We start from the raw sequence: 72,089 nt of genomic DNA, 5'->3' as shown, positions 1-72,089 counted from the left end.
ATCTTAGACCTTTCAGCCAAGAAGGAGTGATGAGGCAATCACAGAAAGTGCCGTTAAAAGAGCTTTGCATAGTGAGGCCTCTGCTGCATATTCCCAACCACACGTGGGGACACCTACCTGTTCCTGTCCCATCCATCCCTGTGCTGAAGCCACTCTGACCTCTTTGCTGTTCCTCAAACATGACAGGGATGTGTCTTCTGCGGGGCCTTTGCAGTTGTTCTTTCCTCTGCCCAAATCAGTCTTTCTCATTTTGTCCATTTTTCTTTATTTTATTTAAACATTTTTTATAGAGATGTAGTCTTGCTGTTGCTTAGGCTGGTCTTGAACTCCTGGTTTCAAGCACTCCACCTGCCTTGGCCTTCCAAAGTGCTGGGATGACAGGCGTGAGCCACGATGCCTGGTCATCTTTTCTATTTCTCCTTAAATACCACTCCCTCGGAGCGACCATTTTGTCATCCAGTCTAAAGTAAGACCCTCAGTGAGTTCAGCCCCTTATTTTCATCACAGCACTACAACTCGCCGACACTCTATCCATTTCATGGTTCAGCGTCTCATTCGTGGGCAGGCATTGCTACCTAACTGCACACTACCCATTCCACTTTCTTCCTCTCTATTGGAGCACTGATTTTGTTTTGGGCATACTTTTAAAAACCGTTTTCCATTTTAGACCCTTTGCAGTGTGGGTGGTCCTCTGACACAGCTGTTGACAGTGAGATGTCATCTGAGATGGTCTGGGAAAACCTCTGCTTTCAGAGCCACCCCTACCTTCTTCCATTTCTCTCCTTTTTATATTCCAGGAAGAGTCGCTCACCATGCCTGGATGTGGAGAGCCGTACTCCCCTGCCCCCACTTCGTGCTGTGCGGCGTCACACTGGAGCCCGAAGCACAGGGGAAATGTGTACCTCGATGAACATGTTTTCATAATTTTTTAAACAATTAGTGTTTCCAGGGCATTAAAGTTGTCGCAGAGATATTGAAATACCCTCTCTCTCTCTTTCTGTTCCTCTCTCTCTCTCTCCGTCTCTCTCTCTCTCATATATATATATATATATATATATATATATACATACATTATATATATATGATGTATATATATACATGTATGAATGTGTGTGTGTGTATATATATATATATATGTATATATTGAGACAGGGTCTTGCTCTGTCACTCAGGCTGCAGTGTAGTGGCACAATATGGCTCACTGCAGCCTCAACCTCATGGGTTTGAGCAATCCTCCTACTTCAGCTTCCCAAGTAGCTGAGACTACAGGTGTACACCACCATGCGTGGCTACTTTTTGTATATTTTGTAGGGATGGTTTTGCCACATTGCCCAGGCTGGTCTTGAATTCCTGGACTCAAGGGGTCCGCCTGTCTGGGCCTCTCATAGTGCTGAGATTATAGGCGTGAGACACTGGGCCCATCTGAAACATTATTTTAAATTGGAATTTTTATTTATGCTCCAAATAGAATTTATTAACATCTTACTTTCTGGCTCTAATAGAAGCAAACTCATCATACTTTGAAAATATACTACTTTGTTGATCTCGTTTTCAGTGAGAAGAATTGCCATGTGTGACAATTTCTCTTGACAAAATGATGATCTGAGGTGATTTTTTTCAACCTCAGCTTACCGAAAGTCCTTTTGCAGGATGCCACTGTGAATGGTATTGTTTAATAAAAATTTTAGGGCTAAATTTGGATAAGACTGTGCAAAGGGAGATTAGTGACTCAGTTTTACAAGATCCAAACCTGATGTTGATGTGTTACAAAGTATTGATACTAGGTTCTGCTTCAAACTAATTATTGTAGGTGAAAATCTACAAGACCTATCAACCAAATATTTACAAGTTACATCAGTGGCTTCTTTTGTAGATCAGATGTATTCATAGGACGTAATATTTCTCCATGTAAAGATTCCAAACACTGTTTACCTTGTCATATCTCCATTATTACTATGAAATTAGGACATCTGTGAACATCTTACTTTCTGTTTGAATTGTAGTTTTCCCAAAATAATCTGAAGTAAGATCTATATTCTTAGCTGGTGATTTGGACATTTCTAACTTCTCTACTTTTCTGTTCCCAATGTTTTCAAATCAAGGAAATGCATTCTTTTATCTTGTGAAACTTTCACCTCCATGAAACATACTTTCAAAGATTCTTTCTTCCACTTGCTATAAACAAATGTAGCTTTGCTTTCTTGTGTGTGTGGTTATTGGGGTTTTTTTTTGAGACAGGGTCTTGATCTGTTGCCCAGCTTGGAGTGCCATGGCACAATCACAGCTCACTGTAACCTTGACCTCTTGGGCTCAAGTGATCCTCCCATCTCCTGCACACTATTAGCTGGGACTACATGTGTGCACCAGCACACGTAGCTAATGTTTATATATTTTCTTAGATACAACATCGTATCATGTCGTCCAGGCTGGTCTTGAACTCCTGGGTTCAAGCGATCCACCCACCTCAGCCTCCTAAAGTGCTTGGATTACAGGCTTGAGTCACTGCACCTGGCCTCCTTATGTTTTAAAAAAATTATAGAGCTTTATTAACTGCTTCTACTTGGCAGAAAACATTATTAAACAAAAAAAGTTCCACGAAATTTTGTAATCTACATGTGACAAGCCCCTTGGTGCTTGGCATAATGGTTTATGTCATTTCATGTTTTGTGTTTTAATAGTTGATAACCATCGTTAGTTAGTTTCTAGTGTCTCGATTGCTGTTATCTTGATGCCCAGTATATCTTCACATAAATATATATTTTCCAGAAATACTTTAATGTATTATTAGGAACAGACACAAGAATTTCCCTATACACATTGAAATCATGCAAAAAATGAGCCCAGTGAGTCTCATATTTGGCATAATTACTTCTGCATAAATTCCGGCAGGTATGTACTCTTGATACACCTGCCGTAAGTGCTCTCTTATCATATCCCTAGCTCTGAGTACTTTTATGCCATTAGAATCTTCTAATTTGTTAATCATTTTATAAACTAGACTCTACCCAGCTCTTTTCATTTCAATGAAGTTAAAAAAATTCTTCTATTGTTACAACATGGTTGTTAATGTAAATATGCTTAATCGTCTGAAACATTCATTCAGAATTGGTTACATCTGGTGTACAATCAAGAAGTGAGAATACACGGTTTGCTTGTTTGGTTCTCACGAGATTTAGCACGATTTCCCAGAAACATTAAATATTCGTTTTGAATTTTTACGACCAGTAAGACCCATGATGGCCTATGGTTAGCTGTAACAACATTATACACACCAGTAAGTTCGCCTAATTTAGAAATTTAAAGCATGTGGACTTTCGATAATTTCTTGCGATCTTTCATGAGGTAAATTCTTTTATATACAAAGGTATGATAACCTAAACACAGGGAGGCAGGATAGGGAGTCAAGGAAGCGACCACGTCCTTGGGACATAGCAGTCGTGGTGAGCATATACAATCAACACCAATAAGGCTCAGCATCCCCACTGTAGTGAAGCACATTCAGGCAAGGCTATCTTCATTCGGGAATTTCCTCTGTGTTTCGATTTCACCTGTCCTCACACTGACCCTTTGCTCATTATAATAGTCAAAAACACATCCCGGGTGGAGAGTTAAGATGCTAATGAGACCTGTGATGTATGAACGAGCACCGACAGCTACTGCAAACGTGCACCCAGAGGACCACCCTGAACATGCCTGCTAGCTACACCTTTTCCCACCTCCTTATGAATATTCATACAAGACTCCCGTAAAGGGAATTTCCCCAGTATTATCCAGTACTGTCTCATGCTTTCAAGCAGTCCACCCTGAATTCTCTCTCTCTCAGGGTATATTTTCTTTTCTACACTTAAATTTGAAAATATTATTTTTCCATTGCAATAAATTGTTCTGTGCTGCATCTCCTCTGCCGTGTGTCGCTTGGTTAAATTCTTGCACTAAGAAAACAAGAACCGAGTTCTCACAGCGGCTGTCAGCATTTCTGGTGCCGCGACACAGGTAGAGTTTTGCCTGCTGTACAGACTTTCGTTTCCTTTCACCAGTCCCAGACTACCTGCTTGCGTATCACTGCTTTTTCCAGTGTTGTTTCATTGAAGTTGTGGAGAAAAGTTGTTAAATCACTTTGATTCTTTATGTGAATATAAGTAGCGCTCTCCTTTTGGCTGTTACTTCTGTACTATTCGTAATTATACGAACCATGTGGGTTGCCCTCAATATTCAGGCCACTCTGCTGCTTAGCGTCACATATTTCTGGCCGCATTTCAGACTCAGGACGTTTGTTGTTGCTCTGCAAATACCTGACTGCCACTTAGTGGCTACGGTGATTTATTTTCTAATCTGGTTTTCTGTTTATAAAACGTTCTGTTTCTAGGGCCACGTTAAGAGTCCCTATCCCTCCAGGCTTTATGCATTTTCATACTCCTTCAGATTGTCCTTCAAAAAACTTTCTATGTTGAAAAAGAGAGGTGCAGTCATGTAGATGCCTGGTTGCAGGGACTGCATCCAGGTATTCTATGTATTATAATCGGGCATCACAAATGGTAAACCAGTAAGGTAGGGAAATTCTTGTCCGTGAGATATCTGGGCTCCCAGCTGGCAGTGGGGGCCACCTCAGTTGAGCCTGGAGATGTCCAGTTCTGGGGAGACCTAGCATGATGTATGGCAAACACCTGTGACCTCCTAGGGCCTCAGTCACATGGGAATTCAAGCAAGTGCCCTGTACCACTTTGTGGTCTAGATTGGCTCATGGGGACACCCACAACCTCCTGGACTTTGGTATATGTGTCTGTCATTGAACGATTCTCTTGGTTCCCTGGGACCCATCTCCCCTACTTACACTAAAAATATCCCTGGGCTGTATGTTTTAAAAACCTGAATGCCATTTGGTTAGGTGAGCTAAGAAACAAAAAACAAACAAACAAAAAACTTACCTTGTTTTCTAACACTGTTTGGCCTGGATACAATTCAGCTAACAATGAAAAAGGGCCAGAGAATTGAAATGTGAACTTCAACACTATCCTACAGCTTGATCTTTTCTGTGCAAATCAGGAAAGTGGTCTGATGTTCCCTACGTGCAAGTCTTCATGGCCTCAGAACAGAACCCAGCTCTATGCAGCACCCGTGGACTTAAACCCAGTAAGACAGAAAACCACGCAGATGCACTAGGAGATCATCTTTTATTAAGGGAAAGGGACCCCAGGGGCCACGGTCCAACACCAGCTCCTCATAGGGGCCCTCAGGGGCCCACACCTCCTTCTGAGTCCCCAGCACACCCATCCTATCCGAGTCTTGTGTAGAATGTAATACCATTTCAACCCCCGTCTTATGCTCCTCTTTATTCTCCTTTGCCTTGTACGGTAAGAACTAGCCCAGTTGGAATAACCTGCAGTGGGACTTCATACCATCCAGGGCCAGAGAAACTGCTCCCTTTACAGGAAGTCTAAATGAAGAAGGGACCATTAGAGTGCATGTTCCATTCTCAGTGAATGTTCTAATCCAGTGCAAGCAAAACCTCAGCCGGTTCTCGGAGGAACCCAGTGCATTGACCGTCACATTCAAGGCTCTCATTTTGGCCTCTGACTTAACGTGGAAGGGTATACAAGTTGTCCTTTCCCTTGCCACACTCCACAGAAACAGCAGAGAGTCTGATTAGCCAGTCGGAGATACATGAATAGCAGGGCAGGTGACCAGCCGGCTACCCATGAAGGGGCAGCTATTGCTGATCTCTCCCAGGACCCAGACTGGAATTACAACAGGTCTGGAGGAATAAAGAATAGGGACGGACTCCACGGTCCAGTGCCTCCTGGCAGGGTCAGACGATGTCTTACAAAACCTGTTAACAATGAGAAAATCGAAGCACAGGGAAAAGGTGAAAACCCTGCCCTCTTTCAGGGGTGCGTAGAGGAGGCCTCCCGAAAGTATGCTAACCTAGACCCTGACTCTGCTCAAGGCCAAGTGTTACCAAGACCCAACTTGATTAGCCAGTCTACCCCAGATCTCAGGAGAAAACCACAGAAATTATAATTAGGGCCACAAACGCCTATGTCTCAATTGATAGAAGTGGATTTTTGAGTATTTCATAATAGGAATCTGGCTGAGGAGGAATATAGAGTCCAGTGCAAGAACAGGTGAGATGAGGCCCAGGCTAAAATGATAGATCTTTCTGTCAGTAGTGACCTGCAACCTCCAAGTCATCCCCAGGAACCTCAAAGCTTGGAAACCGATCACCAACAGGGTAACAGCCATCAAGGAGCCTGCCTTCAATCCAAGCAATCAGAGCACCAGGACAGAAAGTGCACACAGCTGCCCCTGGGCCATGCCCAGTCTGTAAACAAGACAGCCACTGGGGAACGGATTTCCCTTTGTCCCGAAGGGGAAAGTGGGCATCCTCCCTCGAGATGGCACTAAGTCAAGACTGAGGGGGCCCAGGGATCCAGACAGCCCCCACTGAAGGGAGCATTCCAGTCCCCAATCTGGAACCCTGGCTGACCCTTGATGTGGCAGGTAAGAACACAGATTTTTTAAACGATAATCCGGCCTCCTACTGTGTATTAACTTCTCATGCTGGGCCACTTACCTCCAAAGGTTGTACTATAACTGGGGTCAATAATCTACCCCGTTCTTACTATTTTAATGCCTTACTCACATGTCAGTATAGACGTCAGTTTATGGCACACTCTTTCTTACTTATGCCTGAGTGTCCTGCCCTGCTCTTAGGCAGAGAATTATTAAATAACATAGAGGCCATCATACCACTCAAAGGCACCAGTCCCTCCCAAACGGTCCTCACTGTAGGGCCAACAGATCACCTCTCTATGTCTGTCAATCTCAGAGCGAGTAAACCCTGCATCTGGAACGAGAGGGTGCTCACAAGAGCCCTTTGGGCTCAACCTGTGGTCATTAAACTATAGGACCCCAATAGGTACCCCAACAAAAAGAAATATTCCCTAATGTTAGAAGCAAAGAAAGGATTGGAGCCCTAAATTTCTAGATTCTTACAGCATGGCTACAAGCGTCCTGACAATCTCCTTGTAATACTCCCATTCTACCAGTCACAAAACCAAATGGGGAATATTAACCGGCACAAAACTTGAGAATCATAAACGAGGCAGGAACCCTCTTCATCCCTTAGCAGAGAACTCTTATACCTTGTGAACCAAATTCCGGGACATTGCCAATGGTTTAGTGTACTAGACATTAAAGATGTCGTATTCTTTTTATCCCAGTGCACCTGTCCTTTCAGTTTCTATTTGCCTTTGAGTGGACAGATCCAAATACACGGAACACGCACAGTACACCCGGGCGTTATAGCTCCTGGGCTTTCAAGATAGCCCTCATCTGTTTGCACTAGCCCGAGGCAAAGATCTTTGAAAGTTACCGCTTAGGGAAGGCACTGTCCTACACTATGCAGATACCATCTTAATGTGTAGCCCTGCTGAGGAAACATCTGACAAGAATACCATCACAGTCTTACATTTTCTTGGAACAAGCAGATATAAAGTTTCAAATAACAGGGCACAATTAACCAAACAAAGAATAACTTACCGAGGGTATATTATAATCCCTGGGATAAGGCGGCTCTCAGGAAAAAGCAAACAGGCCACACTAGAGTTGCCCAGCTCTCAAACCAAGAGACAACGCAGAACTTTGCTTACAATGTATGGTCCTGTAGAATCCTGATTCCTGGATTTGGACTAACGATTCATCCTCGCTCTGAGATCACTAAAGGGCCCGACACCGATCTTACAACGGGAAGAAGAACGAACGAGGGCATTTCAAGACATGACCAAAGGCCCCTATTGAGGTTCCTGCCCTGGAAATTCCCGACTTGGAACATCCAGGCACCTTATATGGGGCAGAGAAACAGGACCTCCTCACCAAAAACTGGGAGAACCACCTGATCCAGTTGGCTACGTTTCAAAGCACATGGACTTCATGGCCTGTGGATAGCCTGGTTTCCCTAGGACAATCGCAGCCACTGCCATTCTAGTGGAGGAAGCCCTAAAGCTGACTTTTAGACACACCTTAGAGGTCCTCATCCCCCATCAAGTGCAGCTAGTTTTAGAAACTCCTCGGTCACACTGGGCAATGGAAGGGCTGGCAGGGAAGTTAGGAGGTCAGCCACGGAAGCTGTAGCCCAGCTGGCCTTCTTCCTCTCTGCCCATTCCCTTTATTTCTTATTTTTTTATTTTTATTTTTTTTTTGAGATGGAGTCTTGCTCTGTGGCTTAGGCTGGAGTACAGTGGCGCACTCTTAGCTCACTGCAATCTGTACCTCTCTCACTCAAGCAATTCTCCTGCCTCAGCCTCCAGAGTAGCTGGTATTACAGGCTCGTGCCACCACACCTGTCTAATTTTTGTATTTTCAGTAAAGACGGGGTTTCGCCACATCGGCCAGGCTGGTCTTGGGCTCCTGACCACAAGTGAGCGGCCGACCTTAGCCTCCCAAAGTGGTGAAATGTACAAATGCGAGTTACCAGGCTTGGCTCCATTCTTCTGATATAAATAGATCCTATACTATAGAAAACAAGCATGGGCTCAAGAAAATCAGAAGACCCTGAATCCTGAGGGTTGGAGGCTCATAGATTTGCAGCTCTTGCTAATGCCACCCATGAAAAATTGTTAGAAATGTACATAATTCCCTCCATGTGGGGCGGGACGCTATGACCACCTGGATGGACCATGTGCTTACAGGTAAAGGCCTGGCAACCACAATAAGAAGGTGACTCCGGCCTGTGAACTTTGCTCTCAAAATTGCCATGTGGGCAGACAAAACAGGTCCCCTCCTCTATTAACCTCAAAACAGGTCCCCTCCTCTATTAACCTCAGTCCAGTGGTGAGGAACCTATCCTGGTGAGGACTGGCAAATTCACTGCACCCAAAGGCCCTCCTTCCAGGTTTTAAAATACCTTTTAGTTTCTGTAGACGCCTTTACTGAATGGGTAGAAGCTTTCCCCACCAGAACAGAGAAAGCTACAGGAGTGGCCAAGGCACTGCCGAGAGTTCATAACAGGATTTGGCCTCCCCTGCTCCTTCCAGAGCGACGGAGGGCCCTGTTTTCTTGTAACTGTGACCCAAGAGACAGCACAAGCTTTGGAAATTAAACTTCATCTCCACTCCTCATGGAGGCCACACTCCTCACGCAAGGTTAATAGGACTAATCAAACTTTAAGGCAGACCCTGGCGAAACCGTGCCAGGGAACTTCTGGACCTCGGTACACTCTGTTGCCTATAGCCCTCATGAGAATACGAGTGGCACCCAAGGAAAAGAGAAAACTTGGTCCGTTTGAAAAGACTTCTGGGAGACCCTTCCTGACCTTAGACCTGTTAATCAAACCAGAAACCCAGTCTAATACACAATATATTCAAAATCTAAGCCAGGGCTCAGGCGCGGTGATTCACAGCTGCACTCTCGTCACTTTGGGAGACCGAGGTGGGCAGATCACTGGAGGTCAGTGGTTCCGGACCAGCCTGGCCAACATGGCGAAACCCCCAAAATACAAAAATGACCCAGGCATGGAGGCGTGGGCCTTTAATCCCAGCTACTTGGGTGGCTGAGCCAGGAGAGTTGCTTGAACCCGAGAGGCGAAGGTTGCAGTGAGCCGAGACTGGACCACTGCACTCCCGCCTGGGCGACAGAATGACACTCTGCTGCCTAAAAACAAACAAACAAACAAACAAACAAAACTGCTGTCTTAGGAAAAAAATCTAAGCCCTATACAGCAGGCTATCCAGGAATATAGCGATGCGGTGCTGCCCTCATGTGGACAAGTGGAAGGCATCCCCACGATCATACCTGGAGACGGGGTTCTATTGAAAACTTGGAAGGAAGGCTCCCAGGCAGATCAACTTTTCTTACTTTGTTTGTTTGATTTTTACTTCTTTTAAAATGACAGGGGCCCTAGTAAGTACTACTAACCACCCCGATGGCGGTCAAGCTGCAAGGAATAGCCAATAGGGTTCACATGGCCAGAATTAAAGGTTGCAGTACACATTTACGGGAACCAGAGGAAGCTACTAATGACACCTGCCAGCCCATAGAGGCTCTAAAGCTTCTGTTCAAGAACACAATTCCAGATAAAGCCAATCTGGAAGACAAGCAATATCTCATCTTTGTTTTCTTAGCACTGCCTGCCATACTCTAATGGCTTTTAGAGATAGTGGCCTGTCTGCTGGGGAAGTAATTAACCACAGTGTTCGTCAATTAAACAACTCACCCCTGGGCGCAGCGGCTCGGCCCATAATCCCAGCACTTGGGGAGACTGAGGCAGGTGGATCACCGGAGGTCAGGAGTTTTGAAACCAGCCTGACCAACATGGTGAAACGCCGTCTCGATTAAAAACACAAAATCAGCCAGGCGTGGTGGTGCATGCCTGTAATCCCAGCCACGTCAGAGGCTGAGGTACGAGAATCACTTGAACCCAGGAGGCAGAGGTTGCAGTGAGGCGAGATTATACCACTGCACTCCAGCCTTGGCAACAAGAGCAGAATTGCATGTCAAAAATAAAATTTTGAAAAAATATACTTAACCTGGTTGACTTTGGTTCACTACCAAAAGTTGGGGATATGCCAGACCTGGGCCCTTAGAAGACTGGCCTGGCATCCCAGCACATCTCCAGGGACAAACTCACTGGGCCAAAGAATGGGGATGTCAGGCCCGACGGTCAATGCAAAGGGATTTTATTCGGTCAGGTCCTGAGTTCCTTATCAACAGCAGTTCAAATGTCCCAAACAGAAAAAAATAAAAAAAATGCTTTCTTACATAACTTTTATTCACAGCAATTCCCTTTCTGCCTTTACAATAATTATGCCAGTGCTGTCACTTTCATGGAATTCCAAGAGAGACAGTGTAGCTGATACTTTGTCGCTGGGTCACCTATCTGCGTCAACACCTCTGCAGGAACTAAACTAATAAGTGGACACCTCACCCACGAAACCAGTTCTTTGCTCTATTTCCTATCAATAAAGCTACAACCTCTAGATTTCGCTGAGGCCATCCTCTCACAGAAACCCCTTATTCACCTGATCTCAATATATGTCCCAGGGACTGTCAACATATCCTATCGAAAGATAACTATGCCTTGTGGTCAAACCCTAAAGGAGGAACTTTAATTAAAGAACTTATTAATGCCACTGCCCAACTCCAGCATTCATTTTTGGACCCAGTAACCACTACCAACTTGGCTGCACATAACCTTTCACTTACAGGCCACAAGACAGGAGACCCCTTTTATAGACCCTCCACTGCTTTCACCAGAGTAATGCAAAATATTTTGCAGCAGAAATTTCACCACCACAAGGAATGTTTGTGGTTTGTGGTACATCTGGGGTATATGAGATATTGTGATACAGACAACAATATGTAATAAACACATCAAGGTAAATGGGGCATCTATCACCTCAAGCATTTATCTTTTGTGTTACAGATAAACCAATTATACTCTTGCTATTTTTAATGTACAATTATATTATTACTGACTGTAGTCACCCTGTCATGCTATCAAATCGTTTTGTACGTATTAATCATCTGCACTTCCCCCCACCCCCACTAACCTTCCCAGCCTCTGGCAGTCATCCATTCCACTCTCTATCTCCAGTAGTTCAGTTGTTTAAAATTTCTGCTCCCACCAATAAGTGAGAACATGCGAAGTTTGTCTTTTTGTGCCTGGCTTATTCCACTTAACGTAATGACCTTCAGTTCCATCCATGTTGTTGCACAAGACTGAATCTCATTCCTTTCTATGGCCGAACAGCACTCCTTTCTGTATATGGACCGCGTTTTCCTTACCCATTCAGCTGTTGGTGGACACTTAGGTTGCTTCCAAAGCTTGGCTACTGTGGACGGGGCTGCAACCAACACGGGAGTGCAGATATCTCTGCGGTGTACTGACTTCCTTTCTCTTGGGACTATACCCAGCAGTGGGATTACTGGATCATATGATTGTTCCATTTTCAGGTTTTCGAGGAACCTCCAAACTGTTCTTCATAGTTGTCATAGTAAATTATATTCTCAACAAGAGTGTATGAAGCTTCCCTTTTCTTCACACCCTCGCCAGCATTTGTTATTGCCTGGCTAGACTACCCCTTACCATGCAGGTGCATTTCTGTCTCCATGCTGACTGTTACTTCATCCTTCTATCTCCCACAGTGCTTCCTACAGCATAGGTTCTTTGGCTCTCTTTTGGTTAATGACGCGTCTCTTTATTTTCAGGTATATGAGAGGAGACTTAATTGAGAACCTTGAGAAGAAACTGGAAGAAATGACTCTGGCTACTTGTCCAAGAAGGAAGATCAGACCCTAAATGCATAATCTCTTTAATGATTGAGGAGAAAAGAGGATCAAATTGCTGTTTTCTACAATAGAGTAGGATATGGCTGAAGCCTCCTAGCATGTGTTAGTGAATAAAATGGCCTTCCAGAGGCTAAGAAATTTCTGTCAGTAAAAGTTGGTCTTTTTCCCTAAGCATTTCATTTGAAAGGATAACTTGTTTGCTGGTTGGTTAATTTTCCCACCTGTGCTGGCAGACATGATTAACCCATCAGGTAAATACTATTACAGTCGTGGTTTCTGCAGCAGCCCACATTGTTGTAGCTGGTATTTATAACTGCCTTCTTTCACTCCCCATTTCTCATTCCCTTTGCCTTGAGATGCCATGTCAGCTGCTCATGGTGCTTGGTCTGGCAGGATGACTCAAACCTTCATTACGGAACAGTCTGAACCATTAGATGTCCTGCCTAGATGGCATTGCTGTAATTTTTCATTAACTCTGATCATAAAACACAGGAGTACTAAGAAGCTCTCTAGATATGTCAGGCATAGTGTTCCTTAGCCCCTGGTCTAGTAGGAACCCAATATCCGTTATTGTTTGTTTTGTTTTTGTTTTTTACTTTCCATCAGCCGAGCCAGTAGTGGATCCCCTCAAGCCAGTCTCTTAGTTCAGATGAATGAAGAGTTCAAAGTGGTCAGCTTGTAGACACAACTTCCATTTCAATGGAATCATTTTGGTTCCCCTGTTGAAAAAATTTCTCAATTCGTAACTAATAACTGTAGTCCAGCAGAGCCAAAAGTTTGCTTCTTGATATCAAAGTTTGGTTTTGGAGCAGAAGAAGCAAAATTTTGCTACTAGATACCCAGGAGTAACAGTGAGAGAGGCCTGCATATTGCATCCTTCATTCTTGAGGACATAGATGTAGCTATAGAAAAAATAGTTCCATATACTTGATGCTGCGATACAGCATTGCCACCTCCTAGACTGTCAGCCAAGCCCCCAAGGCACTGCCGGGAAGGCATTCCTACATCTCAGGTTTTAAAAGATCATTGCACTGTACTATTGAGCCAACCATTTCAGCATGGGGAAGAACATCAGGAGACTCATGTAATGCATTAGTATGATCTCATTGCCATATTCATTTCCTGTAAAGTGAGTTGCATGTTTAAAACTGGTGCAGTATGGGATACCACGATAGTTGATACAGCCTTTCGTTACAGCCTTTCCTAATACCACAGTGTTGGTTTTCTTGAAGCGCCGTGGGTAGGAATGAAAATCCTTATGCAGAAGAAGAGTCTATTTGAGGAAGATCAAAGTGATGCCCCTTTACCTGTGGAAGCAGACCAAAGTAATCAGCGTGCCACCTGGAAGCTGACTGACCAGTCTGGGACATGGTGCAATACTGGGGAATCAGCGCTGGTCTCTGCAGCTAGCAGGTGGAATAGTCAGCAGTTACTGTAGTGAGGTGGACCTGGTAAATGAAAGTTAGTGTTGCCAAGCCCATGAACAACCTCTGTCTCAGCCACCATAATCATGATGCACCATGACTGCTTAAAAGATAACGGGGTGCACCTAAGGAGGTATGGATGTGGGTCAAGTAGCTTACTGTGGCCTCGGCGAAGACCACAAGTATATGGGTACCTCAGTTCTACAACGTTAAGAAGTTAGACCTGCCAGTAACCCAAATGATCTTGAAAAGAGTTTCTCTCTGAGTCTTCAATTAGTCACCAGCCTGGTTGATACCTTAACTTTGATTTTGTGAGACCCTAAGCAGAGAATCATATCCAGACTGCCTGGATTTCTGATCTACAGAACTGCTTATATATTTGCATTGTTCTAAGCTGCTAAATGGGGGGTGATTTCTTTTGCCGCAGTAACAAACTAATACATGTGGTGCCTGCATATTCGGAAGTAACAAATGAAAATCAGTTATGATGTTTTTTATTATCTAGTCTACTGGTCACAGGGAACTACACATGAGACCACCGGTGTAGGATGAGAGAATTTTCTCTTTTTTCTGGGCCCAATCCATGCTAACAGGGTTTCAGTCACTTGTCAATGGGTCACGGTACTGAACAACATTGAGGAATGTGCTAAAACAAGCACCTATTACAAAAAAACAAACCCAAAACTTAACCTTGTTGACTTTGCGTAACTACCAAAACTGGGGATATGCCAGACCTGGATCCTTAGAAGACTGGCCTGGCATCCCAGCACATCTTCAGGGGCAAACTCACTGGACCAAAGAATGGGGATGTCAGGCCCAACAGTCAATACCAAGGGATTTTGTTGCATCAAGTCATGGGTTCCTTAAGTTCCTCCTCTTAATTATCGACAGTAGTTCAAATGTCCCAAAAGGAAAAAGTGCTTTCCTACATACCTTTTATCCAGAGCAGTTCCCCTTCTGCCTTTACAGTAATCATGCCAGTGCTGCCACTTTCGTAGAACTCCAGGACAGACAGTGTAGCTGAAACTTTGTCACCGGGTCACCTATCTGAGTCAATGCATCTGCAGGAACTAAACTAATAAGTGGACACCTCACCCAGGAAACCAATTTTTTTGCTCTATGATGTCCCTGGACCGGCACCACCTCTATTTCCTGTCAACAAAGCTACAACCTCTAGGTTTTGCTGAGGCCATCCTTGCATGAAAAGCCCTTGTTCGCCGCATCTCAACGTATCCCCCAGGGACTGTCAACATAGCCTGTCTAAAGATAACTTTGCCTGTGGTCCAACCCTAAAAGGGGAAGTCCATTGAAAGATCTTACTAATGCCGCCACCGAACTCTACCATTCATTAACGGGTCCAGTAACCACTGCCGACTTAGCGGCACAGAAACTTTCAATTATACGCCAGAAAACGGGAGACCCCTTTTATCGGCCCTCCACTGCTTTCACCACTTTAATGCAAAATACTTTTGCAGGAGAAATTTCAGCATCAAACAAATTTTGTGGGTCTGAGGATCTTCAGCATATCTACAATTACCCACTGTGGAAGGGGCGATGCTCTATCACTTACGTTTCCCTTATCTAACTTTCACATGGGCTAACACGTCTCTCCCTTTCCCCGTGTACCAGCGTAGCAAGATTCAGCTCCCAGCAAGACCCTGTATTCCCTTAAGTTTACTACTGCCCTCTCTATGGGGATTATCATGGTCAGCTACGGGAGGTAGAGCCTCGACATCCAGCATAACCGGTTTGAGGAGATGACGGTGGCCCACCCACGAACGGCAGAGGGCCTCCCTACACTTCAACAGCAGCTGGACTCCCTAGCCATTATAGTCCGACAAAACCGAAAAGCCTTCAATCTTCTCACAGACGGTCAAAGTCACACGTTGGTATGTGAGAGATGAATGCTCTTTTTACATCAATCAGTCTGGTTTAGCCCAAGAAAATATCAGAAATGTCATCACCCAGGCAAACGAAATGAACACTTTAGGAACTTCCATGGGAACTGGAAGCATTAGCTATTGTCTGCTCTGCTCCCTTTAACACTGCCAGTCGTTAACATACTTTTAGCTTTGACTTTTGGTCCCAGTGTGTTTAAAACGCTGATTTCTTACTCTCTTGCTTACAGCTTCTCCAGGTCCATATGATGGTCTTGCAAGGTTTTCAACCTTGGGTTGCTAATGAGCTATCTCATGTCTTGCCCACCAGTCCAGTGAAACATGTGGTTCCCACCCTGTAGGATCAGGCAGGAAGAGACGTTAGGGACCAGGCTAGGCAGGGAGAATGCTCCACTCAGCAGGAAACAGCGTTAGAAGAACATTAATCGACCTAAAACAACACACGTGTATTATCCACAGTTCTGCAAGTCAAGACCAGGAAGGCTCAACCGGCCTCTCTGCTGAGTCTCTCCCAAGGACAACTCTAAATGGGCCGGCTGGGTGCTAATGTGGAGATTGTGGAATAATCCACTTCCGAGCTTATTCAGGTTATTGCTCATTCGGATCTAGTTCCTTAAGGTGGTAGGAGTGTGGTTCCCATGTTTTGGTTGGCTGTCATCCAGGGACTGCTTTAAACGCTTAGAGCCACCCTATACCTTCTGGGGAGCACTGCTTTATCCTCAAAGAGGGCCTGCTGTGTCACATCCTTCTTGTGCTTTGACTCTCTTAGCTCTTCTTCTGCTCCTGTGTGATGAAAATGCTCTACTTTTCAAGGATTCCGCTGCCAGGTCTGGCCCAGCCACACCACACTCATGTCTCAAGGTTAACTGACTTGACACCTTAATTCTCCGGCAAAATCCCACCATAGCAGTATTAGGATTAGTGCTTGATTGAGTATCCGGGAGATGGGAATCTGGGGAATCAGACTACAGCTGTCTCAGTCAGCTCCAGCTGCTATCACAGAATACCACAGACTGGGTGGCTTCATCACCAGGCATTTCTTTCTCATCGTTCTGGAGGTTAGAAGTCCAAGATCAGGATGCCAGCATGCTCAAATTCTGGTGGGGGTCCTCTTCCTGGCTTGTAGTCAGCCACTTTGCTATATCCTTACATTTTGAAGAGGCATGGAAGAACAAATTCTCTTTTCTCTAATTAGAAGGGCATTAATCTCATCATAGGGACCCAACCATCATGACCACATCTAAACCTAATGACCTCCCAAACAGTCTACCTCCAAATATCATCCCATTGGGATTTAGGGTTCATCGTATGAATTCTCAGAGGTCACACATATTCAGTCCGTTCATAATGCCTGCCAAACACGCAAGCCAGAAGTGGGCAGCAGCATTACGACAGGACCAACTGGGATAGCCCTGAAGGACAGTAGAGAAGGGAAATCCTCCCAGAGGAAAGAACTTTGAGCAGTGCTCCTGTGTGGAGGAGAGATGGCCAGACTTTTAAGTGTGTATCCTTGTACAGGCTGTGTCTCATTTATTGGCCGAATGATTAGGGACTTTGAGGACACATGATTGAAAATCTGTGACAAGGAGGTCTGGGGAAAAATATGTGGACAGACCTGTCCGAGTGGACTTTCAATGTGAAGATATTTGAGTCTCATGAGAGTTCTCACCAAAGGGTAACCTCAGCAGAGCAGAAGTTTAATAATCTGAAGGATAAGGTACCTATTATCTAGATATTAATCAGCCTCTCTCCCCAACACTTGTGTCACAGCCTCATGAGCTCACAAAGTGGCCAAAGTGACAGGGATAGAGATTATGCTTCAGAGGCATGGACTTCCACTCACCAAGGCCAACCTGGCTATAGTCCATAGAGACATCAGACAGCCAAGGGTCCCTGGCTAAACTCCACTTTCAAGCCTATAACGGCCTGAAGGTTGAAAAACCAGACTGCTGGTCCTGAATGAAACCCACAACCCAGAAAAAGAATTGTCACTGTTTGCTTGCCCTTTCCCAACTGAGTCTTTCTCATTAATGCTGCCGGGTACCCGGGGGAAGAGGGTAGAGCCATGGGAAAGTTGTGTCTCGTGCAGGAGTGGCAATGGGGAGCCTGGTCTCTTCGGTTTCTGTGTGATGGCACAGAAACAATCTGGGAGGTGGGGGCCTGTTAGCAGGATTCCCTCTCGCTTTGCTGAGAGTTCTTTCCTCCCTAATTTTCCTTTTCAACCGACACATTCCCCTCCTCACCCTGTAATGTGTGCGTGAACTTAATCTTTCCTGGTCATGTGACAAGAACTCAGTTTCAGCTGAACTAAGGAACAAAATTCTGTAACATAGTCATTGCTGAGTGTACAATCTGCCAGAAACAGAGAGCAACACTGAGTCTCTTATATGGCACCTGTCTCCAGGGTGATCAGCTAGCCACCAGATGGCAGGTGCTTACATTGGACCACTTTCAATATAGAAGGGACAGGGCTGTGTTCTTACTCAAATAGACACGTATACTGACTATGGATCTTCATTTCCACCCACAGTGATTTGAGAAAATCAACATTTGAGCAGTTAGAAAAAATGCCTTATTTACCACCAGGGTATTCCACACAAGGCACTCACAGATAACAAAGTGTAGCGATGGGCCCACCCTCATAGGAATTCACTGGTCTTAATATTTATATTCCCTTATCCTCCATCAGCTTTTTTTTAAGGTGGTACTGTCTTACCCACCCTGGCCTTGAACTCCAAATCAGGCTCCCGAACTGTCCCACATTATCTGAAGATGACTGGATCAACAGAACTGTGCAATGGACTTGTGGAACTCAGTTATAGTGCAAGCTAGGTGGCAATGTCTTGCAGATCTGAGAAATCACTTAGGAAGCAGTGTTTGCTGTATATTTGAATCCAACACAGTTTGCTTTCTTTCCCATAGTCAGGATTCTTGGTCCTAGATTCAAGGGGTATAACTGGGGGTGTCTCTACTCATACTCTATACCCCAGTGACCCACTAGCAAAAACGTTTCCTATTTTCCTGACGTTAGGCTCTGCTGAACTAGAAGTCTTATTTCCAAAGGAAGAAATGCTTTCACCAAGGGACACAACAGTGATTCCATTGAAAAGACATTCATACTGCCAGCTGGCCATTTTGGTCTCTTCATCACTTTCCATCTAGAGGCAAAGGAGGGGGTCATCCACTGGCTTGGGATGATGAACCTGACGATAAAAGGGGGATTAATTGCACTACACCAGGAGCTAAAAAGGAGTATGTCTGCTGTGTCTAGAGAGCTTCTTAGTCCTCCCATGTTTTCTGATTACACTTAATGGAAAAGTACAGCAACCCAATCCAGGCAGGTATCTAATGGTCCTTCAGACTGTTCAGTGATGAAGGTTTGAGTCATCCTGCCAGGTCAAGCACCATGACCAGATGACATACTATCTCAGGGCAAAGGGAATGAAAAATGGGTAGTGAACGAAGGCAGTTATAAATACCGGCTACAACTATGCAGAAACCATGACCGTAATACTAAATACATTGGTGATTTATCAACTCGTATCCCTCCTCAGGTGGAAGAATAAACCAAAAAACAAACCACAAAAGTCTAGCTTTTACTAACAGAAATTTACTAAATTTCAAAAGCTCCATCTTTTCTTAGCTTCAGGAAGGGAATTTTCTTCACTTCAAAATTACAGGAAGCTTCAGCAATGACCTACTCCACTTTACAGCACATGTCCTTGTTTCTCCTTGGTATTTGCATTAACACAATTATTTTTTCTCATGTGCTTAACTTTGCTGAGATGGCAGTGGGAATCTACTCTTTTAGCACCTTCTTGAGTTGCTGAATTAAGGCAAAATTTTTAAGCCTGAAATGAAAGAGGTATTCCATTAACCAGAGGATACCCACGGCATCTGTGATGTGTAAGAGGTAGTAGTGGATACAAAACAGACTTTACAATGTACATGAAGATAGAAAATAGATGCTCATGGAAAATACAAACTAGAAAAAGACCAAGTGAGTCACCTGAGGGCCCACACCCACTCCCAGATTATCATAAATTTGGAAGGCTCCATGGCATTGGAAAAAGGGGTTAGAATAAGAAAATATCAACCTAAATGCTTGGGGAAATAGCATGAACTATGACTGAGGGCCAGGGATTAGGAAGAACAAGGCATGATTTGTTCCTGCTCCTGTCCCAAACTGGGCACAAGTGCTTAAAACAATAGAAGAGTTTCCTTTTGGCACCCACCTTGCTGCTTCCTTAATGGCAAATTTAACAAGTTGTTTCTTGACTTCCATAGATCCTTGTACTTCATCAAGCAAAATGAAAATTCTTTCATAATCTGAAGGTATTAAAATGTTAGTATTTCTAAAATTATGAAAATGAAATATACTTCAATCTCATTGCATCCACTACCGCAGTATACATTTTTTATGGGCTACAATGTTACACAGCGTTTGTGTTTTGAATGCTTAAATCACATCAGTATATTACTAAGGAAACTATTGTGAACACTAACAAAGAAAAACACCTAAGCAGATGTATTTGAAATTTTCAGTGAAATTAAATAGAAGCCCTGCTAAATTACAGACAGATCCAATTTAGCCAAACGATGAGCTCAAGGGGAAGCATAATTGTGTTCTAAATCATAGAATGGGAGACTTCTCAGGCTTTCATTGATAGACATTCTTGCACTACTTACTTCGCCCACACCTTCGAACTTCTTTCATCAATTGATGTTTTATATCATCATTAACTTTCTTTGCCATAGCAGGAGATATTCGTGCTGTATTTGGCACAGTTTCCACCGGAGACCTTGCTGTGACTGGTGAATCACCTGCAGAGACACGGTAGTTTTGGGCTCCTACCACAAATTTGTTACTATCAGGTTTGTAAAGCAGCTTATCTTTGCTGAGACTAGTGCAGTTGTAAGACAAAGAATCTAATGTGTTGGGTTGCATACAGTATCCTGTCATATTTATAAGCTCTGGGGGAGCAGAATCTGACAGGAAGCCATCAGGTAGGGTCTGACCATTTTCTATCTCCTTCTGGATATCATGAATGACAGTAGCATCTGGAATCCAAATGGAAAAATTGAGCTGCGAGGTAAGTGCATTATGTCACTCCCACAGGTATATCCCTCAGAGGCTCAGTTTCGAGGAAGTTATGTCAGAAAGCAGGAGGATATACAAGGTGGCGATACCAGACCCCTCGGACTGAGCTCAAAAAAGACAATACAACAAAACCACCTGCTTCCCTGCTGGACACTATGCATGCATAGAGAAACCAAGTAGGACAGTACAACCAATACACAAACATACACAGATCCCTGCTACTCCTGGATGAAGCACCAGCTCCTGACAGATTACTACGCCCTGGTGGAACCGCTGATGAGGAGTTATCAGGTGCTTGTTGGCCATTATTCGTCTTCTTCTCATGGACATTGTGAGAGATGGTGGCATCTGGAAAAAAAATGAAGAGGCCGAGCTGTGAGGTTAAGTGCATAATGAGAGCCCCACAGGTATATCCCGCTCATGCTCAGTTTCTAGAAAATTATCCCATAAAGCATGAGTATATACCAGGTGGCAACCAGAGAACCCTGAAATTGAGGCAAGAAAAGATAATACAACAAAACCACCTTCTTCTCTTTATGACACTATGCATTCATATGGAAACCAAGTAGGAAGTACAACTAGTAAACAGATCCCTCGTAGTCTTGGCTATGATACCAGCTCCTGCCAAATTATTAAGCCCTGGTGTAACAGTGGGCAGGAAGTTATCAGGTGCTAGTTGGCTGTTTTTTATCTTCTTTTCACCGACATTGTGAGTGATGGTAGCATGTGGAAACCAAACGACTTGTGAGAAAAATACATGATGTCAACCCTACGGGTATATTCCCGATGCTCAGTTTCTAGGAAATCATTGCATAAAGCAGGACAGGCCAGGTGGTGTTCTGAAAACCCTAAATTCAGGTCACAAAAGATAATACAACAAAATTGCCTCCTCCCTTTCATGACACCATGCATGCATGTGGAAACCAAGGAGGACAATCCAACTTATAAGCTAACATATACAGATCATTGTTACTCATGGTTGGAATACCAGCTTTTGCCATGTTAATAAGCCCTGGTGGAACAGCTGACAAAATGTTATCAGGTGCTTGTTGGCCATTTTCCATCTTCTCTTCACGGACATTATGAGTGACAGTAGCAACTGGAAACCGAGAGAAGACGTCAAGCTGTGAGGTCAGTGCATTACAACAACCCTGCAGGTATATCCCTCTGATGCTCAGTTTTTAGAACATGATCTCATTAAGCAGAAGGATATACCAGGTGGCTATCTGAGACCTCCCAAAATGAGCTCACAAAAGATAATATAATAAAACGACCTTGTTTGATGTATGACCCTGCATGATTATGGAAACCAAGTAGGAAACCAAGCAGAAACAACCAGGAAACATACACTGAGCCCTGGTACTCATGGGTGGAGTACCAGCTCCTGATACAATAATAAGCCCTGGTGTAATGGATGACAAGAAGTTCTCAGGTGCTCTTTGACCATTGTTCATCTTCTCTCCATGGACATTGTGAGTGACTGCAGCATCTGGAAACCAAATGAAGAGGTTGAGCTGTAAGGTAAGTGTATTATGGTAACCCTACAGGTATATCCCTCTGACGCTCAGTTTCTAGGAAAATATTTCATGCAGCAGGAGAGGATATGCTGGGTGGCGATCTGAGAACACTCAAATTGAGCTCACGAAAGAAGGTACAACTGAACAACCTCCTTCCCTTGATGACACTATGCATACATATGAAAACCAAGTGAGACATTCCAACTTATAAACAAACATACACAGATCCTTGGTACTCATGGCTAGAATACCAGCTGCTGCCATGTTAATACACCCTGGTGGAAAAGTTAACAAGATGTTACTAAATTGCAGTTGGGCATTTTCCATCCTCTCCTCACAGATGTTGTGAGTCGTGGTAGCATCTGGAAGCAAAATGACCAGGTCAAGCTGTGAAATAAATGCCTTATTTAAACACACAGGTATACTCTTATGATGCACAGCTTCTAATAAATTATTGCATGGAGCAGGAGGACACGACGGCAGTGTTCTGAGACCCCTCAAATTGAACTTAAGGAAGAGAATACAACAAAACCACTTTCTCCCATTTATGACACTATGAGCATATACTGAAATCAAATAGGAAAATCCAACTAATAAGAGAAGATACACAGTTGTATGGTACTCGTGGCCAGAAGAGCAGCTCCTGCCATACTAGTAAGCCCTGAAGGAACATTTGACTATATATTATGCGGTTGCGGATTTGCCATTTTCCATCCTCTCCTCATGGACATTGAGATTGACTATAGCATCTGAAAACCAAATGAAGAGGTTGAGCTGTGAGGTAAGTGCATTATTTCAACCCCACAGGTACATCCCTCTGATGCTGACTTTCTAGGAAATTATCAAAGAGAGCAGGGGTGGATATGACAAGTTGCCCTCTGATACCCTTCATATTGAGGCTAGGAAAGTATATACAACAAAATTACCCTCTACCATCCATGAAATTATGCCTGCTTAGGGAAAGCGAGTAGGACAGCACAACTAAGAAGCCGACATACACAGATCTCTGGTCCTCCTGGATGAAATTCCAGCTGCTGCCATATTACCAAGCCCTGGTGGAGCAGTTGACAAGACGTTATCAGGTACCGGTTGGCTGTTACTTCTCTTCTCTTCACGGACGCTGTGCGTGACTGCAGCATCTGGAAACCAAATGAAATGGCTGAGCTGTGAGTTACTTGCATTATGGAAACCACACAGACATAGCCCTCAAATGCTCAGCATCTAGGAAATTATCACTTGGAGAAGGATATAGCAGGTAGCAATCTGAGAACCCTAAAATTGAGGCCAGGAAAGATAGTGCAACAACACTAGATTCTTTCCTCATGACACTGTGCATGCATATAGAAACGAAGTAGGACACTATATCGAGTGAAGAAACATACACTGATCCCTGGTACTCATGGATGAAAAACCAGTTGCTCCCATATTAATAAGTGCTGGGGGAATAGTTGAGAAGATATTATTGGGTTCTGCTTCAGCATTTTTAATCATCTCCCCATGGACGTTGTGAGTGATGGTAGAATCTGGAAAGACAATGAAGACGTTAAGTTTTGATTTAAGCGCATTATGTCAGCCCACAGGTGTATCCCCCTGATGATCAGTTTCTAGGAAACTATTTCAAAAAGCCAGAGACAATATGCCAGATGGGCATCTGAGAACACTCAAATGTGCTCACGAAATATAATACAACAAAATCACCTTCTCCCTTTCAGGACACTAGGCATGCCTATGAAAACCAAGTAGGATAGTCCAAATGAATAAGCAAACATACACTGATCCCTGGTGCTCATGGCTGGGAGACCAGCTGTTGCCAAATAAGGAGGTCCTTGGAGAACAGTTGACAAGACGTTATTAGGTGTTGGTTGCTTGTTTTCCATGTTCTCTTTGTGGACATTTTGAGTGATGGTAGCATCTGAAAACCAAATGAAGAGGTTGAGCTGTGATTAAAGTGCATTATGTCAACCGCACAGGTATATCCCTCTGATCCTCAGTTTCTAGAAAACTATCAAAGAAATCAGGGTAGTATATGACACGTGGCTATCTGATACCCCTCAAATTAATGCTAGGAAACTATATAGAACAAAATTAACTTGTAGCATTCATTAAACTATGCCTCCTTAGGGAAATCAAGTAGGACAGTACAACTAAGAAGCAGATATACACAGACCTCCAGTCCTCCTGGATGAAATTCCAGCTGCTGCCATATTACCAAGACCTGGTGGAGCAGCTGACAACACGTTGTCAGGTGCTAGTTGGATGTTATTTATCTTTACTTCACGGATATTGTGAGTGACTGCAGCATCTGGAAACCAACAGAAATGGCTGGGCTGTGAGGTAAGTGCATCCTGTGAACGTCACAGGCATATCCCTCTGATGCTCAGTATCTAGGACATTATCTCATAAAGAAGAAGGACATACCAAGTAGCAGTCTGAGAAGCTTAAGATTGAGGCCACGAGGCAAAACTATCCAGGACATAGGAGTAGGCAAGGACTTTATGAACAAAACACCAAAAGCATGGGCAACAAAAGACAAAATAGACAAATGGGACCTAATGAAACTCCACAGCTTCTGCACGGCAAAAGAAACAGTCACTAGAGTGGATCGGCAACCAACAGAATGGGAAAATATTTTCGCAGTCTACCCATCTGACAAAGGGCTGATATCCAGAATTTACAAAGAACTCAAACGGATTTACAGGAAAAAAACAAACAAGCCCATTCAAAAGTGGGCAAAGGATATGAACAGACACTTTACGAAAGAAGACATATATGAGGCCAACAATCATATGAAAAAATGCTCATCGTCACTGGTCATCAGAGAGATGCAAATCAAAACCACATTGAGATACCATCTCACGCCAGTTAGAATAGCGATCATTAAAAAATCTGGAGACAACAGATGCTGGAGAGGATGTGGAGAAAAAGGAACACTTTTACACTGTTGGTGGGAGTGTAAATTAGTTCAACCATTGTGGAAGACAGTGTGGCGATTCCTCAAGGTCTTAGAAATCGAAATTCCATTTGACCCAGCAATCCCATTACTGGGTATATATCCAAAAGACTATAAATCGTTCTACTATAAGGACACATGTACACGAATGTTCATTGCAGCACTGTTTACAATAGCAAAGACCTGGAATCAACCAAAATGCCCATTGATAATAGACTGGATTGGAAAAATGTGGCACATATACACCGTGGAATATTATGGAGCAAACAGAAATGATGAGTTTGTATCATTTGTAGGTACATGAATGAATCTGGGGAACGTCATCCTCAGCAAACTGACACAAGAACAGAAAATGAAACACCACATATTCTCACTCATAGGGGGGTGATGAAAAATGAGAACACATGGACACAGAAAGGGGAGTACTAAACACTGGGGTCTATTGGGAGGAAAAGGGGAGGGCCAGTGGGAGGGGGAGGTGGGGAGGGATAGCCTGGGGAGAAATGCCAAATGTGGGTGAAGGGGAGAAGGAAAGAAAAGCACACTGCCATGTGTGTTCCTACTGCCATGGGTGTTCCTACGCAACTGTCTTCCATGCTCTGCTCATGTACCCCAAAACCTAAAAACCAATAAAAAATTAAAAAAAAAAGAAAAGATAGTACAAAAAAACTACATTCTTCCCTCATGACACTATGCACGCATATGGAAACCTAGTAGAATTGTAAACCAATTGCACAAAGGTACACTGATCCCTGGTGCTCATGGATGACACAACAGCTGCTGCCATATTAATAAGTGCTGGGGAACTAGCTGGGAAGCTTTTATCGGGTACTGGTTGGGCATTTTTAATCTTCTCCTCATGGACATTGTGAGTGATGGTAGAATCTGGAAATGAAATCAGGAGGTTCAGTCTTGCGTGATGTGTACTATGTCAACTCTACAGGTACATCCTCCTGATACTCAGTTTCTAGAAAACGATTTCAAAAGGCTGAAGAGGATATGCCAGATGGCGATCTGAGAACACTCAAATGCAGCTCACTGAAGATAATACTATAAAATCACCTTCTCCCGTTCAGGACACTAGGCATGCCTATGAAAACTAAGTAGGATAGTCCAAATGAATAAGCAAACATACACTGATCCCTGGTGCTCATCGCTGGGAGACCAGCTGTTGCCAAATAAGGAAGTCCTTGGAGAACAGTTGACAAGATGTTATTAAGTGTTGGTTGGTTATTTTCCATCTTCTCTTTGCGGACATTTTGAGTGACGGTAGCATCTGAAAACCAAACGATGAGGTTGAGCTGTGAGGTAAGTACATTATGTCAACCACAGAGGTATGTCCGTCTGATCCTCAGTTTCTAGGAAATTATCAAAGACAGCAGGGTTGCATATGCCATGTGGCTATCTGATACCCCTCAAATTGACGCTAGGAACATGTGTATGACAAAATTAACCTGTAGCATACATCGATCTATGCATCCTTAGGGAAATCAAGTCAGACAGTACAACTAAGAAGCAGATCTACACAGACCTGTGGTTCTCGTGGATGACATTCCAGCCGCTGCCACATTACCAAGACCTGGTGGAGCAGCTGACAAGACGTTGTCAGGTGCTAGTTGGCCGTTATTTATCTTCGCTTCACGGACATTGTGAGTGACGGCAGCATCTGAAACCCAACAGAAATGGCTGGGCTGTGAGGTAAGTGCATTATGTCAACCACAGCATACCCCTCTGATGCTCAGTATCCAGAAAATTATCTCATAAAGAAGGACATACCAAATAGCAGTCTGAGGACCTTAAGATTGAGGCAAGGAAAGATAGTACAATAAAACTACATTCTTCCCTCATGCACTATGCACGCATATGGAAACCTAGTAGGATAGTAAACCAATTGCACACAGGTACACTGATCCCTGTTGCTCATGGATGACACAACAGCTGCTGCCATATTAATAAGTGCTAGGGGACTAGCTGGGAAGATTTTATCGGGTACTGCTTGGGCATTTTTAATCTTCTTCTCACAGACACTGTGAGTGATCGTAGCATTTGGAAATGAAAAGAAGGGGTTCAGTGTTGAGGTATGTGCATTATGTTAACCCCACAGGTATATCCTCCTAATGCTCACTTTCTAGAAAACTATTTCATAAAGCCAGAGAGGATATGCCAGATGGCAATCTGAGAACACTCAAATGCAGCTCACGAAAGACAATACAACAAAATCACCTTCTCCCATTCAGGACACTAAGCATGCCTATGAAAACCAAGTAGGATAGTCCAAATGAATAAGCAAACATACACTGATCCCTGGTGCTCATGACTGGGAGACCAGCTGTTGGCAAATAAGGAAGTCCTTGGAGAACAGATGACAAGACTTTATTAAGTGTTGGTTGGTTATTTTCCATCTTCTCTTTGCAGACATTTTGAATGATGGTAGCATCTGAAAACCAAATGAAGAGGTTGAGCTGTAAGGTAAGTACATTATGTCAACCCCAGAGTTATATCCCTCTGATCCTCAGTTTCTAGGAAATTATCAAAGAAACCAGGGTAGGATATGCCACGTGGCTCTCTGATAACCCTCAAATTGATGCTAGGAAACTATATACAACAAGATTAACTTGTAGCATTCATCAAACAATGCCTCCTTAGGGAATCCAAGTACGATGGTTCAACTAAGAAGCAGACATACATAGATCTCTGGTCCTCGTGGATGAAATTCCAGCTGCTGCCATATTACCAAGCCCTGGTGGAGCAGTTGACAATATGCTATCAGGTGCTAGTTGGCCATTATTTATCTTTGCTTCATAGACGTTGTGAGTGATCGCAGCATCTGGAAACCAAATGAAGTGGTTGAGCTGTGTGTTTCATGCATTATGTCAACCGCACAGGCATACGCCTCTGATATTCAGTATCGAGGAAATTAACTGATAAAGAAGGACATACCAAGTAGCAGTCTGAGAACCGTAAAGTTGAGGCCAGTAAAGATAGTACAACAACACTGTATTCTTCCCTCATGACACTACACATGCATATAGAAATCAAGTAGGACAGTACGCCAAGTGAGCTAACTTACACTGATCCCTGGTACTCATGGACGAAACACCCGCTGCTGCCATATTAATATGTGCTGGTGGAATAGCTGAGAAAACCTTACTGGGTGCCGTTTGCGCATTTTTAATCTTCTCCTCACAGACATTGTGAGTGATTGTAGAATCTGGAAATGAAATCAGGATGTTCAGTTTTGAGTTATGTGTACTATGTCAACTCTACAGGTATATCCTCCTGATACTCAGTTTCTAGAAAACTATTTCATAAAGCTGAAGAGGATACGCCAGGTGGCGATCTGAGAACACTCAAATGCAGCTCACAGAATATAATACAACAAAATCACCTTCTCCCGTTCAGGACACTAGGCATGCCTATGAAAACCAAGTAGCATAGTCCAAATGAATAAGCAAACATACACTGATCCCTGGTGCTCATGGCTGGGAGACCAGCCGTTGCCAAATAAGGAAGTCCTTGGAGAACAGTTGACAATACATTATTAGGTGTTGGTTGGTTATTTTCCATCTTATCTTTGAGGACATTTTGAGTGATGGTAGCATCTGAAAACCGAATGAAGAGGTTGAGCTGTAAGGTAAGTACATTATGTCAACCCCAGATTTATATTCCTCTCATATTCAGTTTCTAGGAAATTATCAAGGAAACCAGGTTAGGATATGCGACGTGGCTATCTCATACCCCACAAATTGATGCTAGGAAACTATATTCAAGAAAATTAATTTGCAGCCTTCATCAATAAATGCCTCCTTAGGGAAACCACGTAGGACAGTCCAACTAAGAAGCAGACATACATAGATCTCTGCTCCTCGTGGATGAAATTCCAGCAGCTGCCAAATTACCAAGCCCTGGTGGAGCAGTTGACAAGATGTTATCAGGTGGTACTTGACCATTATTTATCTTCGCTTCACGGACGTTGTGAGTAACCGCAGCATCTGGAAACCAAATGAAGTGGTTGAGCTGTGCGTTATGTGCATTATGGCAACCGCACAGGCATACCCCTCTGATGTTCAGTATCGAGGAAATTATCTCATAAAGAAGAAGGACATACTAAGTAGCAGTCTGAGAACCGTAAATTTGAGGCCAATAAAGATAGTACAACAACACTGTATTCTTCCCTCATGACACTACGCATGCATATAGAAATCAAGTAGGACAGTACGCCAAGTGAGCTAACTTACACTGATCCCTGGTACTCATGGACGAAACACCCACTGCTGCCATATTAATACGTGCTGGTGGAATAGCTGAGAAACCATTATTGGGTGCTGTTTGTGCATTTTTAATCTTCTCCTCACAAACATTGTGAGTGATGGTAGAATTTGGAAATGAAATCAGGAGGTTCAGTTTTGAGTTATGTGTACTACGTCAAATCTACAGGCATATCCTCCTGATACTCAGTTTCTAGAAAACTATTTCATAAAGCTGAAGAGGATACGCCAGGTGGCGATCTGAGAACACTCAAATGCAGCTCACAGAATATAATACAACAAAATCACCTTCTCCCATTCAGGACACTAGGCATGCCTATGAAAACCAGGCAGGATAGTCCAAATGAATAAGCAAACATACACTGATCCCTGGTGCTCATGGCTGGGAGACCAGCTGTTGCCAAATAAGGAAGTCCTTGGAGAACAGTTGACAAGACATTATTAGGTGTTGGTTGGTTATTTTCCATCTTCTCTTTGCGGACATTTTGAGTGATGGTAGCATCTGAAACCCAAATGAAGAGGTTGAGCTGTAAGGTAAGTACATTATGTCAACCCTAGATGTATATCCCTCTCATCCTCAGTTTCTCGGAAATTATCAAAGACCGGAGTTTTGGATATGTCCTGGGACTATCTGTTACCCCTCAAATTGATGCTAGGAAGGTGTATACAACAAAATTTACTTGTAGCATTCATCGATCTATGTCTCCATAGGGAAATCAAGTAGGGTGGTAAGACAAAGCAGCAGACCGACACAGACCTGTGGTCCACGTGGATGAAATTCCAGCTGCTGCCATATTACCAAGACCTGGTGGAGCAGCTGACAAGACGTTGTCAGGTGCTAGTTGGCCGTTATTTATCTTGGCTTCACGGACATTGTGAGTGACTGCAGCATCTGGAAACGAACAGAAATGGCTGGGCTGTGAGGTAAGTGCATTATGTCAACAACAGCATACCCCTCTGATGCTCAGTATCCAGGAAACTATCTCATAAAGAAGAAGGGCATACCAAGTAGCACTCTGAGAACCTTAAGATTAAGGCCAGGAAAGATAGTACAACAAAACTACATTCTTCCCTCATGACACTATGCACGCATATGGAAACCTAGTAGGATAGTAAACCAATTGCACACAGGTACACTGATCTCTGTTGCTCATGGATGACACAACAGCTGCTGCCATATTAATAAGTGCTGGGGAACTAGCTGGGAAGGTTTTATCGGGTACTGCTTGGGCATTTTTAATCTTCTCACAGACATTGTGAGACATCATACCATCTGGAAATTAAATGAAGGGGTTCAGTTCTGAGTTACGTGCATTATGTTAACCCACAGGTATATCCTCCTGATGCTCACTTTATAGAAAACTATTTCAGAAAGCCAGAGAGGATATGCCAGGTGGCGATCTGAGAACACTCAAATGCAGCTCACGAAAGACAATACAACAAAATCACCCTCTCCCATTCAGGACACTAGGCATGCCTATGTAAACCAGGCAGGATAGTCCAAATGAATAAGCAAACATACACTGATCCCTGGTGCTCATGGCTGGGAGACCAGCTGTTGCCAAATAAGGAAGTCCTTGAAGAACAGTTGACAAGATATTATTAGGTGTTGGTTGGTTATTTTCCATCTTCTCTTTGCAGACATTTTGAATGCTGGTAGCATCTGAAAACCAAATGAAGAGGCTGAGCTGTGATGGAAGTGCAGTGTGTCAACCCCAGATGTATATCCCTCTGATCCTCACTTTCTAGGAAATTATCAAAGAATCCATGGGTTGATATGCCACGTGGCTCTCTGATACCCCTCAAATTGATGCTAGGAAACCATATCCAACAAAATTAACTTGTAGCATTCATCAAACAATGCCTCCTTAGGGAAACCAAGTAGGACGGTACAACTAAGAAGCAGACATACACAGATCTCTGGTCCTCATAGAAGAAAGTCCAGCTGCTGCCATATTACCAAGACCTGGTGGAGCAGTTGACAAGAGGTTATCAGGTGCTGATTGGCCGTTATTTATCTTCTCTTCAAGGATTTTGTGAGTGACTGCAGCATCTGGAAACCAAATGAAGTGGTTGAGCTGTGTGATTCATGCATTATGTCAACCGCACAGGCATACCCCTCGGATGCTCAGTATCGAGGAAATTATCTCATAAAAAAGAAGGACATAGCAAGTAGCAGTCTGAGAACCGTAAAGTTGAGGCCAGTGAAGATAGTACAACAACACTGTGTTCTTCCCTCATGACACTACGCATGCATATAGAAAACAAGTAGGACAGTACGCCAAGTGAGCAAACTTACACTGATCCCTGGTACTCATAGAAGAAACACCAGCTGCTGCCATATTAATACGTGCTGGTGGAATACCTGAGAAGACATTATTGGCTGCCGTTTGGGCATTTTTAATCTTCTCCTCACGGACATTGTGAGTGATGGTAGAATCTGGAAATGATATCAGGAAGTTCAGTTTTGAGTTATGTGTACTATGTCAACTCTACAGGCATATCCTCCTGATACTCAGTTTGTAGAAAACTATTTCATAAAGCTGAACAGGATATGCTAGATGGTGATCTGAGAACATTCAAATGCAGCTCATGAATGAGAATACAGCAAAATCACCTTCTCCCATTCAGGACAGTAGGCATGCCTATGAAAACGAAGTAGGATAGTATAAATGAATAAGCAAACATACACTGACCCCTGGTGCTCATGGCTGGGAGACCAGCTGTTGCCAAATAAGAATGTTCTGGTAGAACAGTTGACAAGACGTTATTAGGTGTTGGTTGCGTATTTCTCATCTTCTCTTTGTGGACATTTTGAGTGATGGTAGCACCTGAAAACCAAATGAAGAGGTTGAGCTGTGAGGTAAATACATTATTCAAACCCAGAGGTAAATCACTCTGATCCTCACTTTCTAGGAAATTGTCAAAGAATCTTGGGGTGAATATGCCAAGTGGACATCTGATATCCCTCAAATTGAGGCTAGGAAAGTACATACAACAGAATTAACTTGTAGCATTCATCAGACTATGCCTCCTTAGGGAAACCAAGTAGGACAGTACAACTAAGAAGCAGACATACACAGACCTCTGGTCCTCGTGGATGAAATTCCAGCTGCCGCCATATTACCAAGACCTGGTGGAGTAGCTGACAAGATGTTGTGAGGTGCTAGTTGGCCGTTATTTACCTTTGCTTCAGGGATATTGTGAGTGACTGCAGCATCTGGAAACGGAATGAAGTGGTTGAGCTGTGAGGTAAGTGCTTATGTCACTGCCACATGTATGTCCTTCTGACAATGAGATTTAAGAAATTGTTCCATCACACAAGAGGCTGTATCAGGTGGCGATCTGAGACCCTTCAAGTTTAGGTCGGAAAAGATAATACAACCAAAGCACCTTTCTCCCTGCATGATACTGCACGTTTATGGAAACCAAGTAGCACAACGTAGTTAGTAAACAAACATGCAGAAATCCCTGGTACTCGGCAGTTGAATACCTGCTTCTGTGAAATTCCTAAGCCCTGCTGTAATAGTTGACAAGAATTCATGAGGTGTTGTTTTGTCACTTTTCATCTTTTCTTCACAGACACTTTGAGCAATGGTAAAACCTGCAAACCACATGAAGAGTTTCAGCTGTGAGTAAGTGCATTATATCAGCCCTATATAGACCCCAGAGAGGTCTATCTCTCTGACGCTCAGTTTTCAGGAAATTATCTAATAAAGCAGGGGAGGATATGCCAGGTGGCCCTGTGAGAACCCTCCAATTGATCCCACCAAAGTATATGCTATAAAACCACCTTCTACCTTTCATGAAATATGCAATCATATGGAAACCAGTGATGACACTACAACTAATTAAGAGACATACACAGATCCCTGGTACTCATGCATGGAAGAGCAGCTGCTACCATAAGACCAAGCAGTGGTGGAACAGGTGACATGAGATTACCAGTTTGGGATGGGCCATTTTCCATCTTCTCTTCATGTACATTGTGAGAGATGGTACCATCTGGAAACCAAAGGAAGATTTTGAGCTTGAAGTAAGTGAATTACGTCAATGCCACCGGTATATCCCACTGATGATCAGTTTCTGGGAAATTATCCCAAAAAGCAAAAGAACACATCAAATGATGATCTGCAGCTCCTCAAATTGAGGCCAAGAAAGACAATTCACAAAACAACCTTCTTCCCTTCATGGCACTATGCCTGCATATGGAAACCAAGGAGGACAGTACAAGTAAAAAATGAACATACACAGATCCCTGGTACTCATTGCTGGAATACCAGCTCCTGCCATATTAAAAAACCATGCGAGAATATTTGGCCAGACGTTTTCCTGTTGCGGTTGGTCATTTTCCGTCCTCTGTTCATGGACATTGTGACTGACGGTGGCATCTGGAAGACAAATGAAGAGGTCAAGATAGGAGTAGGTGCATTATGCCGCCCCCACAGGTATATCCCTCTGATGCTCAGCTCCTGAGAAATTTTTGCACAAATCAAGATGACATGAGCGGCATCTGGGACCCCTCAAACTGATATCAAGAAAGATAATACAACAAGATCTCCATCTCTCCTTCCTGACAATATACATGCATATGGAAACAAAGTAGGAAAATCCAACTAAAAAGTGAACATACACAGACCATCAGTACTCATGGCTGGAATAGCAGCTCCTGCCACATTAGTAAGTCCTATTAAAGCAGTTGATGAGATGTTGCCATGTTGGGGTTCGCCCTTTTCCATCTTCTCCTTAAGGACATTATAAGTTTTGGTAGCACCTGGAAACCAAATGAAGAGCTGTAAGTGTATTATGGTAACTCCACAGGTATATCTGTGCTCAGTTTCTAGGAAATTATCTCATAAACCAGAGGATATACCAGGATGCCATCTGACACCCCTGAAATTGAGGCCTGGAAACATAGTATAACACAACCACCTCCTACCTTTTTTGACACTATACATGCATATGGAAACCAAGTAGGACAGTAATACTAACAAACAAACTTACCCAGATCCCTGGTACTCATGGATGAAATACCAGTGGCTGCCATATTAATAAGTCCTGGCTGAAGTGTCAACAACACGTTGTCAGGTGCTGGTTGGACATATTCCATCTTCTGTTCATGGACGCTGTGAGTGATGGTAGCGTCTGGAAATCAAAGGAAGAGGTTGAGCTGTGAGGTAAGTGCATTAGGCCAAATCATAAGTATATCCCTCTGATGCTCACTTTCCATGAAATTATTTCATAAAGCAGGAGGATATATAAGGTGGTGTATATATCTGGGGCCCCTCAGATTTAGTTCAGAAAATATAATACAACAAAACCACCTGCTTCCCTTCAGAAGGCACTATGCATGCTTATGAAAAGCAAGTAGGACAGTACAACTTATAAGCGGACATATAGCGATCTCTGGGACTCATGGCCGGAATAGCAGTTGCTACCATATTACAAAGCCCTGTGGAATCAGTTGACAAGACGTTACCAGGTTGGGGCTGACCAGTTTTCATTCTCTCTTCACAGACATTCTGAGTAACAGTAGAATCTGGAAACCAAAGGAAAAGGTTGAGCTGTGATGTAAATGCATTATGTCAGTCCCACAGTTGTATCCCTCTGATGCTCAGTTTCTACGAAATTATATAAGAAACAGGGTAGGATATGGCTGGGCACGGTGGCTCACGTCTGTAATCCCAGCACTTTGGAAGGCTGAAGCAGGTGGATCTCGAGGTCAAGAGATCAAGACCATCCTGTCCGACACGGTGAAACCTGTCTCTACCAAAAATGCAAATATTATCTGGGCGTGGTGGTGCATGCCTGTTATCCCAGCTACTCAGGAGGCTGAGGCAGGAGAATCACTTGAACCCGGGAGGTGGAGATTGCAGCGACCGAGATAGCATCACTGCGCTCCAGTCTGGGCGACAGAGTGAGAATCAGTTTTGAAAGAAAAAAAAAAGAGAGAGAGAGAGAGAAATAAAAAAAGTGAGATAATGAGAGGAAGGAAGGAAGGAAGGAAAGAAGGAAGGAAGGAAGGAAGGAAGGAAGGAAGGAAGGAAGGAAGGAAGGAAGGAAGGAAGGAAGGAAGGAAGATATGCGGCCATCTGAGACCCCTCAAATTGAGAGTAGGAAAGAAAATACAACAAATCCGACTTCTACCATTCATGAACATATGCATGTTAGGGAAACCAACTATTCAGTACTACTAATTAAAAGACATACACAGATCCCTGATACTCATGGATGGAATACCAGTTGCAGTCATATGACCAAGGCATAGTGGAACAGTTGACAAGACTTTATCAGTTTGGGGTTGGCCATTTTCCATCTTCTGTTCATGGACATTTTGAGTGACAGTAGCATCTGAAAACCAAACAAAGAGGTTGAGCTGTGAGGTAAGTGCATTATGACAACCTCACTGGTATATCCCTCTGATCTTCACTTTCTAGGAAATTATCTGATAAAACAGGGGCAGACATCATATAATGATTCGAGTTCCATCAAATTGAGTTCGGGAAAGATAATTCCCCAAAACCACCTTCTTCTCTTCATGACATTACGCATGCATATGGAATCCTAGTAGGATACTACATCTAATAAACAAACATACACACATCTCTGGTACTCATCACTAGAATACCAGCTCCTGGCATATAAATAAGCTGTGACAGAACATTTGACAAGACACTATCTGGTTGCAGTTAACCATTTTCCATCCTTTCTTCACGGATATTGTGATTGACGGTAGTAGGTGGAAACCAAGTGAAGAGGTTGAGCTCTGAAGTAAGTGCATTATGTCAACCCCACAGGAATATCCCTCTGATGCTCAGTTTCTAGAAAATTATCTAAAAAATCAGGAGAGAATATGCCATGTGTCCATCTGATATCCCCCAAATGGAGGCTAGGAAAGAATATGAAACAAAACGACCTTCTACCGTTCATGAAAATATGCCTGCTTATGGAAATCAGGTAGGATAGTACAATTAAGAAGCAGAGATACACAGATCTCTGGTCCTCGTGGATGAAATTCTAGGGGCTGCCAAATTACCAAGACCTGGTGGAGCAGTTGAAAAGACGGTATGAGGTGCTGGTTGGCCGTTATTCATCTTCTCTTCATGGACGTTATGAGTCACCGCAGCATCTGGAAACCAAATGAAGTGGTTGAGCTGTGTGTAATGTGCATTATGTCAACTGCACAGGCATACACCTCAGATGCTCAGTTTCTAGGAAATTATCTCATAAAGAAGGAGGACATACCAGTTAGCAATCTCAGAACCCTAAAATTGAGGCCAGAAAAGATAATACAACAAAATTACCATCTTCCATCATGACGCTATGCATGTATATGGAAACCAAATAGGACAGTATAACAAGTGAAAAAACTTACACTGATCGCCGAAACCCAGGGATGAAATACCAGCTGCTGTCATATTAATAAGCGCTGATGGAACAGTTGGAAGGACATTATCGGGTGTTGGTTGGCCATTTTTAACCTTTTCTTCACAGACATTGTGAGTGACGCTAGCATCTGGAAACCAAATGAAGAGGCTCAGTTACAAGATAGGTGTGTTTTGTCCCATCATCCCGGAGAGACAGCTATGTTTGAATCAGTTTCTATGGAATTATTCATTTCATGAAACAGAAGGACTTACCACATGGAAGCTTGTATCAGGTCAGATTACACAATAAAACTACGTATGTATCTCTTGGCATAACGATGGTATGTAGTAAGTACGACAGTAGAATAAACATTCACAGATTTCTTGCACTCATCATATTGTATCATCCTGCTGCTGCCCTTTACAATTCTCACTTGATATCGCTTTTATACTTCACCTATACATGCCATGCTGTGCGCAGCAGGAAAGCCAGACTAAGTGAGGCCTTGTTAAATTGCCTCCTTTCTACCTCAAATATTCTGAGAAAATAGAGGTGGCTATTGGAGTTGAACACTCTTATCTCCACTCCATCATCACACATCCCTAGTTTTTACGTGATTCTACAGATCCTCCCCTTTTGTCTGGAAAAGTAACATTCTTTTTACTCCAGGTCTGTCACCTCTTTCATTTATTCATTGTCTGTGGCAGGCGGCATGCCAGGAGCTGGGGATCAGCAGTAAAGGGGACAGAGAGCAACGGTCCCTGCATTTGTGGGACTCATATCCCCATGGGGCAGTCACACAGGACATACACAATGAGGAAATGAAACAAGCAGCATTGGGCTGGTGTCTGGGAAGTAGTCCACAGGCCTGAGGGAGACAGCAGCAGAGGGAGCCTCAGGGGCTCTGGCTCCTTGGGCAGAGCAATCTGAAGAAGTGCCATTGGACAGGGCTTGAAGGAAAAAGCAGAGCCTCCTGTGCAGAGGCAGAGGGAGAGTTCCAGACTGCGGTGAGGCCAAGGGTAGGGGCTGGAGTGGGAATGGACCGGGCACTACAGGGTGTTAGACAGAGGCAACGAGAGCCAGGAGGAAATGGATGGGACCCTTGTTAGGAGAGGGAGAGTTGAGGATGGGGTTTTAGGAGCGAAATGGCATGCTGACATAATTTTCTAGCCACAGGGTTAGAGAGTATGCTACAGATGAGGGAAGATTAGAAACAGAGCTAAGAAGATGTTGTACTACCTTGGTCAGTGATCACGGCAGTGTCCACTGGAGGGATAGAGGGAAATGGTGGGATGCAGGGTTTATACTGGGCATTGACTGCTGAACTCGATAAGAGATTGGAAATGAGAGAATAATAAAAGAATCTTAAGAGAAATCATAAGTCACTTTAAGTATTTTGGGGTGACCTACTAAGTAAAATATACCAGGGATGTGCAGGAGGGGTTAGGCAACCGACTACGGGAGCGGAATGCTGCCAACTCTTCCTGATTCTGGTTCAGTGACCTTATGTCGACAGCTTGAACTAGGCCATGGTGGGATTATTTGTACCGTGGACAGCTGAAAACTCTAAAACCAGCACTTCTGAATCCCCCATACCTGTGATCAGCTGCTTGTTACACCTTTGTGGATGTTTCACCTAATGGACAGTGTCTTTATCTGAAACAGTGAAGGCTGCAAGTAAAGTGTTTTTGGAGAGAGGGAGGTCAGAAATTTGAACTTGCAGAGCTGGTTCAAATGCAGATGCCTATTAGACACCCTATAGAGATACAACACGTGTAGTTGTTTATGAGTTTGGATTTCAGGAGCAAGTCGTAGCCTAGAAGTTTAATGGTGACAGTTCTTGAAGTGTGAATCATTTAAAATTCTAAGACAGCATGACATCACCTACGGAGATAGGATATTGAAGAGAAGAGAGGCTAGGATCAAGTTTTGGTGCCCTGAAATATTTAGAGGTGGGAAGGAAGAGGAGAAAAACAAAAAAGGAGAAGGAAAATGAGCCCTTAGTAACAGAGTAAGAAATCCAGGTGTCTGGGGACCCAAGAAGTTTTCCGTGCAGGAGGGCGTAAACAACTGTGTCACATGCTGTTGAGGAATTGATGTCAAAGTGCCACAAACATGGCGACCTTGATGGCACTATTTTCATTGGAGTAGACTAAGAAGAAGCCATACTGCACTGGGTTAGAGAGGAGTGTGTGGACAGGTGGAAAGTGAGCAGACCTGTCCTCTTGTTGTGCCCACCACCTCCTTCTGCCTCAGGAACCTGCTTTATTCATCTCACGCTTGCAGCAACTGCAAATTGTTGCACATAATTAGAACCTTGCCCTTCCACTTGCAAATGTGCTCATATCTGTTCATCCTTCAAGGACAAGGCCACAAATGTCCTTTGACACGATTGAAGCCCAAAGATTGGATTCCCCCTCAGCTTCCTGTTGGTGTAACCACAGGGACGTACCCTGCCTTGTCGTAGAATAATAGCGTCTCTTGGATTTTCTGGAACGACTCCTTTTCCTTCGATGCCTTCTTGCAGCCTGATTTACTTTGTCACTCCTCATTTGCTGAAAAACATCAGTGAACATATTCCATTAAAGACAAATACAACCATTGCAAAGTCACAGTCTTCATATGCATACACAGCCATGCATTTATATCATTAAGTTTTAGCCAAAGGTCAAAGATTCATCATCACACACGATGCTCGCAGAAGAGGCAAGCCAACTCTAATGTAGTTTCAGTGAAACAAGCGAAGGCAAAATACAAGGTGTTATCCAAAGTCAAACATGGTACAGTCATGATTAATCAGAGTCCTTGGGGAATGGGTGGCTTTCATCAACCAAGACAAGAAACATGCTTATCTCTCTAATGTAGTACACATAATTGTCTCTCAGCCCTTGTTAGGGGACAAAAAATAGCAAATATCGTTTTTATTTTTTAGTTGTTGAACGTTACTTATTGACAAATACTGATTAACACTTTATTCGATAATATATGTAGACAGTGAAAGGTAACATCGATGAAAAAGGTATATTTTCCCACCTCCAACCTTATGGAGACTCAAATATGTTCATTTTGGAGCCAGGCAGGGGCAGGAGGTGCTTTGAAATATTGGTGGTAAATAAAACATGAAATTGAAGGATATACTAGTTTAACTAAAAGGTCCTGCCATCAAAAGATAACCCGAGAATATGCTCCTGCCTACTTAGAATGTACTATTTGGCACTATTTCTACTGAAACTATATCAAAAAATTGAAAAGGAGGGAATCCTACTACATTTTAGGAGACCAGCATCATCCGGATACCAAAATCTGGCAGCGACACAGCAACAACAAACACTTCAGGCTGGTGTTCCTGATGAGCAATGACGCAAATATCCTTAATAAAATACTGGCCAACTGAATCGAGCAGCACATCAAAAAACTTATCTACCATGATCAAGTTGGCTTCATTGCCAGGACTCAAGGTCAGTTCAGAATAGGTAAATCAATAAATGTAATTCATCACATAAATAGAACTAAAGGCAAAAACCGCATGATTATCTCAATGGATACAGAAAAGGCCTTTGATAAAATTCAACACCCCCTTATATTAAAAGCTCTCGGGCCGGGCGCGGTGGCTCAAGCCTGTAATCCCAGCACTTTGGGAGGCCGAGGCGGTTGGATCACGAGGTTAAGAGATGGAGACCATCCTGCTCAAAATGGTGAAACCCCGTCTCTACTAAAAATACAAAAAATTAGCTGGGCATGGTGGCGCGTGCCTGTAATCCCAGCTACTCGGGAGGCTGAGGCAGGAGAATTGCCTGAACCCAGGAGGCGGAGGTTGCGGTGAGCCGAGATTGCGCCATTGCACTCCAACCTGGGTAACAAGAGCGAAACTCCGTCTCAAAAAATAAAAAAAGCTCTCAAAAAACCAGGTATTGAATGAACACATCTCAAAACAGTAAGAGCCATATATGACAAACTCACAGCCAATAGCATATCGAATGGGAAAAAGCTGGAAGCATTCCTCTTGAAACTTGCACGAGACAAGGATGCCCTCCCTCACCAGTCCTATCCAACATAGTATCAGACATTCTGGCCAGGGCAATCAGGCAAGACAAAGAAAGAAAGGGTATTCAAATAGGGAAAGAGGACATGAAGTTATTTTGTTTGCAGATGACATGGCCCCATATATAGAAAATACCATCATCCCAGTCCAAAAGTTTCTGAAGATGATAAGCAACTTCAGCAAACTCTCATGATATAAAATCCATGCGCAAAAATTGCTAGCATCCCTATATACCAAAAACAGGCAAGCAGAGAGCCAAATCATGAATGAACTCCCATTCAGAATTGCTAAAAAAAATATATATATATGCACATGTATATTCACTGCAGCACTATTCACAATAGCAAAGATGTGGAATCAACCCAAATGGCCATCAATGATAGACTGGATCAAGAAAATGTAGTACACATACACGAGGGAACACTATGCAGCCATAAAAAGGAATGAGATCATGTCCTTTGCAGAAACATTGATGGAGCTGGAAGCCATTATCCTCAACAAACTAATGCAGAGAAAGAAAACCAAACAGTGCGTGTTCTCACTTTTAAGTGGGAGCTGAATGATGAGAACACACAGACACATCAGGTAGGGCAACACACACTGGGTCTTTCTGGGGGAGGGCTGGGGGGAGAGAGTACATCAGGAAGAATAGCTAATGGATGCTGGGCTTAATACCAAGGTGATTGATTGACAGGTGCAGCAAACCACCGTGCCACACTTTTACCTATGTAACAAACCTCCATATCCTGCACATGTACCCCAGAACTTAAAATAATAGGTGAAGTAATAACGAATATGCTCCCACATTAAATAGGAAAGAGTATCAGCATATATTTCAAGAAATACATATAATATATATATATACCATGTAATATATAGAACGTATATAATATATAATTTTGATTTTAAAATTTTCCAAAGCATTTTCACATCCTATAAAAGAGGAGCTGAGAATGTGTGAAGACATTTTTACTGAACATTTACTACCCTCCAGGTACTGTTCTAAATGATTTGCATGTATTAACTCAATCCTTGGCCAATCCCTATGAGTGAGGTGTGATTCTTATCTCTTTCCTTAAGAAAGCGAAAATAAAGGCACGGAAAAATAGGGAAGAGTCTAATTAATTGAGGAGTGGGAAAGAATATAGACTCTGGAGTCACAAAGATATGCGTTTGAACCCTGGCTCTATCTCCTATCATGTGTCACGTGGGGCAAGCCATTTGACCGCTGTCAGCCTTGATTTCTCATTAAAGGCGAGATAGTAATACACATCTGCAGAACAATTATGAGCATTAAATGTGATAATTAAAAACATCAGCTCCTAGTCCAATGAATCTACTCTTGGACCAAAAAGTTCCCATTTTATGTTCACATGAGAATTCCTGTGTCATATTCTTATCTTTTAAATCAAGAGAATTAACACATATAGTTTATATTCATCTTTCCACTGAGAAAATACTTATACTAAGAATGTCACAATTAGGGCAGAAATAGAAAGTTATCTTACCTGGCCATCATTTGTAAGCACAGAGCCAACAGTGTGACGTTTTCCAGGTGGAGTTGGCTGACTCGTTTGAAGTGGAGAAACCGGCATCTGCAGATATGTCTGATAATTATCTCTGTGTGTTACTAGAACACTTTCATTTATACCTGGAACATAACTGGCACATAAATTGGCACTATACAGCTGAAATATATGATCCTCCTGAGAGCACATGATCACAGACTGTTTTAGCAATGGGTGCCTTGGTAGCAAACAGAGTTTAGAATCTCATATCTAGAATCTATATCGTGTTCTGTGATCTATAAATCTCACTTTATCTAAGTGATGACTCACGCTACCATCACGACTTCCTGTAGGTTCACACCACTAGGTTAAACAAATCCCTTATGCCTCCAGCTTAGTTTGAGAACAGAATGACCTTCCTTATGCCACCATCCCGACTAAAAGATCTATAATTCTAAATAGTAATACTTAAATATTTAGAATGCCAATTTTTGTAATTCCACAAGTTCATCTTTTCAGGCTTAAAGGAGAAGTATGTATTAATGAGCACATACACTTTCCTAGTTGTCCTACCTGCCCATCATTTGTAAAGCCATAGCCAACTGTATGAAGTTGTTCAGGTGGAGAAGGGTGTAGGCTACATGGCATTCTCTTACCTTCCAGGGAACGCTGAGTAGCGGGCCTAACCCTCTTTGGAAAATTTGATGAAATCTACAGATATTTTCCCCTGGAGAAGTACCCTTACACACAAACTTGGTGTGCAAATTCAGAAGTGTGACCAGCCTAAGATCCGATTAGATTAGTGGACAGGTGACCCCACACAAAATCACCAAATTAGCGGTAAAGAGGGTTTATAAACTGCTGCCAATTATCCTGGATATTATCAGTTTTGTGATTTCCATATAAACAAGGAATTCTCTGCCAAACTCACAGCAGTAAGCAGTGTGATATAGTATTTGTGTGTGCAATCTCTGGAATCTGACATACCTAGATTTTGTCACTTTTCCAACTGGTTAAACCTGAAAGAGCTACTTAAATGTGCACCCTAAGATTCTATTTCCGTAAAATGGGCATAAAACAGTACCTAACTCATGGTGCTCTTATAAGGATTATCAGAGATAAAGCACAAAGAGGATAGTGAATGTGCTGGTTGATACATACTTTGAAGCTTAAGAAAAATAAATTTGTGGGATTCAGTGAAAATGAGAAGTCTAAATATTAAAAAAAAACAAACTGCTCATGCAATAAACACCTTCTTACAAACTAGATTTATATTTTCAAAATTAATAAAACCTGGTACAAAAAACTTGTCTGGTTTCAGCATACCAAATTTCCTTCTGGTTAACTGGTCGAAAATGACTACTACTTGGCAATATCATAAGCATTTCTATATGTTTAAGGATTCAAATCCTCCTTTATGAAACAAACCATTTGTTATTCCTGAAGTTTTAAACTGATGTATTTAATACAAGCAAGCAGAAAGAGGGGAATGATGAAAATTAAAGAAAATCAGTGAAATAAAAATCAATGAATTAAAAAATTGCTTCACAGAATAGCTGAGAAAAAAAACCTAACTTATCTTTTAGCTTGACTGACCAAGAATAAAAGAAAGGACTACACAGATTACCAAAATCAAGAATGAAAAGGGTGTTATGAATACTGACCTTACAGAAATTAAAAGGGGCCAGGCGCGGTGGCTCACTCCCGTAATCCCAGCACTTTGGGGAGCCGAGACCAGCGGATCACCTGAGGTCAGGAGTTTGAGACCAGCCTGGCCAACATGGTGAAACCCTGACTCTACTAAAACACAAAAAATTAGCCGGGCGATATGATGCCACCTGTAGCCCCAGCTACCCAGGAGACCGAGACAGAAGAAGTGCTTGAACCAGAAAGGCAGAAGTAGTTATGAGCCCAGATCGCGCCACCACCCTCCATCTTCAGCAAAAGAGTGAGACACCGTCTCACGTGCACACACACACAAAGAAAGTGAGAAATTTAAAGACATACATTATGAACACCTTTATGCCAACAAATTAAACAACGCAGGTGAAACAGAGAAATTCCTAGAGAACAAATTACTGACTCAAAAGAAATAGAAATTTGCAATAGGACTATAGCATGAAAAGGTATTTAATTAGTAATTTTAAATCTCCCCACAAATGGAAGGCAAGCCGAGGTGGTTTCGCATGTAAATTCTATCAAACATTTAAGGAAGAAGTAATACCAATACTTAGCAAAGGATTTCAAAAGAATAAAAGAGGAAGGAACACTACTTCATTCTATGAGGCCAATATTACCCTGATATCAAAGCCAGACAAACATATTATAAGATGTTTTTGCCCGTCAGCTCCAAATTCACCCTTTGATTCCGCTGTGTGAGGTTCCGCGTTCCTCTGCCTATGTCCGCCGTACTGCCGATACCGAAGGCTGCGCGTAAAGAGGGTTAGAGTTAGCGAAGGGCGGGGACGCCACGCTTCCCGGTTCTTCCGGTTGGCGCCGGCGGTCTCGCAGTGCACGAGGCTTCACTTCGGGACTCTGGCCCCCCCAACAGGCTCCCAGTGTTCGGCTGGGGCGGGGCCCGCGGTGGCCGGCAGCTTCCCTGCCTTCTGCCTCCCTTGAGCCTTACCAGATTGGTGCTTCTGGTGGGACGCCTCCCAATGAGCATCACTCACAGGCATCCGGGGCACACTTCCCATAACTCCCAGAGAGCAAGTTTCTAGAAAGTTCCAGCAGTGGGGAGGCGCCACAACTTCTCTGCCATTTTGGGAAGTGCAGCCGCAGCTCCTCTGGCAAGGTCAAGACTTCACGACTACGTAAGTGGGCAGTTTTTCCCTGGATGCTTTAATTTCTCCCCAGAATGTGTCCTTTTTCCTAGGAAAGCTTCTTTTCTGGCGTGTTCTTTGTCCGGTGAGTGGTACGGCTTCGCTGTGTGGACACTACCATGGGCGCGTGTGTCAGCTGTCGGGGAGTCTTTTCCTTGGACACCCCGTCTCGGTTATGTTGTGGGGCTGGGGAGCTTTTCTTGGGGACTCCCTCTTAGTGATGCGATGAACTTTTCCTGTGCAATGACTGAACCCAGGGGTGGGGACCCTACATTGGTCGCCTGTGTCACCTTCGGGTGCGGCGGTGTTTCTTCCCCGCTTGGCCACGACCCTGCTGGGAGACTCTGCCTTAGGGACTCTGTCTGTGTTCGGGGCTGGGGTGAGGGTGGCTGTCCTGCGGACACATGATCACTTCACTCTCTGTCGCGGGGTTTATCTCAGCCCACGAGGGACTCTTCGCTGGGTGCTGATGTCAGCCGTGGGGCACATTTGGCCTTGGACGTTGCTCACTCTCAGCTAGGATGTGTTGGCTTTTCTTTGGATCTGTTTATCCCCGATTGGGACGCCTATCGGATGCTTTCTCTTGGTGCTGGGTTTTAAAATTATTATCTGTGGGTGCTGTCTCCCAGTGCTGCGAGGGAGTGGGGTGCTGTTTCTTGGATTCTCTAAGCCTATGGTGGGACTCTCAGCGCTCTGTGTCAGCCATGAGGGAGGCCACCTGACCTTGGGAGCTCTATCTGGCCCCGGGTTGGGGTGCTTTTCCTCCGTTGGTTCTCAGTCGTGAAGGAGCTCTTTCCCCGGGAACTATCTGACCTTTCAGCCGTACCCATCGGGTGTCAGTCTAGGAAACATTTCCTTCCAGAAATGTTTGAAGGTTCCAGATGCACACACTGGGTGTGCAATTAGTCTTTCATTTCAGCCACTCTGATGGGTGTGCAGTGATCTCTCCTTATGTCTGCATTTGCAGTTTGGGGCTGATTAATGAGATTGAGGACCTGTTTTTTTTTTAAGGGTTTATTTATTGAGTTTTGATTGTTTTTTGAGACGAGGTCTTGCTCTGTTACCCAGGCTGCAGTGCAGTGGCACCATCTCGGCTCACTGCAACCTCGACCTCCCAGGCTTGATCGATTCTCATGCCTCAGCCTCCCGAGTAGCTGGGACTATAAGTGCATGCCGCCAATTCTGGCTAATCTTTGTATTTTTTGGTAGAGACGGCGTTTCGCCAAGTTGCCCAGGCTGGTCTCGAACCCTTGGGCTCAAGTGGCCTCTGCCTGCATCAGCCTCCCAAGGTGCCGGGATTATAGGTATGAGCCACTGTGCCCAGCTATTTATTGATTATTTTTAGAGCACTTTTTAAATGTGTTTATTCGCCATTTAAATATGTCTTTTACGAAATCCCTTTTCAGCTCTTTTCCTCCAAATTTTATCGAGATACTTGTATTTTAAAAATGGATTCATGGTTTACATATAAGTTCTGGGTTTCAGTTAGACACATACACACAGGCATATATGTACATGTATTAAAATACACACACAATTTTAGTATCTTCTACAAATCTGTTTTGCTTTTACACTATCTCAATATTGTGTTTTAGATGAACAGATTCTCTTAATTTCATTAATCAGTTTCTTGTTTAGGGCTGGTGCTTCCTATTATTTTAAGAATAATCTTTGCTTCGCCCAATGCCATGATGATAATATTCTAAGCTGTCTTTTAGATCTCCCATTCATCTCAAATAAATTTTCATGGAATGGAGTACAGTCATAGCCTGGGTATATTTTATGTGATGATTAAAGTCATATTTGAGTATGACTCTTATGAATGAGTACTCAGCTGTTTTCTGCACATTTTATTGCAATGTTTGTTTTTTAAAATTGATTTGTAGTTCTGGTTATATTCTGGATTTCACTCATTTTTTTGGTCAGATATATACATATATATGATTAATGTATATTTTTATATATAACCTAGACTATATAGTATATAATATGTAATCTACAGATATGCTTTGCTTTTTCACTCTCCTAAGACTGTCTTTTGAGGAATACAAGTTTTACATTTAGTTATGTCTAATTAAACAATGTATTCTTTATCATTAGTGCCTTTTTATCCTAATCAAAAATACCTTGGCCTATTCTAAAGCTGTAACACTAATATCTTATGTTTTCTACTGGATTTACTATCCATCTTTAGTAACGTTTCTGGAGTGGGATGGGGTAAGAGTCCAAGTTTGTATTTTCCCTGCATTTATGAAGTGCATTTTTTAAAAGCACTAGTCTTTCCACAGTGTTTTACAGGAGCTCTTCTGTGGTAAATCTAGCTGTTTTCCATTTCCAGATTCTTTCTGGCCTCCATGTCCTCTACCTTTAGTGTATTTGTCTGTCATTGCACCAATACCATACTGTTTTCATTACTCTACCCTTATAGTAAATCTCATGTTTAGTAGTGTATGTCTACAAACTTAGTTCTTTTTCTTAAATATTGTCTTAGGTTTCCCAAATATATATATTTTGAGACAGAGTCTCACTCTGTTGCCAGGCTGGAGTGCAGTGGCACAATCTCAGCTCACTGTGACCTCCGCCTCCCTGGTTCCATTGATTCTCAGGTCTCAGCCTCCAGAGTAGCTGGGACTACAGGCACGCACCACCACATCCAGCTAATTTGGTATTTTTAGTAGAGATGGGGTATCACCATGTTGGTCAGGATGGTCTTGATTTCTGGATCTTGTGATCTCTAGATCTCTACACCTCAGCCCCGCAAAGTGCTGAGATTACAGGCGTGAGTCACCGCCTCCGGCCAGCTTTCCCAAATCTTTAATTTGCATATGCTTCAGACAATTATCTGTTTGTCGATTTTTAGAAAAACTTTTTGTAAATATGGTAGAATTTTAAATATGATTGCTATGTCATTCTGAAAGAGTTAACAATAATGCCTCTTAATACTGTCTTTTCATTCCATGGAAAGAATATTTTTGTCCATATACTGCAGTCTTGAATTTCTCTCAGAGATGTGTTATAATTTTTGTGTACTGCTCTAGCACATTCTGATTAGATTTATTTCTAAGTATTCAATTTTTTTACTGTTTTAACGACATTTGAAATTTTATATTCTAATTATTTGTTGCTATTAACTATAAAGAAATATCATTGATTTTTATTATATCCAGTGACTTGAGTAAATTTGCTTATTAACCATAATGATTTTATACTTTTACATTTTCTAGGTACAGAACAATGTCATCTCTAAATAATGACAGTTTTCTTTCTTTTAAGATTTTAAACCGATTCATATTTTCCTGATGTTACTGCACTTTTTAGAACCTCCAGTAAATTGTTTAACGGATAGTGGACACATTTGTCTTGTTTTCAAACTCAGGAAGAAAATCCTGATACTTCACTATGAAGTATGGCATTTACTATTTTTTGTGTGTATGCATATGCTTACCAAAATATGCTTACCTTTTTTTTCTAAGAGGCTGATAGTTTTTATCATGAATACATTTTAAACAGTGACCCATCTATAATAATGATCATGTGGTGTTTCCCTGTATTTTTGTTGTTTTTAATGTGGTGCATTACATTTATTGATTTTCAAATGTTAAATCATTCTTGTCTTTATACAGTATACTCCACCATGGCTGATGGAGTTCTTTTTAAGCACTATTGTATTTTATTTGCTAACCTTTAGTTTAGAATTTGGGAGTCTGGGTTCAGGGGTGATCTTAGCTTGTAGTTTTGGCTTGATCTTGTAGTTTTTCTTTCTTCTGATGTCCTTGTCAAATATTATCAGATTTGTATCAATCTCCTAGAATGAGGACAAAGAAAAGGAATTATTTTTCCTAGCAAGTGTTGATACAGATTAGTTTATCCATCTTCAAAGAGGTAATAACATTTTTATCTACTTTTGTTTGATGAGAGCTGCTTATTCTGAAAGCATTCTGATTGATTCTGGTTGTACCATTTTTCTTCTTCTTTTTCTTTCTTTTTTTTAAATTGCATTTGGGCTCTGGGGTACATGTGCACATCATGCATCCTGCAGGATAGTTGCATAGGTATATATATGCCATGATGGTTTCCTGTCTCCATCCCTCCGCCCCCCATGTCACCTAGATCAGCATTTCTCCCGGTGTTATCCTTCCCCATCCACCCCTCCCCCTTCGCTGTCCCGCTGCTCCCCTCCACTCCCCCACCTAGCCCTGTGAGTGTTGTTCCCTTCCCTGTGCCCAAGTGTGCTCATTGTTCATCACCCACCTGTGAGTGAAAACATGCGGTGTTTGGTTTTCTGTTCTTGGGTCAGTTTGCTGAAAATTACGGTTTCTAGATTCATCCATGTCTCTTAAAAAGGACACAAACTCGTCGTTTTTTATGGCTGCATAGTATTCGATGGTGTATATGTGCTACTTTTTTTTTTTTTTTTGTCCAGTCTATCATGGATGGGCATTTGGGTTGGTTCCAGGTCTTTGCTATTGTAAACAGCACCACAATGAACATACGTGTGGGTGTGTCTTTATGATAGAATGATTTATAATCCTTTGGGTATATACCCAGTAATGGCATTGCTGGGTCAAAATGGAATTTCTATTTCTAGGTCCTTGAGGAATCGCCACAATGTCTTCCATAATGTTTGAACTAATTTACACTCCCACCAACAGTACAAAAGTGTTCCTTTTTCTCCACTTCCTCTCTGGCATCTGTTGTCCACAGATTTTTAAATGATTGCCATTCTAACTGGTGTAAGATGGTATCTCAATGTGGTTTTGATTTGCATTTCTCTAATGACCAGTGATGATGAGCATTTTTTCATATGTTTGTGGGCCGCATATTTGCCTTCTTTTGAAAACTATCTGTTCATATCCTTTGCCCACTTTTGAATGGGTTGGTTTGTTTGTTTGTTTGTTTGTTTTTTCTTGTAAATCTCCTTTAGTTCTTTGTAGATTCTGGATATTAGCCCTTTGTCTGACAGGTAGATTGCAAACATTTTTCCCATTCTGTTGGTTGCCGCTTTACTGTGATGATTGTTTCTTTTCGTGTGCAGAAACTCTTAAGTTTAATTGGATCCCATGTGTCTATTTTGGCTTTTGTTGCCATTGCTTTTGGTGTTTTAGTCATGAAGTCCTTGCTGTGCCTATGTCCTGAATGGTGTTGCCTAGGTTTTCTTCTAGGGTTTTTAGGGTGTTAGTTCTTATGTTTAAACCTTTAATCCAGCTGGGGTTAATTTTTGTATAAGGTGTAAGAAAGGTTTCAGCTTCCTGCATATGGCTCGCTTGTAATAGAATGGAATTTCCCAACAGTTTTCCCAACACCATTTATTAAACAGGGAATCATTTCCCCATTGCTTGTTTTTGTCTGGTTCATCAGAGATCAGATGATTGTAGATGTGTGGTGTTGCTTCCAAGGCCTCTGTTCTGTTCTATTGGTCTGAATCTCTGTTTTGGTACCAGTACCATGCTGTTTGATTACTGTAGCCTTGCCAGTATGGTTTGAAGTCAGGTAGCATGATGCCTTCAGCTTTGTTCTTTTTGCTTGGGATTGTCTTGGCTGTGCAAGCTCTCTTTTGATTCCATATGAAGTTTAAAGTGGTTTTTCCCAGTTGTGTGAAGAAGATCAGTGGTAGCTTGATGGGGATAGCATTGAATCTATACATTACTTTGGGCAGTATGGCCATTTTCACAATATTGATTCTTCCTAACCATGAGCATAGAATGTTTTCCCAGCTGTTTGTGTCCTCTCTTATTTCCTTGATTTGGTTTGTAGTTCACCTTGAATAGATCTTTTACATACTTTGTTAGTTGTATTCCTAGGTATTTTATTCTCTATGTAGCAACTGTAAATGGGAGTTCACTCATGATTTGGCTCTCTATTTGTCTGTTATTGGTGTATAGGAATGCTTGTGATTTCTGCACATTGATTTCGTATCCTGAGACTTTGCCGAAGTTGCTTATCAGCCTAAGGAGGTTTTGGGCTGAGATGATGAGTTCTTCTAAATATACGATCATGTTGTCTGCAAGTGGGACAATTTGACTTCTTCTTTTCTTAATTGAATGCCCTTTATTTCTTTTTCTTGCCTAATTTCTCTGGCTAGAACTTCCAATACTATATTGAATAGGAGTGGTGAGAGAAGGCATCCTTGTCTAGTGCCAGTTTTTAAAGTGAATGCTTCTAGTTTTTGCTCATTCAGTATGATATTGGCTGTGGGTTTCTCCTATATGGCTTTTGAGGTGTGTTCCTTCGATACCTAGTTTATTGAGAGTCTTTAGCATAAAGGGCTGTTGAATTTTGTCAAAGCCCTTCTCTGCATCTATTGAGATAATCATGTGGTTTTTATTTTTGGTTCTGTTTATGTGGTGAATTACATTTATAAATTTGCCTATGTTGAACCAGCCTTGCATCCCGGGATGAAGTTTACTTGATGATAGCGGATAAGCTTTTAGATGTGCTTTTGGATTCGGTTTGCCAGTATTTTATTGAACATTTTTGCATCAATGTTCATCATGGATATTGGTCTGTAGTTTTCTTTCTTTCTCTTTCTTCTTTCTTTCTTTCTTTCTTTCTTTCTTTCTTTCTTTCCTTCCTTCCTTCCTTCCTTCCTTCCTTCCTTCCTTCCTTCCTTCCTTCCTTCTTTCTTTCTCTCTCTCTCTCTCTCTCTCTCTCTCTCTCTCTCTCTCTCTTTCTTTCTTTCTTTCTTTCTTTCTTTCTTTCTTTCTTTCTTCTTAGCACGCATCAAAATTAGGTTTCTTTTCCTGAAAACAGAGTGTTTGTTGAGACTCGGTAAATCTTGGCTCATTATTAAAAGTCAAACTAATGATTGAAGTTCTTGATTGTATTGATATATGCAGACTGTTTGTCATTTTCTGATTGTTAGATATTTGTCATGAATGGAAAATGTTCATTGATGTTTTTCAGGACACAATCACGGATTAAAGAAGAGAAGGTTGCTGCAAAACCTCAAAATGCATTTAAACATCCCAGGGAATGTGAGAGTTCTTCATCCCAGAAAAGGCAGAAGATGGCCCTGTTGGTAAGGAAACGAGGAATAGGAGATGGCCTTATTGGAGGCTCTGCCACGTCTAAAGAAAAGAGTAAATAAGCCTGTCCTCACCTCCTCTTCATGCTGTATCCAGTGCAGTCAGTCTCCTGCCTCTTCCCCTCCACTGAAACTGTGCTTGTCAAGATCAACAGTCTTGGCCGACGTTGCCATTAATTTCTCAGCAGCGTTTGAGAGTTGTTCACTGCTTCTTCATGGAAAGCTTCTAGGATTTCCGTTTTCCACAATCTTCTTTTAAAATGTATTGTCCTTATTGGTGAATCCCGACCTTTTTTGTTTTCAGATGGAGTTTCTTTCTTGTAGGCCAGGCTGGAGTGCAGTGGCACCATCCTGGGTCACTGCAACCTCCGTCTCTGGGGTTCAACTATTCACCAGTCTGAGCCTCTCGGGTAGCTGGGGTTATAGGCACCAGCCACCATGCCCAGCCAATTCTTATATTTTTAGTAAAGATGGGGTTTCGCCATGGCAGCCAGACTGATCTCAGATTCCTCACCTCAGGTGATCTACCCACCTCGACCTCCCAAAGTGCTGGGATTACAGGCATGAGCTACTGCACCCCATCACTCTGTTTTTCTACGTTTATTTTTCTTCTCTTCTGTAAATCCTGTAAAAATTTCTGAATCCCAGAATTTCTCTCTCTCCTTTTTATCCACTGTGCCATGGTCAGTCACTGAGCTACAGTGACATCTCCATGTTTCCCATTATTGCCCCCATCTAACACACACCCTCCAACCCTGCAGCCAGGTCATCGTGTTGGCATGTTAATGACATCATGTCGTGTCGCTCCTGAAAACCTATCCTCAACACCCCTAAGCACTCAGAACAGACTGTAAACCAGCTTTGGTCTACGAGGCTCTAGGTGGCCTGACCTCCGTCACCCTCTGCTAACACGGGTCCCATCCATCCCCTGGCTCTCTCTGTTTCTGTCCTTCACCCCATAGTGCCCAGTCTATCCCCACTCCAGCCCCTACCCTTGGCCTCACTGCAGCCTGGAAATCCCCTTCTGCCTCTGCACAGGCTGCCCCACTTCTTCCTCCAATCGCTGCACAAGGCCACCTCCTCAGAAGGCCCTGCCCAACCAGTAATAGCCCCTGTGGCTCCCTCTGCCGCTGTCTCCCACAAGCCTGTGGACGGCCTCCCCACCATCAGCCCAATGCTGTTAATTTCCTTCGCTCATTGGGCACGTACTGTCTGACTGCCACATGAGGATGTGAGCTCCACAAGAGCAGGAAATGTTGCTCTCTGGTAGTTTACTGCTGATCCCCAGCTTCTGGCATGCTGCCTACCACAGACGATGAATAAATGAAAGAGGTGACAGATCTGGAGTGAAAAGAACGTAACGTTTTTGAGACAAAGAAAGAAGGATGAGGAAGATCATACACTAAAATGGATTTTTGGTGATGGAGTGCATATAGAACTTTCAGCACTAATGGCTGCCTCTATTTTCTCAGAACATATTTGATGTAGAGAGGAGGCAGGTTGAGGTGTATCCAAGTTGTCTGGCTTCCAGCTCAGTAAAGCACGGTGGGTTGTATGTCAATTTGAGAAGTCATGATGTCAAATGAGACGTGCTGCTTTCACCTAGTAAAGCATAACAAGCTGACACTAACCCATGAGTGCCAGGGACCTGTGAATGTTTGTTAGAGTTGTACTGTCTTACTTGGTTTCCATATGCATTCATAGGGCCAGAAAATAAGTGGTGGTTTTACTGTATTATGTGTCCTGGCCTCAGTTCGTCAGGCCTGGGGTTTCCCCCGGTACATCCTCCCAATTATGAAATAAATAATTACCCAGAAACTGAGGAACACATAGATGGACCCAGAGGGCTGATGAAACACACATATCCCACAGCTCAACTTCTCAGTTTGGTTTCCAGATCTGTCGTTCGTGATGTCTATGTGGAGGGGAAAGAACATGGTGAAACTCCAACTGATGGCTTTTTGTCAAAATTTGTTCCGCCAGAGCTTAAGGTAGGAGTTGGTATTCCAGCCAGCCAACTGGATTCTCGGATTGATGACTTCACTGGCTTCAGCAAAGGTGGGCTGATGCAGAAACCTGGTAGAAATGCACTTGTAGGAGTCATCATTACCAGCACTTTCTCTGCAGATGACCTAAAAGTCACAGAAATACTCCCTTTTTCAAGAATCCAAAAAGATATTAATGCTGAAACAGAAGGCAAATTAATGAAGGAAATTCTACATTACTTTGGAGAAGTAAGTAATATAAGAATGTCTGTTTCAAAAAAAAAAAACTCCACGAAGTCTCTCTTTTTATAATTTAGAAGATGTGCATGTTATCTGCTGAGGCTCATTCTTTGCCAGAGTTGAGATTGCATATAATTTACAGTGGTTTTTCTGTTCTTTGACTAAAATATAGTACAACTTCTCTTTTTCTTTTCTTTCTTGGTTATTGTTTACAAGAGTTTCATTCCTATGTACATGCAGGTGTTTGTTTATTTATTTAGTTTTTGTATGAGCTGGCATCTTTATTTAAGCATTTAAAACATTTAGCCTATGAAGCATGATTGCTGAGGTATAGTTTAACCAAGATTCACTTTTATTCTTCTTTATAATACTGAAGTTTATTTTTTTAACATCTTCAGAACGTGAAAAAAAAAGTCAAATTGCCTGAAGGACTGCAAACACCTGTAGAAGTCAAGGGATGCTATTTTGAATCCATCATCAAGGAAGCAGTCAGGTGGGCAGAACTAGGAACTGCTCAATTTCTTTAAGTACTTGGGCTCAACACAGTACTGGGCATGAGCGTGGGGGAACAGCCCGTGCCTCAAATTTCGCAAACCCTGGCCTTCACTTATAGTTACGGCTATCTCCACAGTTACATAGGTTAATGTTTTCTGAATCTAACTCCTTCTCCAAAGCCTATGGAGACTTCCCTTCTCACCATAGTCTGAGGTAGACATTGTCCCTCAATTGACACTCCTTGTATTTGCTAGATTACCTCTTTTTTAAAAAAAATGTGTGTAGGTACATCGCAGATGCATATATTTCTGGGGTATATGACATAGTGTGATACAGACAACAACGTGTAATAAACACAGCAAGGTAAATGGGGCATCTATCACCTCAAGCATTTATCTTTTGTGTTACAGATAATCCAATTATACTCTTGTTATTTCTAATGTACAATTGAATTATTACTGACTATATTTACCCCGTTATGCTTTCAAATACTACATCTTACTCATGCCATTTTTGTACGTATTAATCATCTGCACTTCCCCCCACCCCACTAACCTTCCCAGCCTCTGGTAACCGTCATTCTACTCTCTATCTCCGTTAGTTCAGTTGTTTAAAATTTTTGCTCCCACCAATAAGTGAGAACATGCGAAGTTTGTCTTTTTGTGCCTGGCTTATTCCACTTAACGTAATGACCTTCAGTTCCATCCATGTTGTTGCAAATGACTGAATCTCATTCTTTTTTATGGCCGAACAGCACTCCTTTGTGTATATGTACCGCGTTTTCCTTACCCATTCATCTGTTGGTGGACACATAGGTTGCTTCCAAAGCTTGGCTACTGTGGACGGGGCTGCAACCAACACGGGAGTGCAGATATCTCTGTGGTGTACTGACTTCCTTTCTCCTGGGAGTATACCCAGCAGTGGGATTACTGGATCATATGATTGCTCCATGTTCAGGTTTTCGAGGAACCTCCAAACTGTTCTTCATAGTTGTCATAGTAAATTATATTCTCAACAAGAGTGTATGAAGCTTCCCTTTTCTTCACACCCTCGCCAGCATTTGTTATTGCCTGGCTAGACTACCCCTTACCATGCAGGTGCATTTCTGTCTCCATGCTGACTGTTACTTCATCCTTCTATCTCCCACAGTGCTTCCTACAGCATAGGTTCTTTGGCTCTCTTTTGGTTAATGACACGTCTCTTTCTTTTCAGGTATATGAGCGGACACTTAATTCCGCACCTTGAGAAGAAACTGGAAGAAATGACATGTGGCTACTTGTCCAAGAAGGAACATCAGACCCTAAATGCATAATCTCTTTAATGATTGAGGAGGAAAGAGGATCAAATTGCTGTTTTCTACAATCGAGCAGGATATGGCTGAGGCCTCCTAGCATGTGTTAGTGAATAAAATGGCCTCCCAGAGGCTAAGAAATTTCTGTCAGTAAAAGTTGGTCTTTTTCCCTAAGCATTTCATTTGAAAGGATAACTTGTTTGTTCGTTGGTTGATTTTCCCACCTGTGCTGGCAGATATTATTAACCCATTAAGTAAATACTATTACAGTCGTGGTTTCTGTAGCAGCCCACATTGTGGTAGCTGGTATTTATAACTGCCTTCTTTCACTCCCCATTTTTCATTTCCTTTGCCTTGAGATAGCATGTCAGCTGGTCATGGTGCCTGGCCTGGCAGGGTGACTCAAACCTTCATTATGAAGAGTCTGAACCATTAGATGTCCTGCCTGGATGGGGTTGCTGTAATTTTCCATTAACTCTAATCACAAAACACAGGAGAATTAAGAAGCTGTCTAGACATATAAGACATGCTCTTTCTTAGCCCCTAGTATATTAGGAACCCCATCTCCCTTTGATTGTCAGTTTCCATCACTCCAGCCAGTAGTGGACCTCCTCCTTTGTCTTTTGGTTGAGAGGAATGAACAGTCCAAAGTGGTCAGCTTGCAGACACGACTTTTATTTGTTGTTGTTGTTGTTTTCTTTTGATTTTGAGATGGAATATCACTCTATCACCCAGGCTGGAGTTCAGGAGTTCAGTGGCGCCATCCCAGCTCGTGGCAGCCTCTGCCTCCCAGTTTCAAGTGTTTTCTCACCCTCAGCCTCCCAAGTAGCTGGGACTACAGGCCTGCACCACTGCGTCTGGCTAATTTTTGTATTTTTATTAGAGACGGGGTTTCATCATGTTCGGCAGGCTGGTCTCCAACTCCTGACCTCAGGTGATCTGCCCACCTTGTTCTCCCAAAGTGCTGGGTTTACAGTTGTGAGCCACTGCTCCTGGCCAGACACAGCTGTCATTTCAATGGAATCACTTTTGGTTCCCATGTTGAAATAATGTCTCAGTGTGTAAAATGTCCTCTAGTCCAGCAGAGCCAAAAGTTTTCTTCTTTACAGCAAATTTTGCTTCTTGAGCATAAGAGGCAACATTTTGCTACTAGATACCCAGGATTAATAGTGAGAAGAGGCCTGCATATTGCCTCCTTCATTCTTGAAGTCATAGATGTGACTATGGGAGAAAGAGTTCCATATCTTTGATGCTGGGATTCAGCTTTGTCACTTTCTAGATTGTCAGCCAAGCCACACAAGGCCCTGTCACAAAGCTGCAACTACAACTCAGGCTTTGAAAGATCCTCCAATGTTCTATTGAGCCAGCCACTTTAGGATGGTAAAGAACATCAGGAGACGAGTGAAATCCGTGAGCATGATCCCATTGCCGTATTCATTTCCTGTAAAGTGGGTTTCATGTTTAAAACTGGTAAAGTGTGGGATACCACGATGGTGGGTACAGCCTTTCCTATTACCACAGTGTTGGTTTTCTTGAAGTACCATGGATAGGAATGAAAATCCATATCCAGAAGAGTGTCTATTTGAGCAACATCAAAGTGATGCTCTTTCAATTGTGGAAGCAGACCCAAGTAATCACAGTGCCACCTGGAAGCTGACTGACCAGTCTGGGACATGGTGCCATATTGGGGAATCAGCGTTGGTCTCGGCAGCTAGCAGGTTGAATAGTCAGCAGTTACTGTAGTAACATGGACCTGGTAAATGAAAGTTCATGTTGCCAAGCCCATGAACAACCTCTATCTCAGCCACCATAGTCATGATGCACCATGACTGCTTAGAAGATAGAGGGGTGCACCTAAGGAGGTATGGAAGTGGCTCAGGTAGCTTACTGTGGCCTCAGCAAAGACCGCAAGTATATGGTTACCTCAGTTCTATAACTTTAAGAAGTTAGACCTGCCAGTAACCCAAATAAGCTTGTTTGTCTCTGAGTCTTCAGTCAGCAGCCTGGTTGATACTTTGATTTTGTGAGATGCTAAGCAGAGAAACAAATCGAGGACGCCTGGATTTCTGATCTATGGAACTGCTTATATATTTGTGTTATTGTAAGCTGCTAAATTGGGGATAACTTGTTTTGTTTTTGTTTTTTTTTCTAGTCAACTGGTCACGGGGAACCCCACGTGAGACCACGTTGCGGGATTAGGGAAGCTTCTCTTTTTCTGGGCCCAATCCATGCTAGCAGGGTTTCAGTCACTTGTCAGTGGGTCACGGTACTGCACAACATTGAGGTATGCGCTAAAAGAAGCATCTATTATGCAACTCGTTTCTTTGCTCATTTAGTGGTATGAAAGTCAAGATGTAGGAACTTGCTGTTGACCTTATAAGCACCATCTTGACATGTGGGCCTACTAGATCATTAAACATTTCACTCAGTTAGAAGGCCCCTGGTTTTTTTTTTTTTTTTTGAAAGAAGGAGAGAAGGAAAGAAAGAAAAAATAGGAATGAAGGAGAGGAAGACAGAGAGGAAGAAAAAAAAGGGAGGCAACAGGAATGTTGTTTTATTCTAAAAATGGGTATTGATAACCTCTTTTATGCCAATAATTGTGCTTAATAATGGCTGATCAGTATTTTCTTTAAACCTATGAGTAGGTGTGATGTGATACGGATAAGAATTGTATATTTTGTGTATTTAAAGTGGAGAGTTCTATAAATGTTTATGAAGTTTACTTGTTCCGGATCTGTGTTCAAGTCTTGGATATCCTTATTAATTTTCTGTCTTATTGATCTATCTAATATTGATGTTGAAGTCTCCTACTTTTATTGTGTGGGAGTCTAGGGAGTCTAAGTCTCTTTATAGGTCTTATGTGTCTGGGTGTTCCTGTATTGGGTACGTATATAGTTAGGATCGTTAGCTCTTCTTGTTACATTGATCCTTTTACCATTATATCTTTGTTGCTTTAAAATCTATTTTATCAAAGGCGAGAATTGCAACTCCTGCTTTTTATTATTCATTTATTTTTGCTCTTCATTTGGTTGGTAAATCTTTCTCCATCCCTTTGTTTTGAATCTTTGTGTATCCTTGCATGTGAAATGGGTCTGGATGCAGCATACCGTTGGGTTTTGGCTGTATCTTTTGATTGGGGGATTTAGTCGATTTAAATTTAGGATTACTGCCATTTGATGTTAGCTGGCTGTTTTGTCCATTTGTTGATGTAAATTCTTCATTATGTTGATGCTCTTTACTTTTTGGTATATTTTTGGAAAGGCTAATACTGGTTGTTCCTTTCTATGTGTAATGCTTCTTTCAGAAGCTCTTGTAAAGCAGGCCTGGTGGTAATAAAATCTGAGTACTTGCTTGTTCATAAAAAAATTTATTTTTCCTTCAGTTGTGAAGCTTAGTTTGGCTGGATATGAAATTCTGGGCTGAAAGTTCTTTCCTTTAAGGATGTTGAATATTGGCCCCCACTCTCTTCTGGCTTGTAGGGTTTCTGCTGAGAGATCTGCTGTAAGTCTGCTAGGCTTTCATTTGTGGGTAACCTGACCTTTCTCTATGGCTGCCCTTAGTATTTTCTCCTTCATTTCAACCCTGGTGAATCTAACGATTATGTGCCTTGGGGTTGCTCTTCTTGAGGAATATATTTGTGGTGTTCTCTGTATTACCTGGAGTTGAATATTGCCCTGCCTTCCTAGGTTGGGAAAGTTTTCCTGAATAATATTCTGAAGAGTATTTTCCAGCTTGGATTCATTCTCTTTGTCAGATTCAGGTACACCTATCAAATGTAGATAAGGTCTTTTCACATAGTCCCATATTTCTTGAAGACTTTGCTCATTCCTTTTTATCCTTTTTTTCTCTATTCTTGTCTTCTCGTTTTATTTCATTAAGTTCGTCTTCAACCTCTGATATCCTTTCTTCTGCTTGGTCAATTTGGCTATTAAAACTTGTGCATATTTTGTGAAGTTCTCTTGTTGTGTTTTTCAACTCTGTTAATTCATTTATAGTCCTCTCTATATTGTCTATTCTTGTTAGCATTTTTTCATAATCTGTTTTCAAAGTTCTTAGTTTCTTTACATTGGGTATGAACAAGTTCTTTTAACTCCCAGAAGTTTCTTATCATCTACCTTCTGAAGCCTACTTCTGTTAATGGAACACAGTCTTTCTCCCTCAGGTCTTGTTCCATTGCTGATGAGGAACTGTAATCCCCTGTAGACGGAGAGGCATTCTGATTTTGGGTATTCTCAGCCTTTTTAGGCTGGTTTCTTCCCTTCGTTATAAATTTATCCATCTGTCATCTTTGCAATTACCGCCTTTCTAATTAGGTTTCTGAGTGGACGTCCAATTTATTGATTCCCAGCGCCGGAATCTGAGCAACCCACTGCACCAGCCAAAACAGCGGCGTTAAGACTGATGGTGCTCTTCTGCCCGGGAAACTCTGGTCTGGCTTCCTTCTTGAGGTCGTAATAGGCGACTCTGCCTTCCTGGAGCTCCAAATGTCGGTCAGAAGGGGAACCAGTCCCGTTTACTCTGCACCAAGAGCCGCCGCGCCGGCCGCAAGAGTCACACTGGTGACCCGTGGGGGTCCTCTGCTGGGAGTCTTCTGGTCCGTGAGTGACAAAAATTCATCTGAAAGTGTGGCGTCCTCTCGTTCTCTGCACTTTCACTAGGAGCTCCAATCCCAAGCTGTTAGTGATCAGCCATCTTGGATCTCTCTCAGAAGGCCCCTGATTTTGTGTGGGAATTATTTCACACATAATGTCTTTCAAGTGTGTTGCTAATGTGTCTGGATTAGTTGGTACCTCCTGTTCAGTCAGCATAATGTCATCAGTTCAAAGAATGGTGTCACATCTGGTGTAAGGGAATGGTGGCCAAGGTCCCTAAGGACTCGTTTAGGATGTAAGCCTAGAGAGTTGATACAAGCTTGAAATAGGAGGTCATAGTACATTGCTGTCCTTCCTAGCTGAACTCAAACTCTTGTTTGTAACAATTACTGAAAGAAAATAAAACATTCACCTGTCCAATATTATATATCAGGTTCCCATGGATGTTACAGTTGCTGAAGCGACACAACCACCTATAGTGTAGCAACTGCCATTGGAACAACAATTTGATTAAGTTTATGGTGCAATCTCGGCTCACTGCAACCTCCACCTTCTGGGTTCAAGCAGTTCTCTTGCCTCAGCCTCCTGTGTAGCTGCTATAGGCACACACTATCACACCTGGCTAATTATTTGTATTTCTTTTGTTTTTTTTTTTAATTTTTGAGATAGAGTCTCACTCTGTTGCCCAGGCTAGAGTGCAGTGGTGGGATCTTGGCTCACCACAAGCTCCGCCTCCTGGGTTCAAGTGCTTCTCCTGCTTCAGCCTCTCTAGTAGCTGGGACTGCAGGTGTATACCACATGCCTGGCTAATTTTGGTATTTTTAGTAGAGAAGGGTTTTCACTATGTTGGCCAGGCTGGTCTCGAACTCCTGACCTCGTGATCTGCCCACCTCAGCCTCCCAAAGTGCTGGGATTACAGGTGTGAGCCACAGCACCTGGCCTGTTTGTATTTCTTAGTAGTGACAGGGTTTCACCATGTTGCCCAGGCTGGTCTCCAACTTCTGACCTCAAGTGATCCACCCACCTCAGCTTCCCAAAGTGCTATGGCTGCAGGTGCATGTCACCATGCCGCGCCCTGGCTAATTTTTGTAGTTTTGTTAGAGACAGGGTTTTGCCATGTTGGCCAGCCTTGTCTGGAACTCCTGACCTCAAGTGATCCGCCCACTTCTGCCTCCCAAATCCTGGGATTACAGGCGTGAGCCAATGTGTCTGGCAAAAAATGAGATACTGCATGTTCTCATTCATATGTGGGAACTAAACAATGGGTAGGCATGAACATAAAGCTAGAAACCATTGACTCTGAGGGCTCCAAAAGGAAGGAGGAGGGAGGGAGGGAGCAGGTCAGAGGGTTGAAAAACTACCTATTGGATACTCTGTTCACTATTTGAGTGATGGGTTCGCTAGAAGCCCAAACCCCAGCATTGTGCAATTATACCCATGTGAGAAAGCTGTACATGTACCTCTCCTCATCTATGATTTTTAAACGTTTAAAAAAGCTTCAGTTTTAAATTGTAACCAGATATACATGAAAAGGATTACTATACTTGGACACCTTTACAGGTTTCTATGTTAGTTTTTTTGTATTAAAGCAGAAACCTGTTCCTCGACCCTTTGATTAATTGTATATCCTCTTTGTTGTACAAACATCCAAAATAGAAGGCCGTGACTCTTGGTTCTGTAACTGTGATTCTTCACTGCGGTCTTCTACAGCTTTGACAGAGTTAATGATCCCTAATATCTGCCATTCTCCAATTGTCCTGGGTGGCGAAATGGCTGCCATCCTAAACTTTTCACTGATATTTAGAGTTTTTGGAAACGTGTAGCACTTGTTATTGAAGAGTGGCTCCATTGGGGACTCCAGTAGATGTCCTGCAGGTTTTCTTGCAGTGCATACTAGAGTCTCCAGAATGAATAACCCTAGGAACTTGAGGAGCTAGCGTTTCCAGAATTTTGGAAGCCAAGGTACAAATATTGAAGAGTTCAGTCCTAGTTATAATCACCAGCAGAAGAGAAAATGTCTGTGCATCCAATTGCATTCAATCCACTTCTAATTGGCATCCCAGGTGAAGGCTAGACCCATATTGTGTTCTGTGGATTTCCAGGGTTTTTTCATTTTTAGTTTTTGTCAGTACATAGTAGGTGCATATATTTATGGATTACATGAGATACTTTGATAAAGCACACAATGTGTAATAATCATGTCAGGGTAAATAGGGTTTCCATCACCTCAACCATTTATCCTTTCTTTGTGTTACAAACAATCCAATTAAACTCTTTTAGTGATTTTAAAATATACAATAAATTAGTGACTGTGGGTCACCCTGTTGTGCTATCAAATGCTACATCTTATTCATTCTACTTAACTATATTTTTGTACCCACGAGCCATCCCCACTTCCCCCAATACCCGCATTGCTCTTCTCTGCATCAAGTAACCATCCTTCTATGCTCTATCTCCATGAGTTAAGTGGCTTTAATTTTTAGCTCCCACAAAGGAGTGAGAAAATGTGAAGTTTGTCTTTCTTTGCCTGGCTTATTTCACTTAACGTAATGACCTCCAGTCCCATCCATGTTGTTGCGAATGATGGGATCTCATACTTTTTAATGGCTGAATAGTAGTACTCCATTGTGTATATGTACCACGTTTTCTTTATCCATTCATCTGTTGGAAGACATTTAGGCTGCTTCCAAGTCTTAGTTACTACGAATAATGCTGCAACACACATGGGGGTACAGATACCTCTTCCATATACTAATTTCCTTTCTTTTCCAAGTTTTTATATGTACTTCATCAGCAGTGCTGTAGAAACTGCAGGTGGCAATCTAAGTCCTTAGAAAGAGAACATCACATTCAGGGAACTCTTGCCACTCTGATAGCCACATCTTTTTTAAGGTAAAAGTATGAGGTAAAGTAGTGATTGTTCTCTAGAAAAATCGACTGCCAGTCTACCCCTGAAGTATTTTGACCCTTTCCCACACAAATGCAAATTACAACATCAAAGTCATTTGATATGGCCAAAGGAGTCGGGATTCTTAGCGTCAAGCACCCCATCTTCAACGCTGCATTCTTCTTCAGGTACCTTAGGAAATGTCTGGGGTCGTTACCTGGAAACTCTTTGGGGTACTACCAACTAATGCTGAAAGGAAAGAACCTTGGTAGAATGGACAGCCACCCAGCCATTGCCTTGGACTGTGGCAGTTGGAGGTGGCTCTGGTGGCTGCCCTTATCTTGAGTCCTGGGGTGCCTGCCCAAAAGCTCTGGCACGCTAAATAATGGTGATTAGGCTGGCTGCAGTGGCTCATGCCTGTAGTTTAAGCTACTCAGGTGGATGAGGCAGGAGGATCACTTGAACCCACGACGTCGAGGTGGAGTGAGCCATGATTGCACCACTGCCATTCAGCCTTGGAGACAGAGGGAGAGCCTGTCTCAAAATAATAACAATATTAGTATAAATAGTGATGATTGCCTGGAAATAGAGATTTTAGGAGAACTCCAACCAGTAGCCCTCTGCAGTGGCTGATAGTTTGCTGGTATTCAGAGCTATCGGAGTTGTGATGATGTTTGTTTCAAGGCTACCGTGGAGCAACGGAGGAGCATGTGGGAATAGTGCAAGTTAAAACACCACAAAGCTTATGGTTTGTAGTGTGATTTAGCCATTTTTCTTGAATAAATAGTCTTCAGATTGTTGGAAGTCTATGGTTAATTCCCGGAATTCGAATAATCTTTATGTTGACAATATTTGACACTTTTTTTTAAATGAAGGAGTGTATTTTCACTGGTCTTTCCTCCATGATTCCAGTTGTCTTTTCCTATATGTTAAATTTTAACCTAACTATAAACCCAACAAATAATATTGTAATTAATTTATGTTCTCTCTCTTTTTTCCCTGTATGAAAACTAATATAGGTGGTGCCTGCATATCATTCACCTCTATTGGTAAACTAGCCCTGAGGTACTGTTTCTTCAAGCAGCTGGTTATAGTGTACTCCCCATGGGTATATAGGTACAGATTGAGAGAATGTATTAGTTTTATTGCCCTGTGACAAACTACACCAAACTTAATGGCTGAAAGCAACACCAAATTATTATATTTATTATCTCACAGCTCTGCAGTTCAGAAATCTGGGAGGTCTTGACTTTGTTCTCTACTTCAGATCTCAAAAGCCCAAAATCAAAATTTTGTGCGTCAGTGTTCTCATCTAAAACATAAGGGGTGGAATGCAATTCCAAATCCATTGAGATTATTGACAGAATCCAATTCCTTGCTGCTGCGCAGAACCGAAATCCTTGATTCTGGCAGGCTGTGAGCTTGGGCTCACTCTCAACTCATAAAGATGCTCATCAGGTGTTTTCATGTGGTCCCTTCCCTAACTTCAAGCCAGCATCAGCATGTCAAATTCTCCCCATTCTTCGTAACTATCTCATCCTCTTATGCTACCAGCTGGAGAAAAAGCTCTGCTTTTAAGGGCTCATGTGTGTAGGTTAGGCCAACCTAGAGAATTCCTCAATATTTAGACTAACAGATAAGTAACCTTAATTACATCTGCAAAATCGCTTTTGTCATGCTACGTAACATCCTAAGAGAGTGAAATTGATGGAGACCGGTTTATAATTCTCCCAATGGTAGATGGAGAAAGTTGTGTCCCAGGATTACGATCCATGAGGCATTTTGGTCACTTCATCATGGAACTTACTTTCGCCTTGAGGACCTGCTTGATCTTCTACATACCACTTCCATTTAATAATGGGGTGCTTCTATGCATATCCATTGCTGTAACTTGGTGGGTCAGAAAGCACCTAGGATAAGACAGGCTTCTCTAAGTAGCATTATAATTTGGCATCCATGATCAAGGGTCACTAATAAATCAAATATGTTTCAAAAGGGTCAGAATGATGTTTGTGTCTTCAAGAAATTCGTGTCAATTCAGAAGTGGGGTGCTGTAATCATTGAGAAATCTAGTAATTTCTCTTTCCCATATACTTTAACCTTCCTTAGTGAAGGGCTATGGGCCTTCTTAGAGTAAGAATGTGAGAAAGGGTAATGGTATAAACTTTTTAAAATTATACTTGAAGTTCTGGGGTTCTTGTGCAGAGCGTGCAGGTTTGTTACATAGGTATACACATGCCATGGTGGTTTGCTGCATCCATCACCTGTCATCTACATTAGATATTTCTCCCAATGCTATCCTTCTCTTATGCCCCCACCCTCTGCCATCGCTCCCCTAGCCCCCTACCCCCTGATAGGCCCTGGTGTGTGATATTTCCCTCCCTGTGTCCATGTGTCCTCGTTGTTCAACACCCACTTATGAGTGAGAACATGCGGTGTTCGGTTTTCTGTTCTTGTGTCAGTTTGCTGGGAATGATGGTTTCCAATTTTATCCATGTCCCTGCAATGAACATGAACTCATCCTTTTTATGGATGCATAGTATTCCATGGTGTATATGTGCCACATTTTCTTTATCCAGTCTATCATTGATGGGCATTTGGGTTGGTTCCAAGTCTTTGCCATTGTGAACATTGCCACAATAAACATACATGTGCACGTGTTGCTATAATAGAAAGATTTATAAAACTTTTTGAGTCTAGAAAGCTCCCTCCTCAAGAGGCCTTGTGTTTTGTGTTTTTTTTTTTTTTTGAGACGGAGTTTCGCTCTTGTTACCCAGGCTGGAGTGCATTGGTGCAATCTTGGCTCATTGCAACCTCCGCCTCCTGGGTTCAGGCAATTCTCCTGCCTCAGCCTCTTGAGTAGCTGGGATTACAGGCACGCGCCTCCATGCCCAGCTAATTTTTTGTATGTTTAGTAGAGACAGGGTTTCACCATGTTGACCTAGATGGTCTCGATCTCTTGACCTCGTGATCCACCTGCCTCAGCCTCCCAAAGTGCTGGGATTACAGGCTTGAGCCACCGCGCCCAGCCCAAGAGGCCTTGTCTTAATTCATGAGGTTTTAGGTCTATAAACTAGTCTAGTCTGCAAGTTGATTGAGGCACAACCCTTCAATCATCATGGGATTAAGGAGGGATATGTCTGAAATTCAGAAGATCCTACAGAGCACCTCTTAGTACTCCTGTGTCCAGCGATGAAAGTCAATGGAAACTACAACAGCCTAATTCAGTCAGGACTGCCTATGGCCATGAACCTCAAGAATGGAGGTTTGAGTCACCCCACTAGGAAAATGTCTGTCGCCAGGGAAGGTGCTTGCTGAGGAGAAAGGGAGTATGAAATGGGTAGTGGGAGGAGTGACTACATGACCACAGGCAGAAACAAGGTCTATCATAAGTCTTTGTTTCTGTTTTTGTTTCAGAGTAAAGAGTATCTTTTCCTTATTAATATTAATTCATTTGCATTATATTAATATGTGTCATATATGCTTTATTTTATATATGTGTGTGTATATGTATGTGTGTGTGTGTGTATATATATATATGCATATATATACTAAATAGTTTTGGTTTTGACCCACTTTCATCTCATCCCCTGATCTCCTAGCACAAGATGTGCTATTAAGTTAACTTTATTTTTCAGTATTTAAGGTACAGGACATTAAAGGCACAGTGTGAATTAGGTAGCAGAAATTTTAACAAGATTTAAGAATAATGTAGGACTTTAGCGTCCTACAGGTTGCAGGTGGGAGAGTTGTACCACGTTAGGGAGAATTGTGATTTGTTATTACCTCTATGTAGAGATTAAGAATGGCATAAGGAGATGTGCATGGATACCAAAGTGACAGGGGTATCACGTGCAATTTGTCAACTTGGCTAGGCAGAATTATATTAGCAACAATCCTCTTTCTGTGAAGCATCTGGTGTTCTCCGTTGAGGTTCTCTGAGCATTGTGCAGGGCAGTGGATGGGAAGCAGCAGCCCTTTGTAGCTCACACACATTGTTGCTACTCTCTTGATTCACCTTGTTTGTATGAAGCTGCAGCCAGACCTGCAATTTATCTTCCTCCTCATGGATGCTTTTTCACCTTCTCTATCTTCTGGGCCAGATGTATGTGTTTAGCTCTGTCACAAACAGCTCTTCCTGGCTTCTGCAAGACACCCTCGTCACCAAGATCAGAGGCAATAAAAGTGAACATGTATCTCCATCTGCCCTCATAATGTTCCAGATCATGTTTGTGGGTTTCAACCTGTTTGTTATGTCGCCATCCTCAGTAGAGATGACAAAAGCCTTATAGAGACGACGTTACCACCTTTCACAATTGCATAAGACCAATTCTTTTTAACAAATCAATCATCTGTGTATCTATCCACTGCCTTTATTAAACCTCATTGTATCACCTGCTTATAGAGTTGTGTAGTTTTACTTTATGCTGATAACTAGTACACACGGCCTGTCTTGAAATCCATTTTAAAAAATTTCGTTGCTGTTAAGGTCCATATTTCCTATTCAAGCATGAACAAATAGCACTGTTGACACTGAGTGCAGTTTTTAAGTCTAAATTATGTTCTTATCTTAATATTCTTAAATAAAATAGTACGATTTACTTTTCTATGGAGGAATAACAAAGCACAAGAAAGACAACTAAGCTGGGTGATGTGGTGGCTGATACTTGTAATCCCAGCACTTTGGGAGGCTGAGGCAGGAGGATTGCTCGAGCCCAGGAGTTAATTTAAACCGTTGTAAAACATGAAAGGAAAAAACACACAATATTTTGCTCTTTTTATGCTTTAAGAGCATAGAATGGTCTGGGCGCAGTGGCTCACCCTTATAATCCCAGCACTTTGGGAGGCTGAGATGGGCGGATCACTTGAGGCCAGGTTTCGAGACCAGCCTGGCCAACATGGAAAAACCCCATTTCTACTAAAAATACAAAAATTAGCAGCATGATGGTACACACCTGTAATCCAAGCTGCTTGTGACGCTGAGGCACGAGGATTGCTTGATCCGGGTGGAGGCAGAGGCTGCAGTGACTTGAGATCATGCTACCACACTCTAACCTGGGCAACAAAGCACAACTCTGTCTCAAAAAATAAAAAAGCATAAACTGTGCAAGTCATATCTAGAGACAACAGCCTTACAGGGACTGCTGCTGCAGCTCCAAATTATTGTATCAGGCCAATTCTATCTAAGAACTACCTTCATTATATAGATTGGATACACCCCACACACACAAATGCATATATATGGTGGGGGTTTTATATGTTTAATGTGTATAATGTGCATTATATGCATAAAGGGAGATTATAAAGTGTGTGTGTATATACCGATATCCCGCCAACATGCACACACATGGGTATAATGTATATTACATGTATAATGGGAAATTTCAAAGTGTGTGTATGTATTTTAAAGTGTGTGTGTTTGTGTGTGTAAGGAGAGATTTTAAAGTGTGTATATACACACACACACACTTTAAAATATCTCATTAGTTCTGCCTTTTTGTGGAAGGCTGGCTGATACAGATTTGAACATTGAGAGTGCTTCCAGAGGAAATCTTAATGGCACCTTCCTTGAATTCATTCTGGGTTTCCTGGAATGTGTCTTTATTCTGATTAAATTTAGAGGCTTTAATGATCCTGTTTTCAGTAGCAAAATGATCCCTGGTAGTACACGGTAAGAAATAGGAAAAGAATTACTCAAATGCACATCTTTAGAGTCCTATAATCAAGAGCCTATAAAAGACAAGTGTCTGGGTGGCTACATATATGTAGTCACCCTCCACCCTCATGACTTAATCACCTTGCAATGGTTCCACCTCCTCATAACATACATATATATTTGTCTGGTCTCCATCTCCTGGGCTCCAGCAATACTCCTGCCTCAGCCTCCCAAAGTGCTGAGATTACAGACGTGAGCCACTGGTCTTGGCCTAATCGTCTTACTTGTGCTTTATTATCTTAGAATAGTTTGGTCAAAGTAAGGAATATTAAGGGGTCGATCTCTTGTTTTTAACGTACTGTAGAACACAAAGAAGCTGTTAAAGTTTTTGCTCAAGATCTGAATGAAGGACCTGAAAACATCTATGACTGGCCTGAAAAAAACTGCTATCTCCTATAGTCACCCGGCCAATATTTGGGAAAATAAAATCCAAAGTCTACTCCTGCGAGTAGCTAAATTACAACACAAATTGAATTCGCAACATTTTCTGTTAATGTTAGGGCACTAATAGGGAGAAATCAGATACTGAAAACTGGAATAGAAACATAGAGGTTTTTGCCAATCAATCTGGGCACCTCGAACCATGTTTTAGTCGGTTAGGGCTGCCATAATAAAATACCATAGACTAGGTAGCTTATAAACAACAGAAATTGTATTTCTCACATTTCTAGAGGTTGGAAGTCTGAGATCAGGGTGCCAGCATGGTCAGGTTCTGGCGAGGGCACTCTATTCTCATGTATTAGGGCTCCACCCTCATGGCTTAAGCACCTTCCAGTGGCTCCACCTCCTCATAACATCACAATAGGAGTCAGGATTTCAACAAATGAATGTGGCGGGGGACACAAACATTCAGTCCATTGCAAATCCCTAAATTCCGCCAGTGTCTTTGCCAGCAGAAGCCGCCCTCCTGCTCCTCCTGCCTGAGGTTCTCCTTTGCCCAAAGTGCCTGGAAGTGTCTCACCTGAGATTGTTGCCTTGAAGGGCACTGCTGCTCCTCCTCTGGAGGTACCACCACCACCACCCTCCTTTGCTTCTTAACCTATACTTAAATTTAAGCTCCTGCTGGCGAACAGTGAGTTAAAAACTGAGCCCTGTCAGGAGGCATGATACTCACCAAAACAACTGTATAATTTTTCCAATACACAGTTTATCTAGTAGTCGGGGGTAAACGTGTGAAAACAGTTCTTAAGGCTGGGGTATGAAGTTGGACACCATATAATATTGGATGTGGCTTCAAATATTTGCGTGTAAGTTCTTCTGTGGATATATGCTTGTATTTCTCTTGGATATTTTGCTAGAAGTGGAATTTCCAGATCATCTGGAAATTTTGTTATTAAATCTTTGATGAAATGCCAGACTATTTTTCAAAGATGCTGCACCATTTTACATTCTCAGCAGCAACGGTGGAGGGTTCTAATTTCTCCACATCCTCTACAACACTTGTTGAGTACTTGTTAATAGTTACCCCAGTGAGGTGAAGTAGGATCTCCTTGTGGATTTGATTTCCATTTCTATAATGACTGAGGACATTGATGATCTATTCCTGTGTCTAGGGTTGTAGAAATGAGGCCCCAGTTTCTTTGCTGGGTGACAGCCAGGGGCCACTCTCAACTCCTAGGCTCTCCAGCATAGCCTCATCATGTATTCCTGCATCTTCAAAACAGTAAAGCCCAGTCAAAGCCTTCTTGTCCTTTGACTATCTTATGCTTCTTTTTGTGCTCTCTGGTAGAGAAATCTGTCTGCTTTTATTTGTTTTAGTTGGGGTATGGGTGGGGTGGCAGTGTTGTTCGTTCATTCGTTTGTTCCACAGGGTCTCACTCTGTCTCCCAGGTTGGAGTGCAGAGCCTCAGATTGCTGGGTTCAAGTGATCTTCTCGCCTCAGCCTCCCAAGTAGCTGGGACTACAGGCATGCACTGCGACACCCACCTAATTTTTAAAAAATTGTGTTTGGTGACAGGGTTTCACTATGTTGGCCAGGCTGGTCTCGAACTCCTGGACTCAAGAGGTCCACCCGCCCCACCCTCCCAAAGCACTGAGATTACAGGCATGAAACACTGTGCCCATCCTGTCTGCTTTTAAAGGACTCAACTGAGTGTGGCAAGCCTATCCACAGGGACAACTCAGGGATAACTGAGATAGGGATATGCCATCTGCAAAAGCCCATCCCAGCCATTCACTGCTGGAGTGGGCTCAGGCTGCGTGGCTGGGTCTTGCAGGCCCCTGGCTGTGGAGAGATGAGTGTGCCCAGGAAGCAAGGCAGCTCATGGCACAGGGAAAAAAACGGCCTGCGGTGGAGCTCAGGTAGGGCTTTTCCTGGGTCAGACCCGGGTGCTGAGGCAACACTGAGCCCTGGTGGCACCTAGTCTGAGCTGCAGCTACCAGGCGAGGATGTGGAACCCCAGTGCGGGGGACAGAGCTTGTGTTTAATTAACTGATAGCTGGCTCTGTGTGAATACCCCATCCGCCGTCTTCAGGTGTAAGCTAGGAATTCCTGCAGGGCAGCGTTGCACAGAAATGATGGCAGTAGGCAATTCTGTCCTGTTTGGGTTTTACATAGAATGTATCTAAGGTTTCTCCCCTAGGAATAATGCGTGCAGTGGATTTCTGATAGACCCACACCTAGTATCATACTGAATGATAGAGACCTTTCTTACATGTGTTTACGTTTTTTTCTCA

The 72,089-nt window shown here is 42.6% G+C and overlaps 2 protein-coding genes across 2 annotated transcripts; one reads left to right on the top strand and one right to left on the bottom strand.

Moving 5' to 3' along the window:
• Window positions 1–19,196: 19,196 nt before the first annotated feature.
• LOC128930693 (uncharacterized) lies at window positions 19,197–44,802 on the bottom strand. Its single transcript, XM_078362512.1, has 35 exons — window positions 44,659–44,802; window positions 42,362–42,448; window positions 39,264–39,366; window positions 36,819–36,959; window positions 36,432–36,572; window positions 35,654–35,794; window positions 34,923–34,982; window positions 34,448–34,588; window positions 34,077–34,217; window positions 33,694–33,834; window positions 33,389–33,448; window positions 32,937–33,047; window positions 32,523–32,663; window positions 32,140–32,274; window positions 31,743–31,883; window positions 31,356–31,496; window positions 30,966–31,106; window positions 30,201–30,335; window positions 29,805–29,945; window positions 29,027–29,167; window positions 28,637–28,777; window positions 28,246–28,386; window positions 27,862–28,002; window positions 27,472–27,612; window positions 26,707–26,841; window positions 26,311–26,451; window positions 24,393–24,527; window positions 23,997–24,137; window positions 23,608–23,748; window positions 23,224–23,364; window positions 22,057–22,197; window positions 20,916–21,056; window positions 20,297–20,431; window positions 19,843–19,936; window positions 19,197–19,458 (listed from the first exon to the last, which is right to left on the bottom strand). The coding sequence occupies exons 2-35, from the start codon at window positions 42,446–42,448 to the stop codon at window positions 19,407–19,409; spliced, it is 4,344 nt and encodes a 1,447-aa protein (XP_078218638.1). The 5' UTR covers window positions 44,659–44,802; the 3' UTR covers window positions 19,197–19,406.
• Window positions 44,803–44,918: 116 nt separating this feature from the next.
• Window positions 44,919–58,689, top strand: LOC128930694 (cancer/testis antigen family 45 member A6-like). The gene is made up of 5 exons (XM_054251336.2): window positions 44,919–45,174; window positions 52,087–52,262; window positions 54,191–54,441; window positions 54,831–54,925; window positions 56,140–58,689. The coding sequence occupies exons 2-5, from the start codon at window positions 52,190–52,192 to the stop codon at window positions 56,237–56,239; spliced, it is 519 nt and encodes a 172-aa protein (XP_054107311.2). The 5' UTR covers window positions 44,919–45,174; window positions 52,087–52,189; the 3' UTR covers window positions 56,240–58,689.
• The last annotated feature ends 13,400 nt before the right edge of the window (window positions 58,690–72,089 follow it).

Source organism: Callithrix jacchus, chromosome X (genome assembly GCF_049354715.1).
Source record: "Callithrix jacchus isolate 240 chromosome X, calJac240_pri, whole genome shotgun sequence".
In the NCBI taxonomy this organism is placed as follows: Eukaryota; Metazoa; Chordata; class Mammalia; order Primates; family Cebidae; genus Callithrix; species Callithrix jacchus.
This window is presented reverse-complemented; position numbering and strand designations above follow the sequence as displayed.

Bases quoted from the DNA above. Each gene is read 5' to 3' on its own strand.
- LOC128930693 (XM_078362512.1), bottom strand. From the start codon at position 42,448: ATGCCGGTTTCTCCACTTCAAACGAGTCAGCCAACTCCACCTGGAAAA. The intron at 33,048-33,388 runs GTAATCTCATGT...TGTGGTTTGCAG, and splicing joins AAATGGCCCATCCCAAACTG to GTTTTACCATTGCTCAAAGT. The intron at 32,275-32,522 runs GTATGTCTGCTT...TTTGGTTTTCAG, and splicing joins CACGAGGACCAGAGGTCTGT to GTGCTACCATCACTCAAAAT.
- LOC128930694 (XM_054251336.2), top strand. From the start codon at position 52,190: ATGGCCCTGTTGGTAAGGAAACGAGGAATAGGAGATGGCCTTATTGGA. The intron at 54,442-54,830 runs GTAAGTAATATA...TAACATCTTCAG, and splicing joins TTCTACATTACTTTGGAGAA to AACGTGAAAAAAAAAGTCAA. The intron at 54,926-56,139 runs GTGGGCAGAACT...CTTTCTTTTCAG, and splicing joins ATCATCAAGGAAGCAGTCAG to GTATATGAGCGGACACTTAA.